Source organism: Panicum virgatum, chromosome 1K (genome assembly GCF_016808335.1).
Source record: "Panicum virgatum strain AP13 chromosome 1K, P.virgatum_v5, whole genome shotgun sequence".
In the NCBI taxonomy this organism is placed as follows: Eukaryota; Viridiplantae; Streptophyta; class Magnoliopsida; order Poales; family Poaceae; genus Panicum; species Panicum virgatum.
This window is the reverse complement of record NC_053136.1, coordinates 41,780,086-41,848,237: the sequence shown is the minus strand read 5'-3', so window position 1 is coordinate 41,848,237 and position 68,152 is coordinate 41,780,086. Positions and strand designations below refer to the sequence as shown.

The window sequence follows — 68,152 nt, the reverse complement described above, 5'->3', positions numbered from 1 at the left end:
ACTTTGCGTTAGTGATGAGAACCCAAATAATTGACACCTAAGTATCCAACCAGCAAGGATGTATAGACTTTTGTGTTAGGGATGAGAAAACCGCAACAATAAGTTGGAGCAATATATAAAGGAAGCATGAGTTTTCTCTCTCATCCCCCTAGGACCAAATAAGCCATCCAAAATCGAGCGAATAACTGAATATCTTTGCCGCAAACCCACAAATCGAGCAGAAACCCTAAAACAATCCCATTTAGAACAAAAAAATATTTATCTCACTTTTTTTCCAAGTCATGAATTACCTTTAGAGCGACACTCCCATTTTGGATAGCTGTGCCAACCAATTTCAAACTTTGCAAAATTGAGCAAACACGGACCTCCAATTTTCTACCCAACCACTGTAGAGGTTCTGGGAGAGTGGTACTGTGGTCGGCCGCCTGGCAGCATCGTGCAACGCATGCTTGCCTAGAAGCGAGATATTTTATCAGCTCGCAAGGCCGGGAGTCAAAGAGAGGAGAGGTGAAAGCAACCACACGAGCGCGACCGACCGATCGAGAGAGCAAAGGCAGCCCAAATCCACCGACCACCACACGACGCGGTCAACACTCACCGCGCGCGCGCCGGCCCGCCCGCCCACACGAGACGGGCCGCGAGGAAGAGGCCTGGCCCCTCGGCCTCGTCCGTCCCTATCCGCTCGTGCCGAGACGATCCCGTTGCCGTGCGGGATGGCGATGGCCGATGGGATCGAGCAAACGGCAGCTATCACCTTCACCATGGACAGTGGACACGTCACGTGGGCCTCGGTGATCCCTTTGCCTCATCGTCAGCTTGATGCTGGTTTACTACCAGTCAATTCTGTTCTCACGTCTGTCATATAAGCATCGTGTTGTTGCGCTGACAGAAAGGCGTGAAACAAACAGCGGGATTGGTTTGGGGATCGAGTTCATCCGGTATGGGAACAGGGGTGGACAACGACCCGGCTCGGCTCGCTTTAGCTCGTTAACTTAACAAGCTGGCTCGGCGGCTCAGTAAAGTAACGAGCAAAAATCTGAGCTCGGCGTAGCTTAGCTTGTTTAAAGCTCGTGCTGGCTGGTTCCAGCTCGCGAGCCTGCGCCACTCACGATCGCGCATGCAATGGAATTATGCTAAAGCGTTTTTGTTTTTTGCCTTAGGAGAAAGAGAAATATGGATTGGACAATTGGAGATGGAATGATGGCAAAGGGTGTTGGCACCCGTGAGTCTGCACTGGATGGTTTAGAGTTGAGTTGATAACGAGCCGTAGAAGCTGATCTGTCTGCTTGTGCAGCATCTCGAATTACGCCGCCACCATCACGTGCCCTCACCGGCCGGTTTCCAGGGGCGAAGCCACCGTCAAATCGACCGTGGTGCACTGTGCACAACCTAAAAAACTAACAAACTTTCCCATGATTATACGATGAAACAAATTTAGTTAGTGGTAAAGAAGATTCACCCTGGTGCCCAGGAAGCCCAACGTGGCTTCACCCCTGCCGGATTCGAAGTCCGCCTCGACGAGGTTGCTGTCCGCGGGTTCGAAGGTGGGCGTGTTCACGCGAGCTCCTCGGCATCAAGAGACTGCCTCCTCCCGTCCTCCGCTGCTTGGCTAGACCGAAAGCCAGTTGATTTGGACTGATTCAATAGTATAAGAAGGAATAAGTCGAAAGAGGTCGGCTGGTGTTGCTGCTGGCCAGCCGAACGATGCGTGACTTTGTGGCTGGGAGGAACTGAGCGTGAGCAGGGAGCGTTGGCGGACTGCCGGACTGGCGGCGGCGGCCGATGCCAATCTGACGATGCAAGTTTGGGGTGGGTGAATGGATAAGGTTTCTGCAGGATGGAGCTGTGGACTCGAGTTAGGCCCCGTTTGGGAGGGCTTCACCGGCGGCTTCACGAGCGGCTTCAGGTGAAGCCCTCCCAAACGTTTGTTTCAGGACCGGCTTCACGTGTGAAGCCGGTTCTGAAGCCGTCGGCGGCTTACACAGGCAAGGTGAAGCCATGAAATCGTTGTTTCACGCGGCTTACACATCAATCTAACAAGTGAAGCTGTTTTACCAAACATTTTCTAAAACAACTCCAACTCCACCAGAAAAGCCGCTCCATCTGAGGAGCCAGAGCCGGAACTGTTTTTGGAAGAGCCGAAGCCCTGCCAGACGGGGCCTTACTAACCTCTACTGGGCTTGTTTGGGCTCCAGCGGCTTTGCTTGTGGGTTGGTCGTTGGCTTCTTATCTGTTTTACTTCCTCGGCCCATTAATCTCGCGAGCAGCTCGAGCCCGCTCGTTAAAAGTACCGAGCTAATTTGCTTCCAAAAAAAAAAAAGGTACCGAGCTTAAAGTCTAGCTCGGCTCATTACAAAATACAACGCGAGCTAAAGTTTTTGGTCCAGCCCTATATGCGATGGTCACTCGTCCACTCGTTCGGCGTTTTCTCACGAACGAATGCGTCCTGCAGATTTTCCCTGCTGTTGGCAAAGCACTGCAAATTTCCACGTCGGCTTCTCGAAGGAAAGCTGTCAGAGTAAAACTTTCAGTACCCTGTACCCAGCTGTGCCGATTTTAGGTTGTAGAAGAATCCTTCAGATGATAGGAGCATAGGGACCGGGCATAAAAGGAAACAATACACGATTTGTCATACGAGAACAAAGGAACACACACAATCTCAGCACATCAAACTGAGAAACATACAGAAATATGAAGACTATGAAATACACATTCTCACATATGAAATGACCATCTGACAATTGACACCATCCCGTCACTTTATCAGTAGTAAAGATGGCTTCATACTCATCGCTTTAGCACATAACAATGGACACAATTATGAAGTATAAGTTCCAAGAATGTTGATGGGATACTACAATCCCTACCACCAGTGTTTTAAAGGCGGTAAGGCGAGGCGAGGCGAGCTGGGTACGCCTGGACGCCTAGGCGGCGCCTAGGCGACAAGGCGCCACTGTAACCCAAGGCGAGCTGGGTGTGCCTGGATGCCTAGGCGACGCCTAGGCGACACCTTTAAAACACTGCCTACCACTTATGGCCGTTCCCTGACTGATCCTAGATAAATTGACAAAGGGCAAACTACCGGCTGGAGCTTGTGCAGTATGCTTCAATCACGTCTAGCAAAATTACACTGGACATAAGCTGAAGTTAAGATACCACTGTACAGCTTAACAAATATCAGTGAAACACACCATAAAAAACTTGCAACAGCTTACCAGATTCTGCAACTGTTCATATTGATAAGCAAAATACAAAGCCATAGCCAGATTTGGAACCCTACAAAACCATGGTAATTATAGTTGCTAATTCGCGACCTCCCAATTCTGATTTACAAACTTCTAGAAGAAAATGTAACAAACAATTACTGGTTGCAGGGTATCAGATAAGAACAAACTACCAGAAAGAACTTTGAATATGCTGCAACAAAGTCTATCGACACAACCGAACCCCAAATTAACCTCTATTGAAAAATTCATCATCCAGCAGTTACAAACCTAAAAAACCTACTAGGTACGAGTTCTAAGATGCAAAATTTTCATTACCTCCATGACAATTGAGAAGTATAATCGGATAGGTTCGGTTATCAATACACAAAATCTCAAATGTGAAAACCAAGAAACATAGTCTTGCGTAATCTGACACTACTTGCGTTGTCTCGTAAACAAGAAAACAAGAACTTAGGGCTAAAATCGGAACTGCAGTTGAGTTTTAAGAATAAAAAATATATGTTATACTTCACACAGTTTATGGTGACTGATTCCATTGACTAGGGACAGACTATGAGACAGTTAGCAATATGTTGTGATCATGTCTAGCAAAATACTACTGAACATCAGCTGACATTAATGAAATATACAGCTTAACAGATATGGGAAAAACTCTGCCACCAAAAACGTAAAAACAGCTTAGGGCTTGTTTGGGAGCAGTCCACTCCAAAAAAATTAGATCCACTCCAACTCCAACGTGGAGTAGCTCCACCATAGAGTTGGGGGTAAGAAAATAAGGTGTTTGGCTTTAGAGATTGCTCCAGCTCTAGAAACAAGATGATTTGGCAAGAAATTTCTATTCATCTATTGTGCCCATGTGTCAAAGGACCAACACATGAAAGCGCACCGCATGCCCTACAACTTCCTACCAGTAGTTGTCATACAAATTGAAAACCATGATGATACTAATGCTAATTTGAACAAGGTATGCCATCTGCGATTTCTTAAGCTTAACTTCTACAAGAAAATCTACATAGGGATGACTGATTCCAGGGCATTAAGGACAAAGTTTCAGATGGAACTATGGAACATGTCATATGTTGCAACAAAACCTATTGACACAACTGAACAAAGGCTAAAGTTATCAAAACACTTGTTAACAGAAGCAGGGAATGAATCAAACGCAGGAGACAACAAACCTCGCTGGACAAGTTTCAGATGGAACTTGAAATATGTCGTGATGAAGCCTTTCAATATAACTGAATCACAGCTAAAGTTATCAAAATGCAGGTGAACAGATGTTAGGACAAGATTCAGATGTAAATTTTGGTGTTGCAGTTTTTTATATTAGTGTGGTGAAAAAAAGGTGCAGCAAGATTATTAGTCTCTTGCGCTTATTTCATTCCCTGCATCTTCTACCGGTGCCTGGGATTGTAGTGGGGAACAACTATAGTGGTTGTGCTAAGTAAAGTTTCTAACCAGTAGGTTAAAATACTTCCCTACCAGTGCTAAATTCGCATGCAGGAGCCAACTCCAATTCCAATTAATCAAAGGTATGACACAAATTTCCTAGCCAATTCAATTCCTCACAAACTATGAATTTCAACGCAATGTGAACTAGCCCAAATTTTCTAGGGTAAACAGCCAGCAGCAAAGCATGGAGATCCTTCCAGGAAGGGATATAGGTATTGAAACGACAGATACCTCACCGGAGACTTCAATAGATCAAAGCGATCAAGCCAAAAATACCAACAAAGACGAGCAAGCGCAAATGCACAATGATCCGCGAACAACGCGGCACAAAGGTGCCTATATTGATCCCAAATTGTCTCCAGATGTCTCAAAGGGGGTCTCAACCGATATGCTAATTAAAAGATCCCATCACGATATCGACAGAACATGACAAGACAGAACTCTAACTTCCCTCGGATCGCGACCCACGAAATGGCCGCCCAATTCCCGAGCCGCGCGCTCCCTCAGGCGATGTCGGCGTCGTCGAAGTCGGCGCCGTCGAAGGTGTTGTAGAACCCGGCGAAGAGTAGGGGCCCGCGCCCGTCGCCGCCGCCGCGGCCCCCGCGGTGCGGGGCGAGGAGCATGTCCCCGTCGCCGTCGTCATCGTCGAGGAAGCCGGACCCCGCGGCGCCGAGCGGCGAGTCGTCGACGTCCATGAGCGTCGAGATGGCGTCGTCGTCCATGGGGTGGAGCTGGCAGAAGATGTGGGCGGCGGCGGCGGGGGAGAGGCTAGGGTTCTGGCGGTGGTGGCGGGGCTGCGGCTGGAGGTGGGGGTGCGGGTGGGGCGGGAGCGGGGGTGGGCCGCGCGCGCTGCGGGACCTCTGGTGATGGCGACGCGACTCCATGCCGGCCCTTCCTGCGGCTGATATTTCGACGCGCGGGTTTGGAGATTGGTGCGATCCGGCGGCCAAGCCCCCAGAGTATTTTATATCGGTTTATTAACAGAGTCCACACGGTGCCCTAAAAAAAAAAAGAGTCCATACGGTCTTCCAGCTTCCTACTGGGCTATTGCCCCTGCTGATGACGCCGGGGTCAGGCCATTACTAAACCAGACTCAGGAGAAGTATTATTATACAGTTATTATATCAAAATTAAAATTTTAGCGATTCAAAAAGAATGAAAATTTGATAATTGTGCTCCAGGTCCATGAAACTCCCCCTCTCCCCTTCTATCTTTTTTATAAATAATTCTGGCATATTTGCAAATTTGTTGATGTAACATGATATTTAACATAACATTTCTATAACACTTTCATTAGAATTCAGATTAGTTGCCCTACGCATGCTAATGGTATCAGGCTTGACCTAGCCTAGACCGAGCGCCCGACCCCTGCCCTCGGGATACAGAGAAAAACTAATCATGCTACAATCATCAGTGACTCATGAGAAATTTAGTAAATTCTTGCGCCCCATGAGGACACTCTCGTTTGATGAATCGAGACTCGCCATAGACTGCCGGTAATTGGGAATTTCAGATACGTCAAAAAGGATTGTCGATAGAGTACGATGTTAAAGTGTGAAATGCAATCCCGCGATCAGAAACCCAAGGTCACGTGCAGAGTTGTAATTCAGTATCGTGATCGCACGTTGAAGCATCACCAAGAGCTCTTGTATTTTATTGTATTTTAGTTGAGTTTTTTTTTAAAAAAGAAGACAAAAAATCCAATCCAACAGAAACTCTATCGATCTCGTTTTCTATCTCCGTTTTCTATCCATGGGGTGCCTCCGGGCATCTTTACCTAGCGCCAGCCATTTTTTTAAAATTTTATAGAAGCTGTTGGATTTCATCTTTTTTTACTAGCTATTTTATTTTACATAATATCTATATCAAAATTTTAACTATTTATAGATACAAGAGCTTTTGAAAATGCTCTTAGCTGGCAACAAAACTAAGAGATAGTTGTAATGCGACCAATAGGCAACAGCCGATGGAAAATACTATGCGTAAACACGGTGCTGCTACGCAGGCCACACAACGCCACCGATAAAAGGGAAACTGCCCGAGAGCTCGTTCCTTTATCGTTTCTCCGGGCCACATCACCCTCGGCTTTTCTTTGCTAGCAGCGAGTCGGGGCGACGACAGGGCGGAGTACCCATTGTTTTTGTGAAAGCAATCGTACATACAGGCTCCTGAAGTCAGATTCTCTCATTCAGCCTCCAAAACGTAGCAGGCTAGCAGCCCATCTTCCCCCTCCCCATCTGACGGGCCACAAATAGGCCCATTTGCAGTCAGCCGAGCTTTCCCCAGCCTAACCGAATATAGTCTATGGTAGATATTGAATGCACTTGCGCCGTCTCCACATTGTGGGCGCTGCTTGGAGCCTCGAAGGACAGCCTGTGGAAATTCATGCAAAGCAATTGATAAGTGACAGATGTCAGATTAGAAGAGGATTGCAGACGACAGCCTTGGTCATTGGCGTCTTCCCGCGATCAACAGCACCCCATGCGCCATTGGTTCGCGGGAGGAACTTCATCCTAGTCACCCACGCCGCGTAGTTTGTCCTTGTAGCATCTTGTACGGGAGCCTCCCGATCATCACCGTCGCCGCAACAGTTATTTTGATTGAATGCGAAACTTCAAACTCTTTTTTCTCTTAATTCTAACATCTTTTGGAACCGTTCGATGCATCATGAGAAGCTTCTTGCCGAACACAGTGAGAACTTGCGAGAGCAAAGAACCTGCTTGCCTGTGGTGATTGTCACAGTGCATCTACCTACATATCGAAGATTGTTGACCACTTGACCATGTGAGATCATAGTGCGAGGCTCCAGTCGCTTCCATCTTGTTCTGTGAAAGCTTTTGGTGAGGAAGAAATATTAATAGTTTCCCATAGAAAGAAATACTAATGTGATGTGATGACTGTTCTCAACAGGATTAATGGTTCATAATTTTGTCATACTGATTCACCGCTCCAGAAAACGTAGTCACAGAATTGTACCATTGTTTTGCTATGTGGTTATGTGAGATGTCAGCTGCACTGGTGTTTATGTTATTTGTCTTTTTTTTTCATGTCTTATGCTGGTTTTTTTTCTTTTCTGTGCAGGCTTCTCATCTTCTGATGATATCCGGTCCTAGAATCAGATTTTATATTACTGATACTATTTATCTTTTAAATCAATTATAACCTCAAATGGCTATATGTTCAATAATCGTCTCTTGCTCTGCATTGCTCTCAAGTGCAATTCCTGCATGGGTATGTTTTTGTGATTATGTTTGCATTTTAATTTCTGTGCAAACTACATATATTCCGTATGCATTCTTGATTTTATTTTTTTGTCCGGTCGCTGTCCTGGGCTCTCAGCTCCGGCTCTGATAAGGAGTCCAAATTAAATTGGCTCTCCACTTGTGAGCATATAACAACTTTCACATATTAGAATTTTCATGTGCATAAGCAGATGCTAGGTTGAAATTTATGACCCGATGTGAAACTTGAAAGTGAGTTGCTTATATTAATGTTATTAGCCAATGGCTGGAAGTGGCTTAGGCCTCGTTTGGCAGCACCCGGAATGGCCCGAAACGAGGCCCAATCCGGACGGATTGGGACGGCCCGGAACGAAGTCACCTGCGACCTGGAATACCTGTTCGTTTCGGCCTGGCCCGAGAATGAAGCCGGCCCGGTTTGGCTCCTCCGGCCCGGTTTGGCTCCTTCCCTTGTTTCCATCGCCTGCAATGGATCCAGGAGCCCTACCCCCCGGCTCCAATCCGTTCCCCGTTCCTTCTCTTGCGCGCGTGGCGGCGGCGCGAGGTTGAGGCGACGGCGACGGCCCGGCGGCGCGACACGCTCTCCGCTGCCTTCTCGCCGGTAACTCATCACACTCGTATTTCTTGCCCTCTTATGTCCCCGGTGCTAGGGTTCTTGGTAGTCTGGCTCAATCCGGAACCTCTAGGTGCGGAGCAGCGCCTGCACGGTGGTGTCGGCGGAAGGGGTAGCCTGCGCGGCCGTGCCCTATGTGGCGGTTCCGTTGGCCAGCGCGGCGGCGGCCGAGACGGCCGTGGCGCTGGACGGGTCGGCGCCCAGCGTGGACACGCAGAGGTCCGGGTAGGCCGTGGAGTTGCAGGTGGCGCCGCGGCCGGGCGTGGAAAAAGTTGAGGAGGCGACGGGTCCACGTGCTTGTGCCCGTGCCCGTGGTCGTGGCTTTTGTGCGCAGATGAACCGACGCGGGAGGAGAGGACGGCCAGAGGGAGGAGCGGCATTCTTGGTGGTGGTCGACATTGCAAGAGATCGATCAGTACGTGGTGTGACTGTTAGCAGCTGGGATCGGAAGAGATAGAATGGGGAATAGGCTAGAGAAACTGGAATTTGGGAGGAAGGGCGGAGGACAGGTTAAGGATTCAGAGTTGTGTTTACATCAATGTTCATACCCTCCTCTCTCAGATACTCTCCATACATATAGCTCATGTCTGCCGCGGGACACAGACGCACACAACTACTCCAACACGCTAGCTACTCCATTCTGGGCCGAAGATGCGCTGGTTGGGCTTGGTGGGCCGAGATGACTTGCGAGGCCCGTCTGCTGGTGGTGGTCGGCTGCTGACACCCCCTCCCCCTTTCTTGAGATGCTGATTGTCCCCAAACAGCCACCTCAGGGAACTGCTGGTGTAAGGCTTCCATATCTTCCCATGTAGCTAGAGAAACAGGTATGTTAGACCACTTAAGTAACACTTGCTGGATCTGGTTGGTACCTTTAGTGATGCATCGGTGTTGGATAATAATTTCAGGCACACCCCACTGAATGTATGATCAGGAATGTCGGCAGTGACTTCGTGGTGCTGGCCAACCAATTTCTTCAACTGGGACACGTGAAAAACTAGATGCACCATGGAAGATGCTGGCAATTTCAACTTATAAGCAACTGCCCCATCTTCGATAGAATTTGGTATGGACCAAAAAACTTGAAAGCCAGCTTTTGGTTGGAACGTGGTGTTAGAGAAGATTGCACATACGGCTGGGCTTTCAAAAACACCCATTCCCCAATCTGAAAGGAATGTTCAGAACGCTTCTTATCAGCCTGGCGCCTCATTCTGTCCTTGGCTCTTATCAAATGTTGTCGAACCAGGTCTAACATCACTTGCCGTTCCTGCATCCAATCAGAAAGAATCATAGGCACTGAAACATCATTCACTAACACACCAAAGTGGCGTGGTTCATGGCCGTATAAAATGGAGAACGGGGTCTTTCCAATAGCAGAATGTACACTGGTGTTATACCAAAATTCAGCCAGCGCCAACCAATTGCTCCAAGTTGCTGGACAGGCATGCACAAAACAACGCAAGAATGTCTCCAAACACTGATTGACTCGCTCCGTCTGACCATCCATCTGTGGGTGATATGCTGTGCTCATGTTCAAATTCACATCAGCCAATTGGAAAAGAGTCTTCCAGAATTTACTGGTGAAAACTTTGTCTCTGTCAGAGACAATGGTAGCTGGTAGACCATGTAGGCGGTATATCTGGTTGTGGAACAACTTAGCAACTGTGACAGCATTAAATGGATGCTCGAGAGCCAAGAAATGAGCATACTTGGAGAAGAGGTCAACCACCACCAAGATACAGTTAACCCCCACTGATGTAGGCAGTCCTTCAATAAAGTCCATGGATATAATTTGCCAAGAATGTTGCGGAACAGGCAAAGGCTGCAATAACCCTGGCAGCTTGGACCTGTCAGGTTTAGATAGTTGACAAACCAAGCATGACTGCACAAACTGAAGGACAATTTTCTTCATCCCTTGCCAAGCAAACAATTGTTTAAGACGAGCACAAGTGACTGAAAATCCAGAATGACCACCCACAGCTGTGTTATGAAATGCAGCCATGAGTTTCAGTTGCAATGCCTGATCTGATCCCACCCATATTCTCCCTTGATACCTCAAAAGACCATCCTTACGAGTGAAGGGTACCGCATCTTGTTGAATGGCTAACTGGGACAGAAGCTTTTTTGCAAATGCATCAGAATCATAAGAAGACACTACCTGCTCCAGCCATTGAGGTGTGACAGTAGAGATCACAGCACATTCATTGCCTGCCATTACTCTTCTGGACAATGCATCAGCAGCACGATTCTCAACACCTTGCTTGTAAATAATCTTGTATTGAAGGCCCAGCAATTTAGTAAATACCTTCTGTTTCCATGGTGTGTGTAACCTTTGTTCAGATAGCTGAATCAGACTCTTTTGGTTTGTGAATATGTGAAATTCCCCAAATTGAAGATAATGCTTCCACTGGTCCATAGCTGCAAGGATGGCCATATATTCCTTCTCATAAGTAGATAAGCCTTGAGATCTTGGGCCTAATGATTTACTGAGACAAGCAAGTGGGTTCCCCTTTTGCATTAACACAGCCCCAATACCTGTACCACTAGCATCGGTTTCAATGGCAAAAGGAAGTGACAAATCTGGCAAGGCCAACACAGGAGCAGAACTCAATGCATGTTGCAATGTATGGAAAGCTACTTGATGATCCTTTTGTCCAAATGAATAGAGCTCCCTTACTCAATAAATCAGTCAGTGGTTTGGCAATTATCCCAAAGTTCTTAACAAACTTCCTATAGTAACCAGCTAAGAAAAGAAAGCCCCTTAGTTCTTTGACATTAGATGGGATGGGCCATTGTAAAACAGCCTGCACCTTACTGGGGTTAGTGGATACCCCAGCCTGACTGATCACATGACCTAAGTAGGACACCTGCCTCTGTGCAAATGTGCATTTGGAAAATTTAACCTGCCAATGATCCTTAGCAAGTAACTGCAGTACCATCTTAACATGTTCCAAGTGCTCCTCATATGTTTTGCTATAGATGAGGATGTCGTCGAAGAACACCAAAACACATTTCCGAAGTAGTGGAGCCAAGATGGTGTTCATAGCCTTATGAAAAGTTGCAGGTGCCCCCGATAGCCCAAATGGCATCACACGAAACTCATAGTGCCCAGTATGTATTTGAAATGCTGTCTTATGAGTATCCTCAGCCTTCAATCTGACTTGATGATACCCCGCTGTTAAGTCCAAACTGGTAAACCAGCTAGGCTTGTCCAATTCGTCTAGAAAATCATCAATAAGTGGAACTGGGTATTTGCATTTAGCAGTAATGGCATTCAGATGTCTAAAATCAACACAAAATCGCCATGTTTTATCCTTCTTCTTGACCAATAAAACAGAGGAAGAAAATGGACTAGTGCTATGCTAAATAACCCCTTCTTGCAACATGGAAATAATATGTCTCTCAATCTCATCCTTGACAGCTGGTGGGTATCTGTATGGCCTCACCACTACAGGAGAAGCCCCTTCCACTAAGGAAATGCTGTGGTCACAAGCACACTCAGGAGGCAACCCAGAAGGTGGTTCAAACACTGCACTGAAGTCCTCTAGCAATTGAGCCAACTCAGGGGGAACATTGAGCTTAGCAGCTGCTGCATCAGTTACCAGAACAACAGAAACTTCAACCATAGACCCAGCAGGGAGTTCAGGGATAATACCTTGAAGCAGAACAGTAGACTCTTGGTATGAGATAGAAATCCACTTATGCTTCCAGTGAATATGCATAGGGCTGTATCTTTCAAGCCAATCCATTCCCAGAATCATATCATAATGACTGAGTGGTAAAAGTTTGATATCTGGCTGAAATGAACAACCCTGTATAGACCATTTTGCCTTGAGTATCTGAGAAGAACACAACATGTGACTCCCATCAGCAACCTGCACCCCAACTGGATTGATTAATGCCGAAATACCCTGCAATTCAGCTGCCACTTCAGTATTGACAAATGTATGGGAGCTGCCTGAATCTACCAAAATCAACACCTGCTTGCCTTGGATCTGCCCTTGAAACTTCATCATTTTTGGAACCTCCAAACCAGATACAACTGCTTCAGAGAGAGACATGAACAACTGCTCAGAAGGTGACTACTGCTGTGGCTCAACCATCTCATCAGTGCACTCCTCCTCCAACTGAAACAAGTCATACAATTCTTGCATAACTTGTAGTTGAACTGACTCTGGACATTTGTGATCTTTGCTCCACTTCTCTGCACATTTGATGCATAACCCTCGAGCACGCCGATATGCTCGTAATGCTGCCATCTTCTCATCCAGAGGTTTACTGCGCCCTGGTTCCACAGCCTGCTGAAGTTGTGGCTTGTCACCCCGAGGTGGTAAGGGCAGGGGTAGTAGAGATGGAACAGGTGCCGAGTGGATGAAGAAGAATCAATTCTGCGTAAGTCCCGCTTCTTATCCCGATCCAACACCTCTTCCCGCAAAAGGGCAAGCACACAAACAATATCCAGATCGGGTGGACGCTGAATAACTACAGCAGACCTAATTTCACTCTTCAACCCATCCATGAAACGAGTAGTATAATAGAGTTGATCAGATCTATTTTCATATGTTGTCAACTGATCGACAAGCCCAGAAAAACGCTCTATATACTCAGCTACTGTAGTCAGCTGCTTGATATGAAACAATTGCCTAATCAGTAACTCCTGATGATCCTTGCCAAACCTATCTAGAATCATCTGACAAAAAGTAGACCAGGGACATGAATCTAACTTGTATTTGTAGCGAAAATGGCCTCTCATGCCATATTTCAATATAATGTGTTTGGCGATTGATGACACACATAACACTTGGACTAATGTGATTGTTAAGATGACTATTCTCAGGCTTTTAGGTTCAAGTGATAACAAAGAGAAGAGAGGCGTAGCAAGGCCCGAAGGGCCACCCCTACGGGGGTTCCGCTACCCGGTTAGCGGACGGGGGTCGAGGGGGAGCCGCCCCTCGCGGGTCTCAGGGCAGCGCCCTGACACCTCTTCGGTCCAAAGGACAAGAATCGAAGAGACTGTGAAGAAATTCAATACACCGGTTGAACCGACGTTAAGGAAAAGACACACGCCGGTGTAATTGTCCAGAAGCTGGAAACTGAAGATACACTCACCGGATTAACCGACGTTGAAGAAAATGCATACGTCGGTGCATTGCCAAACGAAGACCGATGAAAATACATACACCGGTTGAACCGACGATGCATCGGTCAATTGCATCGGTTCAGTTGTCCAGAGAGGTGGTTTTTGGAGGAACGTGAAGAAGTTACAATCACCGGTTAAACCGACGCTAATTTTACATACACCGGTTGATTGCATCGGTTAAACCGGCGATACACCGGTTAATTGCTAACGGCTAGTTTTTCACGTAGCAGTTTACATACACCGGTTAAACCGATGATGGCTTTTGGGGTACGTCGGATTAACCGGCGTTACGCAGTTTTCTGGCAGCTTTTCTCCAACGGCTATATTTGCTTGTGCTGCCTATATATACCCCCAAGGCCGGGTCATTTGAGAGTGCTGGAGTTCAAGGAAGTATACAAGAGCTAAAGATCATCTCCAACCACCATAGAGCTTCATTGTACATCATATAGGCTTAAGCACACTTGTGAGAGTGCTTAGTGCTTGTTTAGGCTTAGTTCTTGAGAGAACTAGCTTGAGAGAAAGCCTTGCTGCGGCAAGCACCTTGTGTACTCGTCGTGTGACCCTCTGACTTGGTGTGGAGTGGCAACGACACTTTGTGCGGGGAAGGAGGCCCCTACTTGGTGTTAAAGCTCCAAGATAGTGAAGACGGTGCCGTGGTGACGCTTCGAGATAGACGGTGGCGGTGACCTCGTCTTTGTGACTTGGCGTCACTTAGCCTTTGCTTGTCGGGAGCCTTGGAGGCGTGGCAAGACGGTGATCAAGCGAAGAGACTCGGCATCACACTTGTTCTTTGTGAGCAAGTGGCCGTGGACGTAGGGAGGGACTTTGGTGTCCTAACCGAACCACGTTAAATCGTGTGTCTTGGTGTCTTCACGGGAGTTTGCATATCCTCTCCCTTACCGCTTTACTTACCGCATTACGTTTCCGCATTTACTCTTTCTTGCTTACCTTTACTTTCCTAGTTAGTTTGATTAGGATTGGCTATAGGTGGCAAGTCTTTTGGGGTAAGTAGAGGGTAGCATAGATAAACCTTAGTCATAACTAGCATGTGTAGGACATGTTAGGTTTATCTTATGCAATTAGATTGAGCCCTAGGATAGAAAAGCGATTAGCGACCCTATTCACCCCCTCCCCCTCTAGGGTCGGACACCCCGGTGATCCTTACAGTATTCTACTGACTGTAACCAACGAGAAGCAGAACTAGAGAAATACATGGCTGACAACTTAATCCAAATATTAGGATCTACTTGCGCAAGCTCAAAGTAATCAGAAACATGACGGATCCATAGTTTTGGATTTTCGCCATCGAACGCTGGACATTGTAACTTGGGAACCTTACTGTAATGAGATCCCCCACCAGAATAGAAATTAGGCGCATCACCATGAAGCAGAGGCGGATGCGAACCCAATTGAGGAGTAGGATTGGGAAGATTGGAGGACGTACCCTTGACCGGGGAATGCATGTGGGTAAACACGAACCCGTACGCATTCTCCCGGACTGGAAGTTCAACACGGTGCCCTTTAGGGCCGTCGACTGGGTTGCCGGCAGGTGAAGATGCCGCAGCCGACCCAGGCTGGCCGAAGATGCCGACCACCTTGGTGGGATCGGAATCGAGGACCACTCGATTCACGGTCTTCCGGAGCACGCCGACGTCCAAGCGCAGGTCCTCCACGGTCGCCTCGATCCGGGGCTTCCACTCTCCGAATTCGCTGGCCGCCGCCTCCAAGGCCTTGAAGCGGTTGCCGAGGGTAGTCTTGACGCCATCAATCCGCGCCTCCACGGAAGTCTTCAGATCGGTCACTGATGCGGTGAGAGCCTTGATTTCATCCACTACAATCTTCAATTGAGGATCCATCACGCCGTGCACCTTGCTGAATCGAGTGAAGTGATCGTGGATAACTTGGTGGGGATCCAGATCGGATCGGTGCCTCTGATACCACTATGTTAGCAGCTGGGATCGGAAGAGATAGAATGGGGAATAGGCTAGAGAAACTGGAATTTGGGAGGAAGGGCGGAGGATAGGTTAAGGATTCAGAGTTGTGTTTACATCAATGTTCATACCCTCCTCTCTCAGATACTCTCCATACATATAGCTCATGTCGGCCGCGAGACACAGACGCATGCAACTACTCCAACACGCTAGCTACTCCATTTTGGGCCGAAGACGCGCTGGTTGGGCTTGGTGGGCCGAGATGACTTGCGAGGCCCGTCTGCTGGTGGTGGTCGGCTGCTGACAGTGACCTTGGTCTTGTTAGTTGTGAGAAGGGAGATGAAGCTTGTTCAGCTTGTGCTTCGCTGCTAGCTCTTGGCTATGGCTAGCTGCTGGCCTGCTGTGAATCTGTGATGAGTTGCTGAAGTGAAGGGAGGATGGCAGGTGCCCCCGATAGCCCAAATGGCATCACACGAAACTCATAGTGCCCAGTATGTATTTGAAATGCTGTCTTATGAGTATCCTTAGCCTTCAATCTGACTTGATGATACCCCGCTGTTAAGTCCAAACTGGTAAACCAGCTAGCCTTGCCCAATTCATCTAGAAAATCATCAATAAGTGGAACTGGGTATTTGCATTTAGCAGTAATGGCATTCAGATGTCTAAAATCAACACAAAATCGCCATGTTTTATCCTTCTTCTTGACCAATAAAACAGAGGAAGAAAATGGACTAGTGCTATGCTAAATAACCCCTTCTTGCAACATGGAAATAATATGTCTCTCAATCTCATCCTTGACAGTTGGTGGGTATCTGTATGGCCTCACCACTACAGGAGAAGCCCCTTCCACTAAGGAAATGCTGTGGTCACAAGCACACTCAGGAGGCAACCCAGAAGGTGGTTCAAACACTGCACTGAAGTCCTCTAGCAATTGAGCCAACTCAGGGGGAACATTGAGCTTAGCAGCTGCTGCATCAGTTACCAGAACAACAGAAACTTCAACCATAGACCCAGCAGGGAGTTCAGGGATAATGCCTTGAAGCAGAACAATAGACTCTTGGTATGAGATAGAAATCCACTTATGCTTCCAGTGAATATGCATAGGGCTGTATCTTTCAAGCCAATCCATTCCCAGAATCATATCATAATGACTGAGTGGTAAAAGTTTGATATCTGGCTGAAATGAACAACCCTGTATAGACCATTTTGCCTTGAGTATCTGAGAAGAACACAACATGTGACTCCCATCAGCAACCTGCACCCCAACTGGATTGATTAATGCCGAAATACCCTGCAATTCAGTTGCCACTTCAGTATTGACAAATGTATGGGAGCTGCCTGAATCTACCAAAATCAACACCTGCTTGCCTTGGATCTGCCCTTGAAACTTCATCATTTTTGGAACCTCCAAACCAGATACAACTGCTTCAGAGAGAGACATGAACAACTGCTCAGAAGGTGACTACTGCTGTGGCTCAACCATCTCATCAGTGCACTCCTCCTCCAACTGAAACAAGTCATACAATTCTTGCATAACTTGTAGTTGAACTGACTCTGGACATTTGTGATCTCTGCTCCACTTCTCTGCACATTTGATGCATAACCCTCGAGCACGCCGATATGCTCGTAATGCTGCCATCTTCTCATCCAGAGGTTTACTGCGCCCTGGTTCCACAGCCTGCTGAAGTTGTGGCTTGTCACCCCGAGGTGGTAAGGGCAGGGGTAGTAGAGATGGAGCAGGTGCCGAGTGGATGAAGAAGAATCAATTCTGCGTAAGTCCCGTTTCTTATCCCGATCCAACACCTCTTCCCGCAAAAGGGCAAGCACACAAACAATATCCAGATCGGGTGGACGCTGAATAACTACAGCAGACCTAATTTCACTCTTCAACCCATCCATGAAACAAGTAGTGATCGTGAGACGGAGCTCGAGGAGACCCGCCATGGCGCGCGACCGAGCTTGCGCGGCGGAGCTCGAGGAGGCCCGCCATGGCGTGTACCGAGCTCGCGCGGCGGAGCTCGAGCAGGCCCTCCTGCGTGCCCTAGCTCGTGGAGGGAGCAGGGCCACGCCGCGCCGCTCCGCCTTCGCCGCTCCCCGCCCTCCTGCACGCAGCATTCCACCCCCGCCGCGCCGCGCCGCTCTGCCGCCGGCGGAGGAGGGGCTGCCGGATCCCCCCGCACCACGCCCACGCCCGCCATGGCCGCCGAGGGAGGGAAGTGGGGGCTGCAGCCTTCACCGCTGACAAGATCCGGTGCTGCGGCCGCGGTGCGCAGTGACATGCGGCGTGGCGACCGCGGGCCCACCGTCGTCGACGTGCCCGCCGCCGCATCTGCTGCCCCCCTGCGTGGAGCTGCAGCTTCGGGAGGATGGAGCAGGGGCCGCGGCAGCGGCCACCGCGCGCGCCCTCCCCTGCTGGCCACGCCGCCGCGGCCGGCGCTGCTGGCCCCGCCGTGCGCGCCTGCCCGCCCCTGCTGGCCACGCCGCGCTCCTGCCCGCGGGCCGCGGCATCGCGCTCGAATCTCGGCCGCCCGCGATCCGGCCCTAGACGGCGCGGAGTTCGGCCTCCCGCCATGCGTCGTGCGCCCGCCGAGGAGAAGCTCGACGGCAGCACGATGCCCCGCTGGCCTCCCCTGCTCTGGGCCGCAGCGGCGAGGAAGACGACAAGGAGGGGGAGAGGCAGCAGCTCCGCCCACCTTGCTTGGCCGCGCCCGGGATCCGTCGGAGAGGAGGGAGAGAAGGGGAAGGAGGCTTGCGGTCGTCGGGATCCGCCGGAGAGGAGGAAGGCCCGGCCTCCCCTGCTCCTCCGCGTCCCCTGCTCCTCCGCGTCATCATGCGGGCCAAGGGAGAGAAGGGGAGGGAGCTCCTGCTCGCCATCGCTCGGCAGGCGGTCGTGGCAGCGCCGGCCGCTCCTCGCCTGGCCCTGCCGGCCGCTCCTCGCCGCGGGCTCGCCTCCCCCCGCGCACACATGGCAAGGTGAACCGAGGGTAAAATAGTCTTTTCATAGGGTCTTTAACACCGTTACCTAACAGATGGGCTGAAATGGCAAGAAGGGAAACAAAATTTGACTCAATGACAGATAAGGAAAGAAAGTTTTCATCATTGCAAATAGGGAAACACTCTTAATTTTGATGGCAAATAACCAATTCTCTCCCCATCCGCATCGACGCGGAGAGGGGAGGCCGACGGGACGCGGCAGGCGGCGCGCTCGTGGGCGACGGCACGTGAGCGAGAGGCCGGCGCAGCTGAGCTGAGGAGACGACGCGGCTGGCCAGCAGCGCGGCGGCGCGGCACAGTTTTGACGGCGACTATCCTCTCCACCGCATTCTCATCTGTAAGGGCCGCACTCTCTTCCTTCCCCTCTCTGCTCCTTGGGTTTCTTGTTCTTAGCGCGGATGGAAGCGGCCGCGGGGTCGGCTCCTAATAGGCGCGTGCGGTTCGAGGGATGGGGACGTCGGAGTTCCCCAATTCGGGGAAGCACTGCAGCGGCGGCAACTGCCACCAGATCGACTTCCTCTAATCCCCTTCACCTGCGACCGCTGCGACCACGTACGTTCCCTGCTGTCTATCCTGCTTCTTTTGCTGGCCGGCGTCGTGGTGCTTAGCCTTGGTTGCCCCGAATTGGACTGTTGGTATAAGCAGATTGCTTCATACATCTTAATGACTGCAGAGGGGTTTTTCTTTTCAGAGGGTTAGAAACAAGATAATTTCTAACACTAGTTTTTTTTTTAAAAAAGCAACACTAGTTTGTAGATCTAGCAGTAATTGGTCATCAAATATGTTAATCAATTGTTATGTTGACATTAATCTTTATGATATAGGATGCATCGGCATTTTGGGAGCAACAAGCATTATCAGCTAGAGGATATACGGCAAGGACAATTGTCCCTGCCTGCAATGCAGTGGTAGACATGTCAACAAACTCAAGAGACCTCATAGAACGAGAATTAGCTGCATTTGGCCAGAGCTTGGATAATGTGAAGAATGCAATGCCTACACTACTGCATTGTCGATCAGTTCATGCATTGATGCTTCCTGAAATATTTGTGACTTGTAGTTTTTTTCTTACAAATAACTTTTCTTGTTACATGTTCTTCAGCAGAAATGCATCTTATCCAGTTATCCTCCCATCCAAATTAATGAGTTCTAAGTAAGTTTCTTTCATAAAAAGGCAAATATTCTTCCTGCCATTTTAAATAAAATCATTGTTTCATACTTATACAAATTAATCTATAGCAAAAACAACAATGATACATGTGCACTGTGTCTTGGTAGATTGCTAACTAGAAGTGCATTTTTCTAGTTCTGATTTTCCAGCTAAATATCAGAAAGTCATGTCTGAACAACCAACTAAAGATCAGAAAGTCACACTCTGTGCAAATATGGTAGCTTGTGAAAGAACTGAAAGTGCTTGATTGCCCTGTAAAAAAATCCCCTCGCTGTGCTCGCCGCAAGGCTTGGCCCTCTCAGGCATGGGCCAGGGTTCGGGGGTTTTTTCACGGCCGGGTGAAGCCGTAGTCGCTTCCTCTTAATGAAAAACGGTGGGGTCTGTTCACCCCCCCGGCCGCTTTTTTTTTCTCAGTTGAGACACAATCCAATTGTTAATGTTTTCATGTCAGGCCATCTCAAATGGTTATCAGTCAACTATGCTGCTGGTCAGTAAGTTAGTGAGCTGCTCTGAACAATCCATGATAATAGCTTGCATCAGTTCAGTATTTTGTAACTGTGTGTAATTTTTTTCCTTAATAAATCTGCCTATCTTGATGAAATAAAATAATGCTACCTTTTAACATGACCTTTTAGGTTATAAAGGAGATGCACATATATCACATGCACACACCACTAGCACACAAACCAAAAACTTGACTGTACCTCGGGTCCTGAACTCGATTTCAGTTTGCACATAATGAACTGTCACTCTGTTAGCTGGGTTACAATAAGTAAAGTTTTTGAACTAACAGGGACTTTCCGGTGCACAAGTATTAGTTTAAATTTTATTATTAAACTATAATTAAGAAAACTTGTTTCCTTTTCTTTGTTTCACTTGTCGATAATGCAATGGCATTTCCTTCTCAAGTTTGTTGTTTCCTTTCTTCAATGCAGTGAACTTTGATGGAAAAATAAATACAAAGGTTTTATAAGATAGCATTACAGATAGTTAGATAACATAGTTTTGTTTTCTTATTTTTACCGTGAATTATGTTTTTACTTGTTAAGCTTTCGATATCACAGGGGTGCAGCTTCTTTTTCTGATAAGCCAGGAGCCTTTGCTACTCAATTGCACAAGTGCATGCTTGTCTAACTGTTGCTAGTGACAACAGTAAGAACCTACTATCAATCTTTTGAAATTCAGTTACAAATAATATGGTCTTTTGAAATTCAGTTACAAATAATATAGTCAGTTAGCTTGAAAAGTCACCTAATGTTCCTCTAGTTTTCACTTGCAGACCTAGGTTGGTGCAGCAGTGTTGGCAACATGGAACCGTGGATTCATGGAGATCTCTTGCGCTTCAGTAGTCAACATGGAACTACTTCTCTAGCTGAAGCAACTTCAGATGTCACAACTGGTTCTATGATTGGCAGGTCCAGCAAGTGCCATCACATTACAGGTGGATTGGATGCCGGAGTTGCATAGGCGGTTCGTGCAGACGGTGGAGCAGCTGGGCATTGGCAAGAACCTGTCGTCCTAGTTCTCTTTCATTGTCCAGGCACAAAGAAAATTACACTAGGATGTTTTGTTGTAATGGTTGATCGATTGCTAGCGTTCTATTGTGTTAAGTTAAACTCTAGGATGAGGATTTTGTTGCTCATGGAGTTTGAAAAAGCATGCTTGAGGCACTTGCCGTAGCTGTGATAGTCATTTTTGTGCTTTGTAAATCAGACCTCCCATAACATGTTACAAATTGATGTTCTTGTATTTATATGGCTTTAATTGCTTCATGGACTAGGTGGGAACACGTTAAGATTCAGAAACGGTTCCTATCCAACCGAACACATTTTTGTAGGGGGTGGAATGGTTCCTGGGCAGGATTGGAAACAGACCAGGATTGAGTGAACCAAGGGGATCCACTCGATCCTGCCCCTGAACCGTTCCTGGGCAGGAACGGAACCTAAGGAACCGAACGAGGCCTTAATTGGTTCAAAGAAACCGGTTACACATTTCCATATATATCGCGCACTGGCTGCAGCATCTAATGTGGGACCCAGTTGTTTATCTTCCTGAAATTATCTGCAGGTTTTGAGCGGGCTGTGGCACATGCATAGATTGTTCCACCCCTTTGAGTGCAGGGATTGTAACTGACAAGTGGTTTGGGGTTTACACAAATCATGAACTAATGCTTGTAAGTTGTAATCTTGACTCAGTGGTTTCGATTCAGCTGTCTGATTCTGAGCGAGACTCTGTACATGTTTGGAGCAAGCCGGAGTGGCTTGAGCAGTCTCTTGAACACTACCGTCTACCGTACCTACCAAATTATATATTTTTTGTGTCAATATGAATATATGATATTTTTCACCCTAAGCAAATGTGCCTGAAGAAACTCCCAACTCCAAGCAGTGCCTCCAAGACCGCGCTCAGGGAATGAGGAGTCACGGCTGAAGGCATTCTTCTTCTTCTTGTTGTTTTTTTTTTGAAAAGACGGCCAAAGGCATTCTTGAGGAGGGGTGATAAGGGACCGTCAAATTTGATAATCTAAATACCGGATTCTAAAAAATCGAGTTTTATTTCTATATAATTTTGAGTTAAAAAATTAAAAGACTAAATTAGACTATGAAGTGACCGCTGGCCCAGTGCCACCCCTCTCAGGCAAGGCAAGGTGCCAAGGTAGTTGGTACGTCCGTGCGTCTTGTGCGCGTGCGCATATGACCACGTGAATGAACGTCCACCCGGCTCCGGCACACGCACATGGGGTTGGTGCGCGACGCGACTGCGCGAGCGGCCGCTACCTGCCAGCAGAAAACCAATGGCACGAGAGTCCTCGAAAAGTCTCGTCCACGTAGGCTACCAGGCAGCTGAGCAGCGCGCGCTCTCTCTCTCTCAACCGCGCGCACGGCCCTCCAATCACCGCCAGCCAGATCAGCGACGATCTGGGTGCACGCACGGGATGGCCGCGCCCGCGCCGGACGGCGGAGGATGCCGCCGTGCGAGCGTGACGGCTCCTCCATCTCCGGCCGGACCGTGCCCGTGAAAAGCAAGCGAGCGCCGCGCGGGCCCGCGGCCCTCCTCGCCGGACGCCGTTTTCGAGGGGAGGAAAGTGCCCCGTGCTTTTTCGAGGGAGAAAAAAGTCAGCCCCGAAAGCGGGTGCCTCCTTTTCGCCCGCGCCCCCGCATGGCTTTCCGCGGTGGTGGGGGAGCAGTGCGGTGGCCGCGCACGGCGGGCGCCGCTCGCCGCGCCGTCCCATCCATCATCGTGCTGGCCTTTCCCGGCCTCGCCGACGAACAGCGTCAACCCACACGCGGGCACCGGCCGGTGACCTCAAGCCTGCCTGCTTTGATCTTGCCTGCCAGGGAGACACCCGGCCCGGCACGGGCAGGGTGGCAGGCAGGCTGCCGGCCACGGGCACGAGCGCTCGAGGGCTCGTGGCTATCCGGTTGTTCCATAGTGGCGCGTACAGAATCAATCTGCGCGTGGCTTTTCGTGGTCTATGATGATTCCTTCTCCGGGCCGTGTATCATCTTGCTGCCGTGGAGCGTGTGGAGCGCGGGGAGCAGCGTCGAGTTTGTGCGGGTTGCTCTGGCCTCGAGCCACCATTGCGTTCTTGCTCTGAGCGCTGCTCGATGTCTACGTGCGCTCGTTTGGGTTGGGACGATGAGCCGGAGACCGGAGAAAAACTCGCCATACTCCTATTAGTATCCCAGCATTGTATCTGGTTTCAGGCTAAGAGAAAATATTATAAGTGGCTGCAACTGCAACTGCTGAGGTCAAGTAGAGAGGAGAGGAGAGAGAGAAGCAGATTGTAATTAAGCTTATAATCAGCTTCGATACAAGAATCACAAAACTTTGTGAGAGACACAAATGAACCATATATTAACGGTAAAGAGCTAAGTATTATATGAATAGACTAAGAAGTAAGCTGCAAAGATCATTACAGCTAGGAGCATACTGTATTATTAATTTTGCTCTGAAGAACACATTAGCTGATCAAACCTGTACTAGTTAACCATCCAGTTGCACATGCACTGCGCTCTCACTTCAATTTTCAATCGATCAGCCATAACCAAAGGATTGACCCCATTCCATCCTGCAGCAGCAGGAGCCGCCCGGGCCAGAAAAAGCTACCTGATCGATGCAACTTTTAGCAGTCTTTTGTAAACAAGAAACTATACTTCACCCTCCCCTCCTCCGCCTGCCTGACATAAAGCTCGCGCCACTTTATGGGCAGGGCAGACACCGGAAAGTAACGGCACTACTGCATTAGTACGCTCGAAGCCCCAGCAGCCCTGGTGCTCCTACCCGGCTACCCCCACTAATCTAGACGCTCAAGCCATGAACCCCCCTGCAGCGTCCATCACCGTGGCGCAGATCGCGCGCACGCCGCCACGCGCCCTTTCCGCCGTCGCGTCGCCGTCCCGGCGATGTCAGAGGAGCAAACGGGGCGTTTCAGAGTTCGGTGCGGTGGCTTCGCCGTGCGCCGAGGATTCCTCGTGCGGCGAGGTCATGGGAATCTCGGCTCTCGGGCGGCCTCCGGATCGTCTTCACGTGCTGGATCGGCGGATCGCGTCCGGGGCGGTGGCGCGCCGCATGGGCAGCGGATTCGCATCGCGCGCGCTGACCGCCTGGTGGCACAGCACAGCGGCGCAAAGCTGGCGGCACCGGCAGGCGAGCAAAAAATTAGTTGAAACGCCCATGCCTAGAGATGATCATGATCAATGTCTAGGCATGGAGTATTTTGCATGCAAATGTGTCTTCGTTCCGTGGCTCGTGCCTTCTGAGAAATGGTTTTGACTTTGTCAGCCTAACCATTTTGAGTCCCTACTAAGGCCACTCCCAATACAGACTCCACTCGTAGAGTCTTAAGCCTCAAAGACTCCATCACAAGAAACTATGCTTCACAATGCAAAATGTATTACTTTGATTTATATGGCATACTTGTCTCTCTCACATTCATTCTTGATTTGCGTGAAAATTTGGAGTCTATCTTGTTTAGTTCCTAAAAAATTTCCTACAGTATCCGTCACATCGAATTTTTAGACACATGCATGGAACATTAAATGCAGTTGAAATAAATAACTAATTATACAGTCTAACTGATTAGAACGAGATGAATCTTTTAAGCCTAATTTATTTATGATTGGACATTATTTGTCAAGTAACAACGAAATGTGCTACAGTACCAAAAACCTAAATTTTTTCGCGAACTAAACACAGCCTCAGACTTGGAGTCTTGGTTTCTCTCCCTCTCTCTTCTATAAATATACTGCCACATCAGCAAAACACAATAAATAGAAGGCTTAGACTCTAGGCGGGCGCACGTACACGTGGTTGGTACTACCAGTAGAACCTGCAGATCGCTGGTTCGCCGGCATGCACTTCGAAAAAATCATTTACGAAATTCAAGTGCACGGGATCCCCCAATGGCTTTGCCTCTTCGCTGGTACAGTCCATAAGCTCGCTGGAGATCATTCTGACCATCAAAAAAAAAACGTCCATTTTTTTTTTTGCGCTCCGAGTTGCTGAACGTTACGGACAGTGCTCCAGTGTCTGGCTCCATGCCTTCGTGTTTCTTTCTTCCCTGTCCAACGCAGACGTGACTGGTTATCTGCCTACTTGGCCACGGCCTCACGGCACTACTGGAATTCATAAGTTTCCTGCCGGAGACACACGACGTTCATAGCATCAGGTACTACGGTTCCCATGCATCCACGCAACGCCTACTCGAACCGAGTTTTTGCTTGGTACAGCTGCTACTAGTTGCTAGCACAGTGGATGTACAGCAATGTGGGAACAATCCACGGACTGTGATGCACTGCCAACATACTCGGCTGGCTTGGATGCAGCCATGCAGGACGCGCCTGTGGAAACTTCGGGATTAAACGTGGGCCGAAAAGTAGGGCACTCGGACCAAATAATGACACAAGGCTGCTTTGAAGCTATACCTCATCAGCGCTGAAAAGATCACAAGAACAACCGCGACAACATTGACAAGGCCATTGTCTTCAGAACTGCTACTATTCCAGGGAACTGATAACACGTTGAAACGTACACTTCTCTTGTCTACCATTTGGTATTTTTTTACTGTATTGGTTTATTAGAGAGCCTATGTCAAACAGGGGATTTAAGCAAGAATGTGTTAATTACTCCCTTAGTCCAATAAAATAAATCACATTTTCATATTTTCCCTTTATGATCCATTATTTTTACATGGACCAAAGAGATGCTTAATATGATGTTTTTATTATTTCAGGCTCACATCGCGGCCGCACGCACAACACATGAATATAATAGGTATAGGGAAAAAAGAATACTGGTAAAAAAGAAGAGAAGAAAAATACAATCGTTAATAATTCTGCAGCCCACGGACTAATCTTGAGACTAAACATAAGTCAACATTGCATAACATACAAATTAAACAACATTATTGGTCAAAATCATGCAACACACACAAAAGAAAGAAAACTAATGAGACTGGGCAAAAGAGGCTTGGTCATTTGCCAATTCGTTGCATTGATGAGTTTTCGACCAGAAGAGAAGTAGGATGCCACCAACCGGTGACCAAACCAACCCCTTCCCCGCGTAAAACCAAACGAGCCCGGGCACCCAAAAGCCTCCCTCCCATTCCTTTTTTTTTTTTTTGCTCGTAGTCAAAACCCAGCTTGCCTCCTCCTCTGTCCTCGCCACTTATTGCTCTGCCTCCTCCCCTGTCTCTCTCGCAGCACAGAGGTCAAACCAAAAGCCCGCACCCCGCCGCAACCCCAGCCCAACCCACCGCCGCCACCGCTCTCCAATGGCGGCTCCCCTTCCCCTTCAAAACGGCCTTTCCCCTCGCCCCATCTCCCTCGCAATCTTCCTCTAGCAGGAGTCGAGTCGAATCTGCGGCCGCGAGAGTGCCGTGGAGGTGGAGCGAGCAATGGAGGGGGTGTGGAGGAAGGCCAAGAAGGCGCTGGGGGCCGGCCTGTGCGTGCACCTCCCCGGCGTCGCCGGCGACAGGGAGGACGGCGCCAGCGAGCGCCACGCGTCGGATGCGGTCTCCCTCGACTCTGCAGCGGCGGCGCACGCATCGGCGCCGAACACGCCGGCGGCGACGGCGACGGCCATGGCCATGGCCACGGCGGAGGCCAGCGGGCCCTGCGCGCTGCGGAGGTCCAAGTCCGGTGGCAAGTCCTCCAAGGTGAGACCTTTTCTTCCCCTCCATTGTGCGAGCAAGTCTCTCCTGTCATTTCGAGTTAAGATTTGCGCTTGGTGCGCCGGCAACCTGGCACGCGTGGGGAGGGGGAAGCCTTGCAGGCTCAGATGCGGAATGTCGCAGGGACGGAGGCGGCTTGCCACCCGTCTGGGTTGGTTTTGGTTGGAGCTGGGTATGGATTGGAGCAATGTGGCTTCGCCCGTGAACCATTTGTCTCCAGATGCGGTGTTCCCCTGGTCGGCAATTTTTGGATGATTTGATGGGGTTTTTTAGTTTGGTTGCTCCTGCTTGCGTCCAGCATTCTTGTATGCATATGATTTTTTAATCTCGTGTTTTTTTGTCTTAATCTGCTGTTCTACTAGCCCGGATTTGGCATTTGTCGCTTTGTCTCGCAGTTGAAGATCTAAACAATCGCATATTCTTCCTGCGGGAACATGTGTTCATGACAAGAACCCATTTTTTCCTTGCGGATACTGGTGTTTTTATTTCAGCCCAGATTACTCGAGAGAACACATCCAAAATAGATGCACCTTTGCAAGATGATGTCACTTTCTGTTGTGAATATTCCGTCGCATTCTATTTTCTCATATAACTTTGTGCTGTTTTCCCATGTACAGTATCTTCAGTTTTTTTTTCTCTTCTCAGATCTCCTCATTCTCAGAGATTCTTAGGGATTTTGGTGTGCCGTCTGTTTTGCTAGTTTTGTCTAGATATCCTTTCAAGGCGCTTTGGGACGCTGATTGCTCTGTGATATGCATAGCGTAACGTAAGCTTCTTTTCTACTGCCCCAACTTGCTCCTCCCCGAAAGAGAAAGTTGGCTCCTTTGCTGACCAACTTGCCAACCTCCCATTATGTTCACGTGTATCATCTTCTCCCTCTGCCACTTGCCTATAAATTTTGTAATATCTTTAAATGTCAAAACAACATTTTCAACTCGAGTTGCTGTCCATGAAGGAATACCAAATCGCCAGCATTACTTCTACTCTGCAAGTATTTTTTGCATTCAACTGTTTTCTTAAAGGACGTACCTCTGTATCCAGTTTTCATGGCAGGCGTGTGAGCTCTTTGAATATTCTAAGATCTGAAATTTTCGTGATATGATCTTTGTGTGGTTGGGTTGAGGCATCCGTGCCTTTATTGATGGCTTCATGCTTTTTTATTTAATGGGTAATGTCGGACTTGGTTATAATTGTGTTGGGAAGTCCCCCTATTTGACCAGCAACCTCACAAGTATTTCTCCCATATGGTTGACAATTATCCACACAACGGTTCTGAATTTGCTTGTTCTGGTCAAAGGTTAAGGCTACAGTGTAAGGAAAATACAAAGTACATTGTTTATTGTGAGGCCTGGATAGTTGCCTTTGAAAGATTAGTTTGGTAAACTTTTCAAAGTAGACATTGTAGCAAACTAACATGGGATAATGCGATTGGGTCAAATTTTAGTGGCAAGGATTTTGACTATATTTTTGTCTGTTCGTCCAGCCAGGCTTTTCAATTTTTCTGCAAAGTGCCGCAAATTATGACTAATAATCAATATTTTGAATTTTTGATGCATGTATGTTCGCATGCTTTCTTATGCATATATGGGTTAGAAATTTGTACCATGTGTTATTAGTATTAACATGCAATAAAAAGTGCCTTTTGGGGTTTACTTCGTTGTATGGTGGTGGTTAATTTGATTTTGGTTTTGTTGGACTCTTTAAATAAACACCATTTCAGTAGTATTTCAATAAAATAGTGATGAATATTAATTTTTGCATAGTGTTCTTTTGTTGTGAGGTTATTTCTATAAAATTAACTATATGTGTTGTTACTTGTGATCTGTATGTCCATTCATCCTGCTTTCTTTGAAAAAAGTAAATAGAGAAATTAACACACCTTTTATTCTTTTGTCAACAGAGAATGTGCGCTATATGCTTTGACTCCATGAAGCCAGGTCATGGACAAGCCCTATTCACTGCTGAATGTTCTCATATGTTTCACTTCCAATGCATCTCCTCCAGTGTGAAACATGGAAATCATGTATGCCCAGTTTGCCGTGCAAAGTGGAAAGAGATCCCCTTTAATCGCTCATTATCTTCTATAGTTCCCCGTGGAAGAGGTGGGTTGAATGTAAACCAAGCTCGATTACCCCAGCAGGATGCCTATATGGCTCTTCTCCGCCCAGTTCCAAACCGCCAGCGAGAACCTCCTGTCTTACTTGCATCTGAGCCAATAGACTTCAATGATGATGAACCTTTGCAGAAGATGGAGTCTGCTAAAATTGGATCTAGCAGAACTGTAGAAATGAAGACATATCCAGAGTTTTCAGCCATTCCACAATCATCTCAAGATGACTTTGCTGTTCTGATCCATCTAAAGGCCCCATATGCTAACCCAGAGCAGGTCACAGGCAGATTGGCCAATGCAACCTCAAACGGGTATCCTACATCTCGTGCCCCTGTGGATCTTGTTACCGTGCTTGATGTTAGTGGAAGTATGGCAGGCACTAAACTGGCACTCTTGAAGCGAGCTATGGGGTTTGTTATACATCACCTTGGGCCATCTGATCGCCTTTCAGTCATTGCTTTCTCATCTACTGCCAAAAGGTTGTTCCATCTCCGACGGATGTCACACTCTGGCCGGCAGCAGGCCTTGCAGGCTGTCAACTCACTTGGTGCTAGTGGTGGCACAAACATTGCTGATGCACTGAAGAAAGCTGCTAAGGTTATTGAGGACAGGAGTTATCAGAATCCCGTATGCAGCATCATTCTCTTGTCAGATGGCCAAGATACATACAATATTCCCTCAAATATTACGGGCACTCGGCCAGATTACCGGTCACTAGTTCCATCTTCCATTCTAAATCACACATTTTGCTTGGTGCCTGTGCATGCATTTGGTTTTGGAGTAGACCATGATTCAGATGCTTTGCATTCAATTGCTGAGGCCTCTGGTGGTACATTCTCTTTTATTGAGGACGAAGGTGTGATTCAGGATGCATTTGCTCAGTGTATAGGAGGGCTTCTTAGCGTTGTTGTTCAGAATATGCAACTAATTGTGGAGTGTGTGCATCCTGGTGTTCACCTTCGCTCCATCAAATCCGGTAGTTACCTGAGTAAGGTTGCTGCAAATGGGCGAAATGGCTCAATTGATGTTGGTCATCTCTACGCTGATGAGGAGAGAGACTTTTTGCTGTCAGTGAGCTTACCACAATGTCGTGAACAGACCACACTTCTGAAAGTTACTTGTGCCTACAAAGATTCATTAACAAGTGAACTCTTCAAGATTCAAGGTGACGAGGTAAATATCTTGAGGCCTAAATCACCCACATCGGAGCCAGTTTGCATGGAGGTTGATCGTGAGAGAAATCGCGGCCGTGCTGCTGATGCTATTGAGGCTGCAAGGGCTGCTGCTGAGAGAGGTGCTCTTTCTGATGCTGTGACTATTCTTGATGATTGCCGGAGGATACTATCAGAATCCTTTGCAAGCAGGAGTGGGGACCGTCTGTGCACAGCCCTTGACGCAGAGCTGAGGGAGATGCAAGAGAGGATGGCCAACCGGCAACGTTATGAGGCTTCAGGGCGGGCTTATCTGCTGTCTGGACTGAGCTCACATTCTTGGCAGAGAGCCACTGCACGAGGCGACTCCACCGACAGTGCTACACTTGTTTACTCCTATCAGACACCATCCATGGTTCAGATGCTGCAGCACTCACAAAATCACTGCCCTTCACCACAGGGCCCATCACAGGTCCAACAACCTAGGATACTCCTGGCGAAACCATAGCCTAGGTAGAAGGTAACTTGCCATTATCTTGCGAAGCAAGTGCACGGATCACAGTGGAGAAATTTTATTTGTATCTTATTAGGTCATACGTAGTGCCTTATCACCTGTCTTTTGTTTCTCTTGTTTGAGTCATTGTGGTGGTGAAGCGGGCTTGGAGGTAAATATATTATGGGGGTATACTGTGGAAGGTGAGGAGGGGCTTTGTTGGTAAATACATTGTGGGGGCGTATACTCCTGTGGTGTGAAGGAATAAGTAGACTAGTAGAGGAGGTGCTGGAGAACTGTATAATAGCTTCAAGGGGGATGAGGTGGAGCCATTGTAGTTCAGGGTCAGGTCAGTTCATTGCCATTGTATCTTTTTTACCTATTGTATTTGGTGATGTAGATAAGATGGTCCTGTCTTGGGGCGGATATAATGGAACCTATGGGAATTTTGATTTGGGGGTGTAATGCTATTCCATGGTTCCATAACTCTTTGTCCAATTTATTAGCTGGTGTTTGCCAACACTCTTGTTCCATTTATTTATTAGCTGAAATGATGCAGCGCATGCCGTGTGCCACTTGTTCGTGCCTGTTGTTACTTTGGTTGTAGTTGGACTTGAATTTTGTCAGATTCTGCTGATGAATTCTACTCTTTTACTACTTCGCCTGGTGCCGAGGCGAGGGAAACAAAATGACTGCGGTCTGTTTGCAGCAGACATCATGGATCTCTGGGACCTGATATAAATATAAATTTATTATAATGCAGTTCTCGTGATATCTGTGGTCTTATTCCCTCCAATTCACGGAACATTTTGCCATAAAATTGCTGATTAGCTTCAGATTGCTTCCTATATGAGCTAAGTCACTTACAAAGTTAACACAAATCTAGAACATTATCAGAAAAAACGAATAACATCAAGTAAACTGCTGGTATTCCAGATGAGTTGAACTACAAAGAACAATGCTTGACACGAATTAAAAAAACCCATAAATTATAAACTGCATCAATGCATCTACCGTTGCTAAACCTGGAGAGCACAACGCTTCCCTGATTAACAAAGAACAGAATCTGATAGCGCTGAACTTCTACTCACGGCGCGCGCACACACACACACACACCTAGTTGCGATTTACGAAACAAAAGCGCTCCTTGCCGCGCATCCACTACTGCGGCGTCCTCAGACTGTCCACAACGGGGCACTCCAACCGACCCGGACCCCAAATATAGAGGCTGGGATGACCCGGTACCCGCTCCAGCGGTACCCGGTACCCGAACCTGGATATTTCGGGGTCCTCCGGTCGCCCTCCACATTCCCAGGTCCTCCATCGTCTCTCTCCCCGTCTCTCGTGTCTCTCTCCGTCTCTCTCCACCCCCCGGCGGCTGTTGCCAGCGCTCGTGCTGAAGTTCCGGCCGAGCGGGCGAAGAGCAAGGCAGGGAAGGTGGCGGCCGACAGGGAAAGGGGAGGTGGAGGTGGATCCGGCTAGGAACGGCGCGGATCGGAGGAGGTGCCGCCCCGGGCGGCAGATCTGGAGGAGGACCAGTGCAGCAGATTCCCGGACGCCGGCGGCGGGGGGCTAGAAGACCGGGCCTGTGGAGGAAGAGGAGAAGGAGAAGGCCGCCCAACCAGGTTAGGGAAGAGGCGCCGTTCATCTCGGCTGGTTCGTGGATCCCGATCCGGATCAAGGGATTCATTTTCATCGTTGAAGCGCCAGCGACTAAGGAGAAGGTAAAATCCCCATGCTTGTCTATTTGGATGTGATGTTGGATGGGTGTCGGTTTGAATGGATTGTATGTTTTTACTTGCTGTACGCTTTAGGATTCTGTACTAAAGATGATTCAAAGATGGCCTATAGATTTATGGATTGTATGGTTTGAATAGATTAGTAGCAATGATAGGCTCTTTTTTTTTCCAGGACTACACACATGCATATGCACGCCTCACCGGCCCTAGCTTTGATGTCTTATTTGAAGTTATTAGGATACTCTCTTGCATGATGCAGCATGAAAGAATAAAATTATAGGATTGCTGAACTTTGTGGCTGGAGTCATAGGGAACTTGTTACATGGTAGATTGCATCTTCAGTTTGCAGTCTCAGCCAAGCTAATCCATTCGGCTTGTTCAGTCCTCAAAGTTTCTGAAAGAAAGACCTGATATCATCTGAATAGAAACTATTACTATTGTTCTGTTAGTTTTTTATCATCTGAATAGACCTGATATATGTAGTAACTAACGTTTGGATGCAAAGCTGTTCTGCTCTTGAATTACTTAGTAGTGATAGATTGGCTATGTTCATTTGTTTGAAGCATTTAATCAATAGACCAAACAATTAAACAGAGGCCTCCTGATTTTAGGGACATGGATCATATCATTAGTTATGCATACCAAGGTTGCAACAACGATGAAGAGCGGCAATCCTTGCAAGCGGCTGCCCATGCCAGCACTGGGCAGCAGTGGATGCACCCCAACCCTCAGTTCGGCATGCCTCAGCAATTTGGCAGCTACGGAATGGCTCATTTTAGGCCTCCAACTGAAGCCGTAATGCAACAGTCCATAGAAGGACATGAAGGGGGGTTGTACATCCTCCATCGGTAAAAAGCAAGTCAAAGTCAAGCAAAGTAATTTTAGTGCAGATGAGGATGTACATTTGACCAAATGGTGGGTTGCTGTCAGCACAGACCCCGTCATCAACACGGGCCAGAGAAGGGAGGGGTTCTGGAGCCGGATCACGAATGGCTACAACTCTAATAGAGGGCCACACGTTGAGCAGTCTCTGAAGTCACTGAGCAGTAGATTTGACCACATCAAGGAGCAATGTGCAAAGTTTTCTGACTACTATACACAGATACTACATGTTAATCCAAGTGGTATGTCTGATGCGGACAAGGTTAGTTGCATGTGTCCAATTTAATTGCACCATGAGTTGTGATTTGTATAAAGTATTGCATGTCCTAATAATATTTATTAAATATACTTGCAGACTACAGAGGCCCTTGCTAGGTTTGCCAGTACACAGAAGCCTTTCATGTTGATGCATTGTTGGAAGATTCTGAAAGACGAGCCAAAGTGGCAAGACCTTGTTGTTGTTATGAGCCAAAGTGGCAAGAACAATGAGCAAGAAGATGACTGCTATGTTACAGCTCCCTCCAACCAAGGAGACACTGAAGCTGAACCGTCAACCCCATCTAGTGGCGGGACCAAGAGGCCACCTGGCCGTGATTCTTCAAAAGCAAAGAAGCAGAAGAGTGCCTCCTCATCTGCATCTAAATATGTATCTAAAATGCATGATCTGTGGTCTGATAGGTTCTCGTTCATGAAGGAGCAGCAGGTTGAGAAGAGCAAGCAAATGGCCGAATTGGCCAATCTAGAAAAGGAGAAGCTTGATAGGCAAATGGAGTTGGAGGAACGTCGTTTGGCTTTAGAAGCTAGGAGGTTGGCCAAGGAGGAAAGGGTGGATGAATCAAGGTTATTGGCCGAGGAGGAACGCATTCTTAACATTGATCTTGACACATGCAAACCATCTCTTAGGGTGTTCTATAAGGCTCAGCAAGACAAGATCCTTGCCAAGTACTCGGCGCCATCTTCTTAACTTTAAAAATGTGTTATGTGCCCTGCGCCATTTATTTCCTTGTTGTAACGTAGAACTATTTGTTTGATTGTTGTATCTGTAGTTTGGAGAACTATTTGTTTGATTGTTGTATCTGTAGTTTGGAGAACTATTTATTTGATTGTTGTATCTGTAGTTTGGAGAACAAGTTATTTTAGTTTTGAGGGGGAAGAGGTAGTTGGAGTTAGTTGGAGAGGGAAATATAAAATATTGGATGGTGGGGTATAGGGGGTGTGGTATGGAGTGTATTGTTGAAGAAGATTTTGATATAAAGTGCGGAATCTATTTAGAGGGAGGAGAATATTCTTTTTAGGGGTGGATTTTAGAGGATACCCCTGGAGACAGTCTCAGCTGCTTCCTCGCCAGCTGCTGCCGCCTGGCCGCGTCGTCGGGCAGTGTCGGGACCTCCTCCCTGACCAAGCACGGCGGTGAGGCCTCGCCGCGTCCCAGGCGGGGCTTGCACTCGATCACCGTCTGGACGTAGTTGATGCGGAACCTCACGGGCCCCGTCAGCACCACGTCCACGGCCGCCTCCCCGCGGGCGAGCTCGTCGGCGAGGCGGGCCCGCGCGAACTGCGGCACGGGCACCCCGACGCCCCACGCCATGACGGACGAGACCTCGGTGGTGTCCTCGTTCCGGCCGCAGAACCCCGGGACGGGCCCGCTCGCCAGCCGCGCGCCGCGGTAGGACACGACCGCCGTGCTGCGCTCGAGGCACGCGGTGCTCCACTTGCGCGGCTCCTTGATCCGGAACGTGAGGTCGAAGGTCGGGTCCACGGCGGCGCGCGCCGGGTCGAGCCCCGAGAAGCCCGCGACGGCGACGCTGTACTCCGGGTGCTTGCCGTTGTCGGAGGACCACTGATAGGGGTAGTAGAGCAGGGGCACCATGATCACGAGCGCCAGCAGCGCGCCGAGGACGCCCGGGAGGATGTCCATGAAGAACCCACTCGCCTGGTCGAAGCAGCCGCCGCGGTCCTCGTCGTCGATGAGGAGCCGCTCATCGGCGGTTCCCCGCCCGTGCGCTCCCATGGCGAGACGAGGCGATCAGGCGAGTCGACGCGATGCCCTTCTCGATCTCTTTCTCGTCGGGTGATCTCGCTGCGTGCGTGCGGGTTTTCGGGTTGGAAGAACTTAGAAGGCGTTGGGGCACCTGACCGTGTCGCGATTCGTGTGTTTATATGAGAATCTCCATTGTGAGATCGACGATGTTGGATTGGAGTGCAGGTTGGTTTCCTCTCCACGAGTTCGGCAATGGCACGAGATGACGTGACCCAATCGTGGACGAGACGATCTTGTACGCTGATATATACACACGTGCAGCCGGATCAATCAATCCCCTCCGAGGCCCCAGAGACAAACCACCTACCAAAGCCGGTGGGGTTGGCGATGGGCGCGTACGCCGAAGCCGAACACGAGCATCCGATGCTGCCCCGCCATGGCGGCGGCGGCTCCTACCGTCGTCGGGGAGATCCTGCCGGCTGCTGCTTAGTTTGTCTTTGCGCCATCTGCCCCGCCGCCGTGGTAGCCGCGCTCCTCGCCGCGCTCTTCTGGTACATTGACCAGTCCTTGATGTCGCCGGAGTACTCGGTCGCCATCACCGGCGTCTCGGGCCTCGACCCCGCGACGGACCTGCGGCCGGGGCGGGGCGCGCTCAGCCCGGTGTTCAACCTCACCGTCGGCATCGCCTCGCGCAGCGCGCTGGCCGGAGGGTGCATCAGCCCCGGCACGTCCATCAGGCTGACCTACTCGGGCCTCCACCTCCCCATGGCCAGCGGCCGCGCGCCGGACATGTGCGTGGGGCCGGGGCAGTCGGCCGGGCCGCGCGCGGCCGTGGCGCGCGGGCACGACGTGGCCGTGCCGGGGTTCCTTGTGGACACCCTCTCCGAGGACATGAGGCGCGGGGAGGCCCTGTTCCAGGTCCAGCTCACGGGCCTGCAGGCGTCGCCGGAGGAAGGCCGCGCCCGGGCGTGGAGGGTGGTGACGTGCTGGGTTCGGGCCGGGGAGGCCGCCGCCGGCGCCGCCTTAGACAGACCGCCGTGGCCGTGCTACGAGACCTGGAGGGACATCGACAGCATGCCGGAAGAGGAGTCCGGCTACGTTCCGCGCCCAGTACCAGCTGCCGGGCACTGATCAATCTAGGGAGAACTGTGATACCGTGTCAGCTATGATTGTGACATCAATAGTCCATGTTATTAGTAATGTAGTACTTTCATGAATTCGTATTGATTTCCTCTGGCAGCGTCACTTTTTTGGTTCACTAATGCTTTCGCCTGTGCATATTTTCATTTTCCCATCTAAGATTCTGTATGGATCCTAGTGCTAATGCATAAAATTGCTAAACTTTACCATTAGCACTTGAAAATAGGAGTACTAATGAGGTTGCTAAAGTTTAAACAAATTCAAAAATAAAAAAATATTAGACGGGGAAAATGAGCTGATGGGTGTTAAATTTTAGCACTTGGCATCAGCACTTCACCAGATCTAATTCGATAGGAGAATTTGTGTAAAACAATTTGTTCACTATGAACAGAGTTGTGCAAATATTTTTCATAGTTTGAAAGTTTCCATCTAAAGCACAAAAAGGTAGCTAAATGTTAGGTAGCCACTGTCTTTATTTTTTGTGGACTGTAATGTAATGTATGCGATCATATTTCTGTGATTCTGTTAAGAATATAAAGAGATGTAGTACAAAACAACCCAGATCATCACTTCACTAATTTTACTACATTATTATACATTGCATTTCTGTTTTCTTGCATCTGTGATGACGTGGTTGGGTGATTTAGGCTAAACTAATCCCAAATGAAAACGTCGTCAACTACAAAGTGTTACATCTCGTCGAGCGCTACAATTTTGATGTTGACCCTTCCATCTAAAGTTGTTTGATAGGTAGAATTTATATAGAATATTTTGGTATATTCAAATGAAAAAATGTCAACTATAAAATTTTAGATCTAGTTGAGCCTAGTAATGTTGAATAAAATGGGAAGGCTATGTTTGGAATTTTGGATCCTCGTTCTGGTTATAATGAATCTTCCAAGTTCATGTTTGCCCTCAATTACCATGCCGGACGTGCTGCTACGATTGGATAGTGGACAGCCGCCACCGTTTCATGGGAGAGCTGTCGAAGAAGCGCAAAAAAATTATTTCTTTTTATATATTTGTATATATTGCCTTTCTTATTTGCCTCCGGAATGTACACTAGTCCAACAAATGCATACTATTCCCTTAGTTAATCCTTCTTTGCCTTTTTTATTTGTCATTGTGTTCGACTTGGACTTATAACCTGAAGTAAAGACACCGGAATGGAATCTGAGTCCACGCAGTTTTTTATAGGGTTAATTGGAATGATGCCATTACAATTCCGCGACTTCTCTGATATACCATTACAATTCAGCTATTCGCAACCGTGCCATTACAATTTGCTCTCTACCTGGCTCATACCATTTTCTATGGCCGCGGCGCCGTCGGGCCCACGTGCAGGCCGGCGTACTCATACGATTCTTCCGTATGGACGCCTTTGCCCCTCCCCGACTCGGATAGAGCCCGTTGAATCCGTTGCTCTCACTCGCTCGCCTCGCGTTCCCCCTCCCGACGAACCCTAACCCTAGAAGTTGAGGAGGCGACTGGCCGGCGGCGACGACCTGCAGGCGACGGCGGGAGAGGAAGTCACGAAGGGAGTGCCAATGAAGGGGGCCTGAAGCGGATGGCGATTTCCCCTTCCATGGACCCCCCCCCCCAACGGGGGTGGCGGCTATGGAGGTCGACGGCGTGGAGTCCAGGTACACCAAAATCTCCCCGCATCTGACTTGAGGACGTGTGGAATCGTAGGTCGTGTTGATTTGCTTCGTCTGTATAGGGTTGATTTGTTCTCGTTAGAGATTCTGGTGGAAGGGTTCCTCACAGTGGATCCGATGGGTAGGAAAGTTTACTCTAAGGGCCGGGTGATTAAGTGGGATGTGGAGATGGGCTCGTTTTCGCTTGAATTGTTGATGACAAGTCTGCAAAATGAAGTGAAATGGGCACCAACCCAGTCTGCCACAGTCTGGTTCTATCACAAGAGGTTGGGTGAGGACATTAGGTTAACTGAAGAATTTCAATTGCATCAGATGTTTGAGATGTATGAGTCAGAGATGTGTTGCCATGTGGTTGTAGCTATCCTAGATAATACCAAAATTTTAGAAGTTGTGCTAACTGATGAGTTAGAGCCTTTGTGTGTGGTGCCACCTACTGATGGGGCGCTTGCTAACCCAACTGGAGTGTCTGCATCCAAAGTGGCAGATTCAGAAGAGCCTGCAGCTAAGCAGGCAAATGTTCTATTCACTGACTTATTTGATAATGAGGAGGAATATGTTGGTGCGGATGATGAGCACATCCATATGCATGTGCCACCATCAACTGCAGCAGCATCAGAGCCTGAATCTCATGCACAACAAACTGAATCTCATGAAAATATTCCTGCTGCTAAAGGAAGTGAAGGAGGGGAAGGAGCTGAAGGAGGTGAAGGAGGTGGAGGAGGACCAGTTGAGGTAGAGGTAAATGATGCAGATCCCCAGGAGTTCAATGTGATACATGATCCTGAGCACCCAAATATTGAGAAGGGTTCATTATTTCCTGATATTGTGACATTCAGAAAAGCAGACAGACATTATGCAGTGAAGAGGGGCTTTGAGTTCACTGACCTGAAGACAGATAAGACCAGGTTCATTGCCAAGTGTGCCCATACAGGATGTCCATGGAGAATACATGCTTTCTAGAGTTAATGGTACCAAGACAATTGAGGTAAATATGCTTTGTTAAGACTGTTGCTCTTGGTTGTAGTGTTTGTTGATAATTGACTAACCCATTAACTAATGTTGTGCAGATAAAAGTACTTCCTGCTGAGCACAATTGCCCTACTACCAAACTGAGGGAAAGCAAAATGACTACACAAGGGTGGGTTGCTGACAGACTGTCTGACTGGGTGAAGAAGAATCCTGGCAAGAGTGCAAAGGATGCCAAAGAAAAAGTAGAGGGGGATTATGGCATCAAGTTGAAGTATTCAAAGGCTTGGTCTGGTTTGAAACTTGCACTAGAGCAAGTTCATGGTAAATATGAAGAGAGTTTTCAGTTATTGTTCAATTGGAAAGCACAGATGGAGCTCAGTTCACCTGGTAGTCTGATTGAGATTGATTTAGAGAGGAAAAATAAGAAGATGCGCTTCAAGAGGATTTTTATAGCATTGAAGCCATGTGTAGATGGGTTCTTAGCAGGGTGTAGACCATATATAGGTGTAGATGCCACAAAACTGAATGGTAAATACACAGGTCAGTTGGCATCAGCCACTGCTGTAGATGGGCACAACTGGTTGTATCACCTGGCATATGCTGTGTTTGATTCAGAGACTGAGGAGAACTGGACTTGGTTTATGGAGCAATTGCAGAGAGTTGTAGGGATACCAGAGGGCCTGGCCATTTGTACAAATGCATGTAAAGGTCTTGAGACAGCAGTAGGTGTTGTTTTTCCAACTGCTGAGTACAGAGAGTGCATGAGGCATCTGTATGGCAACTTCATGAAGTCCTATCAAGGATATGTGTTTACAGAGCACTTGTATCCAGCTGCCAGAAGCTACAGAGAGGGATTATTCAGGTGGCACATGAAGAAAATTTTTGAGGTTGCCCCAGATGCTATAGATTTTCTAGAGGAGCACCACAATAAGTTATGGTACAGAAGTGGATTCTTAGAATCCTCCAAGTGTGATTATTTGACCAACAATGTTTCTGAGAGTTTCAATGCTCAGATAAGGCATTTGAAGGGTCTGTTGCTACATGAACTGGTTGATGGTTTGAGAGAGCTGATTATGGAGAAGAGGTATCTTAGGAAGAAGATAGCAAGGCAGATGGAAGATGGAATTCTGCCTAATGTGATGAAGGAACTGAATGCAATCAACATGAACTTGCAGGTTGTTAAGGTTGCCAGAAGTGATGAAGACATTGCAGAGGTGACCCTGATTGACAAGTGGAATAATACTAGGAGGCACTCTATGGACTTGACAAACCACAAGTGTTCATGTAGAGAGTGACAACTAACTGGCAAACCATGTAGACATGCCTTGGCATGGATTTTGTCCAATAGAGGGATGAATATTGGGGACTATGTGCATCAGTATTATTCAGTTGCTAAGTTCAGGGCTGCATATGAAGGAAGAGTGGAAGCAATGCATGACAGATCTCAATGGCCAACTGTGGATCTTGACTTTAAGGTGTACCCTCCTCTGTTGGGAAGATCAGCAGGAAGGCCAAGAAAACAGAGGATTAGGGGTTGTCTAGAGAAAAAGGCAACAAAAAAGAAGGTCAGATGCAGCAAGTGCAAAGACTTTGGGCACTTCGCCAAGACTTGCCAGATGCCTGTGGTTGGAGAAGATGGAGAAACAGCAACTCCAAAGAAGAGGTAGTAATCTGTCCTTTTCAGTTTTATTTTGTTTCTGGGCCTATCACTCACGTTGCAATTCTTTGGAATGTAGAAAAAGGCAACCTACTGAAGACACTGTTGAACCATCACAGCAGCCACCCAAGAAGAAGTCCCCAAAGAGGAAGAAGACACCAAAGAAGAAGAAGACCCCCAAGAAGAAGAAGACCCCAGCCAAGAAAAAACAGAAGCAAACTGAAGCTGCTCCAGCCCCAAGTGTTGTTAGGAGCCTGAAAGCTTGGTTGAACATGTCAGCTGGAGGATCTTGAATGTTTCAGCTGTGCATTTCGCTTTTGTAAACTGTCTAGCTTTTGTAATGCTCCAGCTGTGAATCTGCTATGTAGCTTCAGCTGTGAAACCTGTCTTGTATGGTCAGCCTGATATGGCTGTTGAACCTGTCTTGTATGGTCAGCCTGATATGGCTGTTGAACATGTCTTGTATGGTCAGCTTGATATGGCTGTTGAACCTGTTATGTAGATCAGCTTGTTATGGCAGAATATTTCACCATGTTTCCATCCATCCATTTTATTTGAGCACCACAATAAATTATGACAGAATTCAAATGTGCCATGACAGAATTCAGATAGGCAGATAAGTCATCCATTTCATTTCAACACCACAATAAGTTATGACATTCAGCTTCACAAACTGTTATGGCATGTCACACATGTCCCAGCAAAATGAGCAAAAGGAGGGCACACACTCAAACCTGCAAAATGAGGTGCTTCACCGAGACACAACTACACTAAAACCTGACTAACTGCACTACCATCTAAGGCTGACTAACTACACTACCATCACTTACAGCTAACAATGACAGTGGAATCACTTCCACAACATTGTCAGCACAAGCACAATGCCAACACAAACACATACAACAGGTACCACTAAAGCTCCCATGATGCTTGTCTTCAGTTCACCCATATGCATCTGGAGCTTCGCAATCTCTCCCAGAGCACTGTCAATTTGAAGCTTCATCTGTTCAATCTGGGCATTCACCTCGCCAGATTGGCCATCTATCTCTTCACCATCTTTGCTCTCTTCAGCAGCAGCAGCAGCCTCAACTTCACCACAATCACGCTTCCACCGTGCCCTCTGTGCATCCAGCTTGCGCAAGTAGCTCTCGTACTGAAGCTCCTACCGTATGAATCCACAGGTTATGGGATCCCCCTGCCACAGTACCCAAACCCTAGCATTGTCACGATCCACCAAAATCGGCACAGACGTAACAAAATCGAAGCAAACTAACCTTCATGTTGTTCGGGCACTTGTAGAACAGCTCGTTGTAGGTGTCCGGTTGTTTGCTCCGGATACAGATCAGGCGGCAACGGCAGAAAGGGCAATCTTCCAGGCGAACATGATTTCCCTGACTGACGACACCGGCCGAGGTCGACCCTGACGCCGCCGCCCTCATGGAGATCCTGTTGCCCCTCATCGATGGCTTCAAACCGGCGCAGGAGGAGCACATGGGGAGCTCGACGGCGACGGCTATGGCGACGGCGGGGAAGAACAGGGGATGCGGGTTGGGTGTGGGGACGGGCGAGACACCCTCGGCTCGGCTCGGGCTCTATCCGAGTCGGGGAGGGGCAAAGGCGTCCATACGGAAGAATCGTATGGGTATGCCGGCCTGCAGGTGGGCTCGACATCGCCGCGGCCGTAGAAAATGGCATAAGCCAGGTAGAGAGCGAATTGTAATGGCACGATTACAAATAGCTGAATTGTAATGGTACATCAGAGAAGTCGTAGAATTGTAATGGCATCATTCCAATTAACCCTTTTTTATATGCACAAAACCCCAATGAGTCTCCAGCAACCAGCAGACCGGCGTGCCTTCCCTCCCTGCATTCAACCCCGGAGAAGCGTCGACGATGATCGGTGTGTTCCAGGTACAGGCGGAGCCGTACGACGACGAGCGACGGCGGCGCTGCTGCGGCGGCTCCCGACACGTCCAGCTGAACCACAGGTTCGGCTGGTGCCACGTAGTATCGGCCGTACTCTTCGGCTTAGGTATCGGCGCCGTCGCGTGGTTCATCCACGACGCCAAGGACCCGCGCTACTACGCCGCGATCGCCTCCGTCTCCGGCCTCGACCCAGCGAGGGACCTCGGCCGGGCGGCGCTGGACCCGGAGTTCAACCTCACCCTCCGCATCGCGTCGCGGAGCCACACGATGGGCGCGTGCGTCGACGCCGGCGCGGCGCTGCTCGTGTCCTACCGCGGCGTCCCGCTCGCGGGCGCCCGGCGCCGCGCCTCTGCGCCGGCCGCATGGGCGCGGCGGAGACGGCGGCGCCCGTCGTGGCGTGGGGCGCCGCAGTCCGCGTGCCGGGGTTCGCGCGCTGGACGCCCTCGCCGGGGACATGAGGCGCGGCGCCGCCGCGTTCGACGTGACGCTCATCGTCCCGTCGGTGCAGGAGCAGGACAACGGCGGGAGGCGCCAGGCGGGTCGGGGACACCGGCGCGCTACTGGACCCGTGCGTCGTCATCGACGTGGACACGGCCGTGGCGGTGCCGCAGCCAGCGGCATGAAAAGGTTGCACGCGGGCTCTTTTCCTTTGGTAGCTTGAGGATTATTAAAGGAAGCCATGTCCCTGCTCAAGATGGCATCATCTATTTTGATCTTATTTTTTAATGTTTTTTTATGAAACTTATTTCTTTATGTTAGTCATGATGAGTATGTTTAGTAGTTCTCGACTGGTTTGATTTGGGGTTACGGTCGCCGGGCGACCCTAGGGAGGCTTACGTACGGTTGTTCTTTCGACCTTTTTTTTCCTTTCCTTTTTTGGTAATTTTTTTGTCGGTTCTAACAAAAAATATTTTGGAGAGAAAATGGAAAAATTTTGATAAGAAAAAATTGAAAGAGAAAGTTTTGAGAAAAACCGAATAAATATTTGATAAAAAAACTTTTGGGTCCAAAACTAAAAAGATTAGGAAAAAATTTTATAAAGAACTTTTGCATCCAAAAATTTAAAAATAGAAAAAAGAATAAAAAAACGCCACTACCTCGCAGAGCTCGCCGCCGCCACCACCGGGGGCAAGCGCACGGGGAAAGGTCCCCTGCCACTGCCGCTGGCGAGCATCGGGAGCGAGCCGTCGCACCACGCGCGTAGCTTCCCCAAGAAGCCTGTTGCTGCGCCGCGCCTCCCCGCCGCCGGCCCACCGCGCACACTCGCCCCTGTGGGGCGACGCTCGCGGGAAGACGCCGTCGCCTGGGAAGCCCGCCAAGCAATATTTGTATATATTCATTCCTTCATGAAAAGCGAAGAAATATTTGTATATACGCCGTGTCGCCGTCCCCTGAGTATTTTATTCAATCTCACGGTTCTATTATGGGACACATGCATCAAGAAATCCTAAAGAGTATATATTCATTCCTTCATAAAAAGCAGAGAAATCCTTTTCAAAAAGAAAAGCAGAGAAATATTTGTATACCTCCAAAGCCCCCAGCAGCTGCCAATCAGAGGCTCTGATGAACAACACAAATATTTCCCTACGTGTACCGCGCTACTTGCTCGCCCGGGCGTGGAGGGTGGTGACATGCTGGGTTCGGGCCGGGAGACCGCCGCCGTGGCCGCCTTGGACAGGCCGCCGTGGCCGTGCTATGTGGCCTGGAGGGACATCGACAGCATGCCGGAAGAGGATTCCGGCTACGTTCCGCGCTCAGGATGTTGGCAGGTGCGGGCCGGCCCGATTGCCTGCAAAAAACCTTTTCAAACACCTGCCACAGCCCGCGTTTTGCAAATGGGCCTCAAATATACAGCCCACCAAGCCTAGTGGGTTCTGCAGGCCAGCCCTCTTTTCCCTTCCCTGTGCATCGAGGGCTTGGGCCGACGAGGAGACCCATCGGCATCGCGCCGCCCCCTCCCTCCCTACTGCAGTCCGCGCCGCTTCCTCCCTCCCTCCTGCAGTCCGGCCGCCTCCTCGCTCACTCCGGCAATGTAGAGCTCCGCAAAATCCGCTGCACAAGCGCCTCAAGAACCCGCACCACCACCACGCCGGCGGCGGTAACAGGCAGGCGCCGCAGTAGCAGAAGACCCCATCGGCCCCTCCGTCCAAGGCGCCATCAGTCTAGACCGCGCCGTCCGTGACCGACGAGCCACCGGCACCCGCCGACGAGCCGCGGCGGCAGGACCAACCGGCCGCCAAGGCGCCGTCGTCGGCGGGTGGGCAGCAGGAGTCGCAGCACAAGATCTGCGTCGAGTTCGGGCGGCCGGAGACCAGCGACCTGACGGTGATGCTGTACGGGAAGGAGGGGATCGCCGTCAGGATGGGCGTGCACAGGGACGTCCTCTGCCAGAGCAGCGCCTTCTTCGCGGCACGCCTCGCCGGCGGCCACGGCCCGCCGGCACCGTGCGTGGAGATCCACGACTGCGACGACGCGAAGATCTACGTCGAGACCGTGAGCTGCATCACGGCGAGGCTGTTCGTCGGCATTGGGAGAGAGGAGATGCTTCCATCCAAGAACACCCGTCTCAGTCTCTTGCAGGTATGGCTGCAACCGCTGATCAACGACTACTCGTGGCTGCAATGAAGCTGCCGGTCGTTTGACAGGAAGCTCGTCGAGGACGGGATCGGGCAGACGATCCTGACGCTTCCATTGGAGGATCAAAGGTCTATGCTGCTGTCATGGTTTGGGAGATTCTTGAAGTTAGGGGATAACTGCCCAAATCTGCAGAGGGCCATATGTTAATGAGGCTGAGGCAGGTAATGTTTTATCATCAGATAGGAGTTCATCTTGAAGTTGTAGGGGTGTTAAGTTTAGCTGACCATTGAATCTCTTATCTAGCTTGCGGCGGTTGAGTGCCAAGCCTTATCTAGCTTGCGACGGTTGCGGCGGCCTGCAGGTGTGCTTGCTTGCTCCGGCAAGGCCTAGCGGGTCAACGCAGGTTGAAATTTTTTAGCACACGGGCTCCTGCAGAGCAAGACGCATGTGCGCGCGGCAGTTGCGGCGGCCTGCAGGCCCTCTGCAGACCGGCCCGCTTACATCCTGATTCCGCGCCCAGTACCAGCTGACAGGCACCGTTCAATCTAGGGAGAATTGTTTTTTTTTTCGAAAAGATCTAGGGAGAATTGTGACACCGTGTCAGTTATGGTTGTGACATCACGTAGTCCATGTTAGTAATGTACTTTTTCAGGAATTCGTATTGATCGTCATCAACATCTTTCTCTAGCAGCGTCACTTTTTTTTTTGGTTCACTAATGCTTTTGCCTACACGTATTCCCTTCCTTTTTTTCTTCGTTCTTTTGTCAGATGCAAGCTGGAGTTCTAGGCAGCTAGCTAGATGAAAGTTTTAATATATTTGTTTGCAGTTCTCACTCACCTCAGTTAGATTTTTTTCTTTGTGTATAAAAGAATCTGTGCACTGTGAATTAAGTTGTGCAGATAATCTTCATTGTTTGAAAATTTCGATAGAAAGCGCAAAAAGATAGCTGCATGTGTTACGTAGCTACTGTCTCTATCGTTTTTTTTGGACTGTAATGTAATGTATGCTGTCATATTTCGGTGATTCTGAAGAATTTAAAGAGATGTACAAAACAACTCAAATCATCTGTATATTAATTTAAGATTAAAGTCCATCACCGGTCTCTAAACTTGTTCAGTTATGTCATCACGGTCCCTAAACTTGCAAATCGACCGTTTAGGTCCTCAAACTTGTTTGGTTGTGTCATTTCGGTCCATAAGCATAGAGATCATCCATTTAGATCCTCAAACTTGTTCAGTGGTGTCATTCTGGTCCCTAAATTTGGTTTTAAGTCTCATCTAAGTCAAAATAGGGCGATCTAAAAACCCTATATTAAAAAATAATTCATAGCTTTTTATATGAACTCAAATGAAGATAAACTTTATGTCAAAATTCGATACGGTCTACAACTATGTAGTTGAAATGTTTTTTTATTTGAAGTCATTTAGTGTCCAAAAATTTATTTTAAATTTTAAATTTCAAAATCTATAGACTTACAGTAATATTTTGGGACCCTAAATAGTTTTAATTCAAAAACTTTTCAACTACAAAGTTATAGATCGTGTCGAGGGCTACAATTTTGATATAAAATTTGTCTTCATTTGAGTTTATATGAAAAAGTTATGAATTATTTTTTGATATAGAGTATTTAGATTGTATTGTTTTGATCTAGATAGACTCAAAGTCATGTTTAGGGACCGGGATGACACAACTGAACAAGTTTGAGGACCTAAACGGATGATTTCTAAGTTTAGGAACCGAGATGACATAGCTGAGCAAGTTTGAGGACCGATATAATCTAGATGAACAAGTTTGAGGACCTAAATAGTCGATTTGCAAGTTTAGGGACCGAGATAACACAAACGAACAAGTTTAGGGACCAGTAATGTAGTTTACTCTTAAAATTTTACTAACATTGTACTTGAAGTTTCTAGTTTAGGCTAAAACAATGTCAAATGAAAATATTGTCAGCTGCAAATTTTTGTGCGTCGTCCAACACTGTCTTTGATGCTGAGCTTTTTTCCATATCTAAGGTCATTTGATAGGTCTAAGAATTTATATTGAATATTTAGGTATACAAACAGTTTCGAAATGAATTTTTTTTTGTCAACTGTAAATTTTAGATCTTGAGGAGCCTTATAATTTTGATATAAAGTGTGTCTTCATCCAATTTTATATGAAAAAGTTACAAAAATTTCGTGGCAATAGTGACTTTTCAATTTAGAAAAGGGATAAGGGTTTTATAATGCACACTCATCGCTGCCGATTTGTACCAAGAACTAGGGGTGAAAGTGGTTATCATTATCGGTTCGGTGATGACTGTTTTATTTTCACCGTCAGTCCGTATCTTAAATTCATTGTTATTTTTAAGGAAGCGTTCATTTAGCTCGTACTGTATTGACCAATTAACTGAACAAGCAAGATTAAATTGGAGTGTGCATGCAGCACATGGACCTTGATCCCTGTAGCTCTATGATTTTTGGTTTTCCTTTGGTACAGACAAAAAAATGGAATGCTGCATAATTGGGAATACGCTGTGTGTATGCTATGTTTGGATTTGCTTTTAATATGTTCTGCTATCGAAGAAGCGCAAAAATTTCTTCCTTTTTATATATCTTTGCATTGCCTTTCTTATTTGCCTCCGTAGCGTAGCTCGGGTCGTACACTAGTCCAACGAGTACATACTACTCCCTTAATTAAACCTTCTTTGCCTTTTTATTTGCCATCATTGCGTTCCCTGCATCCAATCCCGGAGAAGCGTCGACGACGATGATGGGTGTGTTCCGGGTACAGGCGGAGCCGTACGACGACGAGCGAGGGTCTTGCTGCGGCTTCCGACATGTCCAGAAGAACAAGCTCCGCAGGTACTTCGTAGCGTTCGTACTCGTCGGCTTAGTTTTCGGCGCCGTCGTGTGCTTCGTCTACGACGGCGCCAGGGAGCCGCGCTACTCCGCCGCGATCGCCTCCGTCTCCGGCCTCGACCCGGCGAGGGACCTCGGCCGGGCGGCGCTCGACCCGGAGTTCAACCTCACCCTCCGCATCGCGTCGCGGAGCCACACGCGCGGCGCGTGCGTCGACGCCGGCGCGGCGCTGCTCGTGTCCTACCGCGGCGTCCCGCTCGCGGGCGCCCCGGTGCCGCGCCTCTGCGCCCGCCGCATGGGGGCGGCGGGGGCGGCGGCGCCCGTCGCGGCGTGGGGCGCCGCGGTCCGCGTGCCGGGGTTCGCGCTGGACGCCCTCGCCGGGGACATGAGGCGCGGCGCCGCGGCGTTCGACGTGACGCTCGTCGTCCCGTCGGTGCAGCGGCAGGACGAGAGCCGCCAGGGGAAGCTGGTGCGGTGCTTGGCCAGGCGGGTCGGGGATGCCGGCGCGCTGCTGGACCCGTGCGTCGTCATCGACGTGGACACGGCCCCCGTGGCGGTGCCGCAGCCAGCGGCATGAAAAAGCTTGCACGCGGACTCCTTTCCTCTAGTAGCTTGAGGACTATTAAAGGAAGTCATGTCCATCTGCCCTGCTCACGATGGCAGCATCCATCTATTTTGATCTTATTTTTTATGTTAGTGATGGACTGATGGTGAGTATGTTTACTAGTTCTCGACAGGTTTGATTTTGCGTGATAGAAAATCTAGACCATTTGGGCCAATTCACCTATTCTTCGTGCTAAAGATTATATATTCATTCCTTCATGAAAAACAGAGAAATATTTGTATACCTTCAAATCCCCCAGCAGCAGCCCAATCAGAGGCTAATGAGCAACTAACACAAATATTTCCGTGTACCGCGCTACTTGCTAATAAGAACGACCAAGGATAACAACATGTACTACATACATGATACACAACTTTTAAGTCACGATGGCTCTGCATCCCATGAACCAGAGCTCATCAGAAAGCTCCATCGTCCATCTCGAGCTCCCCGCCGGCGGCCTCCTCCTCCTCGTCGGGGATGTACAGGTACGGGTTCTTCTCCACCGGCTTGAAGTTGTAGAAGACGAAGAGGTAGAAAGCGAAGCTGGCGGCCTCGACGGCGACGTTGACGCCCCACTGGTACTTGTAGCTGAGCACCGCGAGGAACGCGGACACGATGATCCGGGTGAAGTAGAGGTAGCCGACGACGACGAGGTAGAAGCGCTTGAAGAGCGTGAGCTTGCGGAGGTTGCGCGCCGCCTTGCCGTCGGTCTTGGAGGCCTCGCGCAGGCCGCGGATGGACCAGACGATGGGGAAGAAGACGGCGCAGCAGCAGACGACGTCGATCAGCAGGAACACCTGGTTCCACACGATCCAGTCCTTCCCCGTCGGCCCCGTCTCGCCGATCACCACCAGCACCAGGTTCTCCATCACTTGCAGCGGGATCACGATCATCAGCACGCTCTTCTCGCGCTCCTGCACCAACGACATTATTCAAAGGGAGCACCTTGAAAGAAATGTGTCAACCCTTTAACTTTGGGACGCAATGCAAGTCTTGATCGATCGGCGATGATTTTTTTTTTTGAAACGAACTAGGCAAGAGAGCTGCCGAGATGGATTTGATGACAAGTAGTAATAAGTTGTGACCTGGAGGTAGGGCTTGAGGAAGGACCAGCCGGTGCCGATGAGGACGATGACAGTGAAGAGCAGGATGCCCTTGAAGAAGCCGAAGACGTAGAAGGCCACGTCCCAGCCGTGCGGCGTGCCCGTGCGCTCGACGAACCACGCGTCCTCGGCGGCGCACGCCGTCTTGAGCGCCTTGAACAGCAGCAGCGCTCCCATCACGGCGTGGATGCGCTCCGCGGCGGCGCGCCGCCGGCAGCACGTCCACGCCCACCCCGCCAGGAACGCGAGGTACACCGCCGACACGCCGGCGTAGATGGCCGGCAGCGGCTGCAGCCCCACGGGGAGGTAGTCCCGGACCCCGCCGGAGGCGTCGCGGCGCACGTTGTACATCTCGGTGCGCACGTCCATGGTCACCTCCGCGCCGTCCTGGCAGTTGCTGAACACGACGGCGTACTCGTCGGGGTCGTCGATGGTCACCGTGATGCTGGCCCCGCCCGGCGCGACGTCGTTGAGCCGGAGCACCGGGAGCGCGTAGTCGCTCGTCAGCACGCAAAACCCGCCGCCGCCGCCGCCTCCGGCCGCGGCGTACTCGGTCTGGTTGTTGACCATGGGGAACTGGGCGCCGGAGATGAGCACGAACCCCATGAGGTTGGGGTCGACGCCCTGGCGGCGCGAACCCCGCCGGAGCTGCCACGCCGCGCGGCTTATGGAGACGGTGGCCCTGCCGCCGCTCGCGAAGCCGAACTGCTCGAAGAGGATGATCAGCCTCGGGTCCGACACGATGGACGTGGTCTTGATCTCGGCATGGGCGACCCGCCCGAGGAGGACGACGGCGGTGGCGACGACGGCCACCGCGACGGCGACGGAGGTGCCCATGGAGCTGCCGGCCCACGAGAGTGCGCGCGTGTTGTCATGCAACGCCGTAGATTGTTGGCCGTTCCGATGCCTCCGCCTCAGGTTGCCCGTTCGGGATCGGGAACGACCATTGTGGCACGTGCATGGCGCTCGCTCGGGGGACCGGCAATGGAGACGACGTACGGACAAGCGGCTCAACGATGAGAATGGCGCGTTTTAGGGAGGGCCATGAGAGCGCGGGCCTTCTCTCTGCCACGCGTGCTTGAACCATTGCCTCCATTTGGTTTATATTTTTTGCTTTATTATTACTATGAGTTCCATTTCTTTGCAAAGTTTCATTTTCATTTTCAGCATGTGCTGCATCATGATCCGCACGAACATTGGCATGCCGTGGCCACTCATCTTCAGATGCAAATTTCTCACTCCACGAACCCACGAATACAGAACTTGTGAGAACATTACTCTGCATTGTAGCATTGCATTTCGGAGCACGAAGTTGTGAATACTCTCACGGCGCGTGCATTCCTGTTTTTTTTTTTCGATCGACAAAAAGGCTGAAGCTGGAGCAGCAGCTGAAGCAACTGGAGCAAGAACACCGGGCCCGTGATGGTTTAGATGGCTGGCCATCTGCAAAGAACTACAGATTGTATGGTGTTTTCAGTCATGAATGCTGTACATTAGTAAAAATATAAATGGAACCATCTGGCCTTAAATGTCGTAACTCGTAACGCAGCACTGCTCAGTGCTCACAACATAGAATCGGCCGGCATCGTTCAGGAACTCCAAGATAAGAATGCAATGAACCAAGTTTCATGTGTATTAGATAGCACATAATCACGCAGTAAAACAAATTGTCTGACGCATTAATGTTACTAGAACGGATAGCTCACGAATCATGAACCTAACAAAACAGCAGAGGAACCGAAACTGCAACAACAAGAAGACGCATTAACCTAACACAACTAAGCAGCAGTAGCGACGAGTTTGCCCGTGAAGGCAAGGTGATCACCGGAGCATGCATCTAGAAGAGACCAACAAGCACACCGGCCATCGCCGCCGTGACGGCGACGCCGGCGGCGGCGACCGGCTCGGCGGCGCCGGAGGACGCGCACCCCGACGACGACCTGGGGCGCGCGCCCGGCTGCGCCAGGACCCCAGGCGCGGGCGCCGCGGCCAGGCCCGCCGGGTGCACCATGACGCGCACCATGAGCCTCTGGCCCTCCTGGCAGTGGCCCGGCTCGCCGCTGATGAAGCAGAAGAAGCCTGGGCGGTCGAGTCGCACCGTGGTGGCGCCGTCGGTGAACGCGGCCAGCGGCTCGGTGGCGTTGCAGGCGTCGAAGGCCGGGCGGTCCACCACCAACACCGAGTCCTGGGCGTACTTGAACACTGCGAGCAGGAGCATCGGGCCGGATCAATCTCGAGCATCGACCGGGCGAGGAATGGTTGCTGTTTTGGCACGGATACTCACAGAGGCGGTCGCCGACGTGGAAGCGGTTGTTGGTGGCCCACCAGCCGTAGCTGGTGTTGGCGTCGGGGACGCGCCATCCGCGCGGCCCGCCCACGTGGAACTCGAGCGGGGCCGGCCGCGGCGCGGCGGCCTCGGGCTCGGCGGCGGCGAGGTCGGGAGCGGCGAGGACGAGGAGGACGGCGCCGGCGAGGGCCAGCGCCCGGGAGCTGACGGTGCCGGCCGCCGAGGCCATGGGTCTAGCGTGCAGCAGGCGGCGAGGACGAGGGGGAAGGAGAAAGACCGAGGCTCTGGTGCTTCGGCAGCGGCGGCTTGGCGAGCGGTGCTCGCGCGCGCTCGGGTTGAGTTGCGTGGAGTGAGTGGGAACTGCAGGCTCGTGGGCTCCGTCCCGCGCGCGTCTTGTAGTTGTAGGGGCTCGGCGGCGGTTGCTATGGCTCCTCCTCTCCTGCTGGCCGCGTCGCGTCGGGGTGCCGGTTGTGGTTTGACCGCGGGAGTGCGAGGGTGAGGCCGTGAGGGAGGGTTGAGGGGAACGTGCGTGCGGCGAGCGCGAGGCGACGTGGGGAGCCAAGGTCGGGCGGCGGCAGACCGGCAGTTAGCGCTCTGCACCGCCGGCGTGCCCGCGTACAAGGCGGGCGGCGGGCGGGCAAGCGCGAGGGCCCACGGCCCTCAACTTCCCAAAAGAAAGATTGGTGTGGTTCGTGGGTCCAAGTTGCATTCAGTTTCCTGCAGGTCACGGCCTCATGGGTTGAATGGGCTGAGCTAGGCCAGCTTGGGCTTCACTGATGAGGTCCCTTTGCTGCTTGGGTCCTTTTTTACTCAAGCAGCAAAGGGACCTCATCAGTTTATATAGATTTATCTATAGATTCGTCTAGATTTTTCTATAGATTTATCTAGTTTATATAGATAAATCTATAGATCAGTCAAACATGATCTAATAATCATAAAATTTTTACTACAGCTCAATCATATAATGATTAGCTCACCATAAAAATTTCACCATAGTGGGACGACGAAAACTGTAGCTATAAATTAATTACAGAAAAGTATATATCTAAAGTTACAGTAAAAAAATTGTACGAAAGTATACCATATAATATATTCACTGCGTATATCTACTCATGTGGAGTCCAACAAAATTGGATTTTCTATTTTATGATTTTTTTGTGATTTACTATGATTTTTCAAAGATTCAACTGATTTTTTTAAAAAAAAGAAAAAGACAAAACTACAGTTACTGTAGCAAACAGTCTTCAAAACCGCTCGGGGGAGGTAAAATGGACGGTTTGAAAAGTTGAGGGAGGTGAAATACCCGGTTTTATAGTTGTAGGAGGAAAATCAAACTTTGGTAATAGTTGGAGGAGGTAAAATAGACTTTTGCCTTTCCTTTGCTGTTCAAAAAACTTGGGCCCTGCGCAATTTCAGCGAACGGTCCTTTTTACCTACAGGTCTTTAATTAGCACGAAGTTCTTCTCAATGCCTATATTTTTTTTTTGACGGTCTCAATGCCTAGATTTTACCTACAGGTCCCTTTCTATGTCGCTATCGTTACTAAGCACGATCATTGTTCTTGTTTGTTAACAAAATCCTCCCTGTACTCATGACGGGGCACATGATCTGTGTCCGCTTGCGGATTCGAGCGTCTCTTTTAGGCAAAAACAAAAGATCTAGGGATTCTTGGATGGAGGCTACTCTACCAAAAACATTCTTTTATGCGTTCATATCCCCTAGCTGGGACCCTAGTTTTGTGCTGTTTCCCACCGCATTCCAGCGTGAGTTAATCGGAATACTCGTCTGTCCAGGTCGCTTACATGTCCCGTAGGTAGCCAATAGTTATAGTTTGCTCAAGATTCCTTCATCCAGAAGGCTCCGTGAGATGTGCAGACCATTCCACCATGATTAGCTACGATAATTGGTTTGGACGCCGTTTAACCTTGCCAAAACATAAGGCAAAGGGGGGGATGAATTTTGTGTCTCTTCAGAAGCCAGAATGTCAACCCTCGGAAGCTCGGAGCTCTCAACTCCCTGGCTCCAGATTCCTTGAAAACGCGCGTCTTGTCCGATGATTATGTTCTCTCCACGGTAATAACGCATCTTTCGCTGCCATCTATCGGAGGTCGTCCTAGGAAGGAACTTACTGTTCCCTTCTTCAGATTCTTATTTTCATGGAGCTTAGCCTGTCATTTTTTCAGGCCATGTTTCCAGTTCCAGGACCCATATGTGCTTTCTTCTTCAAAATGAAAAGGCACAGCACCTGTGCTCCTGATTTACCATCTCTCCCCATTTCAGGTTGGTCGTCGCTTGCCGTATCGACGAACCATTCGTACAGATCGCGTACACTCTTTTTCAGCGAGAAGCAAGATTAGATGCTTCTAGCTCGGAGTACACAATTATATGCCGCGCGCAGCACCTTCCCTTTCCGGCCGGCCCCGGGCTATGCGCCCCGCCTTTTAACAATCCCCCGCGCCGGGACAGCTGTCGCCGGCCGGCCGCCCGCGCGTCATCTTGTCCCCTGCGGCCGCAGCCCCTGCCCGAATCGGCAGCCACCACGACCACGACGAACGCCGCGCTAGTTTACTCCGACCCGAGCGATCCCGCCGTACGAAAGCGTGTTCCCCACATCACAATTTGTTTTTTAGAAAACCGGGATTTCATTCTTTAATATTCGGTGATTACAGCCCAAAGTGCAAAGACACCCTTAAAAAGAATAGAAAATACATTCTAGTCCTTGAGTACTCCTAGTCGTTCTCGCCGCCGGTGGCCTGAGCTCCTAGCTTGATGCCGACCTCCCCCTCTGGCGAAGAACAAATTTTTTTGGCACCATCTTGAGTGGCATGTCAGGATCGACATGCTGTTGAAACGCTGAACGAGCCGGCAAACAATCGACAGGCAACGAGGGATCCGACGCATCAAGGACCTCCAGGAATCCCACAGCGCCGGGCGACGAAGAACCCAAAAGGGTAGCTGAACCACCGAAGGTGGGAACAAGCAATCAGCCCGAATCCGATTCGAGCTGGGACATAAAGCTCCTCCGATGAACCAAGGAGTAACAGCAAAATATTCCAATGAACACATCACCGGCAGAAGCACCGAAACTCCACCAAGCAGCATGCCTGTTGTAGAAAACAGATTTTGCGCCGCCAAAGACATGGGAAGCACAAGCAACCCAAGAAAGAACATAGAGGATTTGAAAATCGGCGCAGAGAAAAGGAACCAAGAGATGCTCGCCAAAGTCAAAGCCCCTGCATATGAATATGTTGCTATGCAACCCACGCTCATGGAACAACACAGAAACCCATTTCCCAACAGCAAACCCCATGCCAGAGAAGCTCGGAAGAGATTGGAACCCTAATCCTAACCTTGAACTGTCACTGAAAACAAATACATGGAAACCGAGAACGGCGAAGAAGCTCCCATCAAAGACCAAATGGAAGACATCCTCACCACTTCGTCGTCGTCTGTCGAAGCAACACAAGCACCGGTACACAGGTCCTCTCCGCAGCACCGGAGTTGGAAGAAACAACCCTAATCTACTAAAAACACTCCTAATAGATACGGGTATGTACACCGCACGACGAAATCGAGGTTCCCCCAACCTCCAGAGCCAACGAGGCCCCCAGAGGCGAGGGGGTACCAGCGAAATCGCCGCCGGAATCGAGTTCGCTCTCGGTTCGCCCTTTTGTACTGTAGATGAGGAAGAGTCGAGAGGAAGGACACAATTAAGTGCATGAGGAGGAGTATGGGTGACGGCAGCGGCCGGCGTGGGTGGACATGGATGCTCCGGCCCGGCCGTACGGCCGGGTGGCTGGGAGGGACCACGCCGGTCGCCGGCCAGGTGCGCGCGCGGGGGAGCAGGGGCATCGCCGCCCGGTTCGCCGTGACAGCTACGCCTACGCCGGGGATAGGGAAAAACAATTCGCCGTTGCTCTTGGTGTACGTGACAGAGCATGCGTCCGCCTGCCGCGCGCGCTATAGCTTTTGCCAGATCTGCCGAGTTCGAGCTCGCCCTGCAAATGGTTTGGGCTGGAATAACTATAACAGTTTGGATTTTGCTTTAGTTTCAATTGGGCTGGATGCTAATAAGCCGACACTGCAAATGGATTGGTTTGGTTTGGTTTCAAGGCCCACAGCAGTTTGTAACGGTTAGTAACCATGGGCTGTAATTTTGATATGATGGGCCACCAGCCACCTGCAGCGACACTCGAGAGGGAGAACGACTCTGTTTCTCCGTCCCTCAAACCCTTACCTCTGCCTCCTGCTACCGCCGCCGCAACCCGTCGGGATTGGCCACGGCGTGACGGCGGGGTCCTGACCTCGTCCACCACAGCGGGGGCCGCCGGCGCCGCCGCCGCGGGAGGCGCGGCTGTCCAAGGAGCAGGCCGTCTCGCTCCACAGCAAGCCCGGCGCTCGTCGGATCTCTCTGACGAGCACCCCACACCTCCCGTATGCACACTTAGATTCGTCAGTTCATTCAGTTATTCTTTTGTTCTTGCTATGGTTCTCGCTTCTCCCTTGTTGAAGGCGATGGGGGTTCGCCTCTGCTCCTGATGCAGTTGAACCAGTGGATGGCGACGGGTTATCGATGGAGTGGCCGTCCGTGGAGATTTCACCGACGTTGACGCACCAGGCCTTGCGCACGACCTCGCCGTCAGCTCCCTGCGCTAGCTCCCCGAGGTGCGACGGGCTGGGGAGCCACCCCGGAGACGCCGCGGAGCTGTCCGCCGTCGACCTCCATCCACCACCACTAGAGCAACAACAGTTTGGGAAATGGGTTCTTATTAGCTCAAACCATAGTTTGACTAATAATCTATTATATTATTAGTTGAAATGTTTGGGCTGGGTTGGTCTACGATGGTGGAAGTTTGGGGTGAGTTGGGTAATATTTATTTTCCTCATATGAAGATTGGTGTGGATACAGCTCGGTTCCGAGCCCATTAGCAAGGCCAGTTCGAGATAGCTATGCTAGGACGATTAAACTAGGGAGGAGCTATGGCATGCAGCAACACGGCAGTGTGCGTGGACCGGCCGGACGACCGGAGCACGGGCGGCGGTGCGGGGAGCAGCGTGTCGAGTTGGTTAAGAGCAAGGCTAATGAATACGCCCGCTGGCCGGCTACAAAGAACTCCAGATTATTCAAGCTGCGGAGCAGTGGTGGTGGACCCCATCGATATTTAATGCTTAGGCCAATCTCAATGGAAATTTTATGGACACAAATACTTAGACTCTAGCCCCTCCAAAAGACCCTGGGTCTAAAAAAAAGTCCCACCCTGTTTGTTTCCAAAAGACAAGGGACTAAACCTCATTAAATGCTGTGTTCAAAAGACATTTTTACCCCTTCTCCCTACATGCATGTGCCCAGGCGCCCACCCCTCTCCCTGCGCGCCATGCACTGCATGCAGACCCTCTCCCTGCGCGCCATGCATTGCATGCAAAGCTACATTATTATTACAGTCCAAATCATTGTAACAAATGTTAATACAAATCACAAATAAAGTAAACCATAATGAAATGGTGCTCATTATTACAAATAATGTCTTCCGCAACACGAATAAACCACAAAAAGCACAACTACTTCAAACTCCACAAACCATCCGCAACCCAATCCCGGAATTGGTTCATCACGGCGCTATCACTTTCATTTGTACCGATTCCTTGAGATCTTGGTACAGCTAGTGGAACATAGTTTTCATCATGGTCGCACTTGTCAAAATCTATATCCGATATCTTGCTTTCTCTAATGAAATTATGCAATGCCATGCATGCCACAATAATTTTGCTTTGCTTGCGCTGGGGGTAACTTGGAAGGTAAAACAAAATTCTCCACTTATTTTTCAGCACTCCAAACGACCTCTCTATCACATTTCTAAGTGAAAAATGACAAAAATTGAAGTGCTCCGTTTTACCTCTAGGCATTATGCCGTCACGGTACTCCTGGAAAGATATGTATGACCTTTGTACGGTGCTAGATAACCCGGTCTGTTTGGATATCCTGAGTCCACAAGATAAAATTTGTCTGGTGGTGGATGTGGAAACTTGTGTCCAAGTCTAGTCATAGCATCATTGAACACCCTCATATCATGAACCGATCCAGGCCAGCCGGCAAGGACAAAAGTGTACCTCATATCAAAGTCACATACGCACATCACATTCTGACTAATCTCTTTGTGTCTATTTCTATGTAGGACAGCGGTGTCATTTGGAACCACAACTTGAATATGTGTGCCATCTATTGCTCCTATACAAGTATCCATGAATGGAGTATACTTTCAATTTTTCAACCTTGGGTGCACATTTGTGAACCGAGGGTCTTGTGGCCTAATGATATCTTGTGCTAGTTTAATCAAACATGCCAACACTTTTTCAAACTTCCTATTACATGTCTCCAAGGATCTAATAAATCTGTTCCTTTGCTGCCTAACTGATTGAGGGGCGCCTACTGTCCACAAAAATAGCGCTAGAGACTCTCTTGAACACATTCTTTTGGTGGACTTCAAACCATAACTCTCTACTAACACATTATGTAACTTCTCAAATAGTGGCCTGCTGACTCTAAACATGTCATAACAATCAGTCGGGTTCCCTAGAGTTCTCATTACCCACTAAATTCCAGTTTCTTTTGCCATCCTTCTTGGTGCTTTATTTGAGTAAGAGTCCAAGTGACACGTGCCAATCAAGCAGGCAAGCAAAGCATTCTTTCTCCTCTCCATTTGCTGCAGCAAGGTCAGTGCAACCAAGGTATCAACTCCACTTGAATCGTCACCATCATTTCCACTAGAATCTTGCTCATCATTGGAGTCCTGAAGCAGAACAAAAATAGCATACACAATCAGCAAAATAGTAGTGAACAAGCAGCAATTTATTACAAATACAAATAGCGCACAGCAGTGATAAACTCCAAATAGCACACAAATAGTTCATAAATGGTTCCAAATAGCACACAATTAGTTCACAAATGGTTCTAAATAGCACACAACTAGGACCAAGTACATAAACAAAGAGTACACAACTCCAATTATTACAGGAAGCCAAACATAGCTAATGTCTAGGTCAAATTCTTGAGAACACAATATCTTCTCAGCCACATAAATCTAGCCTCCTTAGATTTCATGTTCATGAACATCACTCTGTTGGCCTTCTCAACAAACAACTGTGTTGCAGCAAAAAATACTCGACAGAATCTTCTGCAGCCCAACAATCTATAGCTAAGTTCTGACATGTGGTCAACTCATCAACAGTAGTGTTAGGCCTCTTCTCCCTTGCCTGCCCAGTCTGCTTAATTAACTCAGCTATGAGCTGATTGGACTTTTCACTCTCAATTGAGAATTTCTGCATAAAACCCCTCACTAGCTTGACTACTGGGCTCTTGCTCTTCTTTCCAGGACTAGTGGCTGTTGTGTCACAAGAACTACTCCCTCTTTTGCGGCTGCTTGTGCTCATGGGACTGTTGTTGAATCCATCATGACCAGAAAGCCTTGTAGAACCAGGTTGAACAAAACCCTCATCAACAGAAAATTCTTCAGCATCTGGTTCTTCCTCTTCTTCATCTCCAGGGAAGTATGCAGTGGTACCATCCACTGCCACACTTTGAAACAACTCTATGAGCATGTCCATGTACTCAGGATTGCCCCTCTGAAATTTCTTGGCATTTGGATTTTGCTGCATTTGAATTTAATAGTTAAGAGCATGTCCATATACACATTGCAAAATGATATCTGTATCACACAGGTACTTACTGAAATTTTTTGGTTCCACCATGCAGTTGAGGCAGCGATTTCGCCGTTCTCTCAGAAACCTTTTTCAGTTTGGCAGCCCAACCAAACCCAAGCAACATACCATCTCTTCAACATAGTGAATCTGTTTTTAATTTGTTTGGTTGTATGTTTGAGTCCAGCCCTCTCAAAATATTTGTCCTTCAAATTCTGGTACCCTCTAGTTGTCCAAGCTCCTTTCACACAATTACCATCCCTAAGTTCTTCAACAGCTATTTCACATAATATAAATGTATTTTGTTCTGTCCATCTAGCCTTGTCAAACTTGTTCTAGTAAAGAAAACTGAGTTCATAAGTTCAAAACAGAGGCACAATGAAATTCAGTTCAAAACAACCTAGTAAATTTATCCAAATCTTTACCTTTCCATCAGGTCCACACTCATCTTCGTCCTCGATGTCTTCATCGTCGTCGGCGTCGCTTGCATCTGTTGCAGATGATGATGGACGCTCGCGGCCACGACCTCCACCTCTGGACGTTCCACGGCCTCGACCTCTAGGAAGTGAAGCACCGGGTGGCATGCGGAAGCCACAGCAGGCAGAGGAGTCCCCGGCGTAACTCATGGGGGACTGAAGGCCGGCAGAGAAATCGCCACCGTAGCCCGTGGAGGTCTGCCGGCCACCTCCTCCAGAATGGCCAGGGACTGCTGTGCCGAGAGAAGAGCCGGGAGGGATGAACCCCCGCATCGACGGGCTTGATCCCGCGCCATTGTTCTAGGATCTGCTTCCGCTTGCTCCTGCACTTCCTCCCCCGCGTGCTTTTCTTCCAGTTTTTCTGTGAAGACCGCTGGATCTGCTGCCGGGGCGAATTGGTGGAAGCCCGTGCACAAATCCATCTTCAGGGCGTAAGATTTGTGCGTACCTATCGAAATCCGGGAAGTTATCGGCTCCGGAGTTGAGATCGAAGCCACCGAGACCCCCACCGCCCCCCGCGGCAAGGCCGCCGAGCGAACCTCCAGCATGTGCAGAAGAAGTTTGGGAGAAGTCGAGGTCAACCGCGTCGGTGTCGAATCTCCGGTGAGAGTGCGCTTGGGAGAAGAAGCCCATCGTCTCTTCGTCGTTGCCGGCCATGGCGGACGCGCGGCTGCCGGATCCAGGATGCGCGGCCTCCTCCGGGAATAGCTGCGCAGCGGCCACCTCCGGATGCGCTGCGGCGGCGGCCCAGGCGGCGGAGAGACGAGCGGGCAGTGGAGGGATGCGCAGCTCCGGCGGAGGCCCAGGCGGGCGGTGAGGGTGGCGGCGGCGGCGAGATCTGGGCGCGGGAGAGGGGCACGGGGAGCCAGACGTTGTGGATGAGGGTCACGGGAGTAGGGGGCTGCGCGTCGGGTGGGGAGGGGGGCCGAATAGGGTAGGGAGCAGTAGGTGGAATTATAGCCCAAAAGTCCCTAAAAGCTCCTCATGAGGGTTTTCTTCAAAAAAAATCTCTACCCTAAAAAAGTCCCTAAAAGTCTTACCTGTTTGGTTTAAAAGTGCCATAAGTCCTAGGGACTTCAACAAAAGTCCCTCAAACCAAACATGGCCTATAAAACTCCATCATTCTCTCTTTTTACCACGTTAGCAAAATCGATGATATTTAATGTCATGAAAGTCTTCATGAAATTCCACTGATACTGGTCTTAGTTGTGACGTGGAAGCACCAGATTAGAAGAGCCCGCGCTACCATACATTTTCACTTTTCGTCGCCGTTCTCACGAGGCATCCGTTTTTTCACTTTCGTGCATTCTCTCTCCCGCTACATTAGATTTCGCCGGCTCTTGGCCACTTATAATTTTTTTTGAAAAGAATTCACCGCTTACAATACCAGCTCTAAAGAGGAGGATATCTATGCGGTGGCATGGAGGGGTTCGGTCCCTCGGCTGCAGACTCCGTGGCCTGAGGCGGCTGTGACGCGCTGGGAATTTGGACTCCTCACCGGGCCCTTTGCGATCCTCCGTGCCGTGCGACCAGAGCCGCTTCCCCCTGCAAAAAAAAAAGACAGATCCTAACGGTTCGTTCTTTAGTCTGAATTGTCTCCCCACTGTGCTTTTGTAATGGTCAGACGCCGATGCTGCGATGACCCGCGCGGGGTGAGAAGTTATTGGTTTAGTACCGTAGCATATTTTGTTATTATTTGATAAATAATATTTAATCATGAACTAATTAGATTTAAAAGATTCATCTCGTACTAATTAGTTAGACTGTATAATTAATTATTTTTTTTCAACTGAATTTAGTGCTCCATGCATATGTCTGAACATTGCATTTTTTTTAACTAAACAGGGTCTCGATTTGATCGAACTCACTGTGCGGCACCAGAATATACGTGTCTACACTAGACAGTTTTCTGAAAACACGTGCAGTCACGTCTGCCAACTCAGCCACTGTTTCACCCATCAATCAGTGCGTGCGTCCGCGCAATCTTCCTGTCCCCGACGACGGACGCGCTCTCCTAAACACAACACGTGTTTATCAATTAATCGATCAGTTGGTCTTCCACTCCGAGTGGACGGCGGTGGTCGCTCCTAATCAAAATCTTTCAGTGCGTCACGTACCAGTTTCCACAAAAGCAATGCGCAGCCAAAGCGAGTTGGCCAACGAAACACATACGTACTAGTACCATGGTCCCTGACCACTATTAGATCATCAACCGTGTGAGAAGATCAGATCAGATCAGATCAGACCAGATCAGATCCTCATTTGACCGTGGCCGTAGACGACGACGTACTCGACCGTACCGGAGGCACCACCAGCATCATCCGACTCGATCGAGCGTGCCGGCACGCATGCACGAAATACTATAGGGGTTAGGGTAACCAACGATGTTCGGCAGCCTGCAAGATTTACCCATAAACGCGCACGATTTGCAGCAGCTGCCCACAGCGTAATTTTATATGCGGATCCAAAAGCAGCAACGTGTCAACCGCGACTACGCGCGTTGACAGCCTTCCTATAGCTATATATGCAGTGGCGGAATCAGGATTGAGTTGAACCCCGGGCCGAGTTTTAAATATAGTTGTGAGCTTGGAGAGCTTCCCCTCATCGCCCTCCTCGATTCCTCGCATGGAGAGCTTCCCCTCATCGCCCTCCTTCGATTTCCCTCCTCACTCGGCCTTGGGCCTCGCCGTGCAGGGCCGCCGCCGCGCCGCCCGGCCGTCGCCGCTCCCCGCCTGCGCCGCCACCGGTGAGGCTCGCCGCTGTCCCCTCCACCCCGTGCGTGCCTCCCCTACCCCGCTCCGGCCCCACCTCGTCGCGCCGCCTCGCGCCCGCCGCCGTCACCGTCGCCGCGCGCGTGCGCGCGCGCACCGTGCCGCGTCGCGCCGCGCCCGCGTCGTGGCCGCGCTCCCATGTGGGTCAAGGCCTCTGGCCTTGCCTTGACCCGGCCTGGGTGGGCCGCTGACCCGTGGGACTCGCTGTCAGCCTCTGGGCTGGGCGACCCCGGGTAGATCTAGCATTTTGTGATGTTTTGAATCGTGCGACAATTTTTTAAATTGCGTAGAAAATCGTATGGACCTCGGAAAAATATGAAGCTTGTTTTGTTGGTTTCCTCTAGCTTGCATATACTTAGGAAAAATGTTGTTTTGTATGTTTCCTTGCGGTTTGTTAAGGTTTTAGTGTGTTTTCATATGCTTTGTCCGAAAATGGTTTAATGTAGAACTTTTGGCTGGAAAGTGACAAAATGGTGAAACTAGTTTTGTTAGCTTTGTTTTCATGCCTAGTACCTATGATAATTTTCTTGGATTTGTTTAGTTAAGTTTGCATGTCTTTTCTGATTTATCTTGTTTTGGATAGCTGAAACTTAATATATTTATGGTTAATTTTAGGAAAATGATTTTGCTGCAAAACTAATTTTCATGAGTTCTTTGTAATGTTCTCTGTTTGTTCAATTTGTTCCATGATTTATGCTTGTTGTATAAGTTTATTTCTTAATTCTTGCTCTAGCTTCCTCGTTCGCGTTTACTGATCATTTGTCGTCGCATGTGTTTACGTTGTGTATCATCACATTTTGTGCCATTCTTTCTTCATGCCATATCCTCTTGCATAATCCTTCTAATGCATGCATCTCATTCATGCATTATAGTGACCAAACCGTCGGAGGTCGAACCCGTGGAGCCCACCGAGTCCGTTGAGCCTGAACCCGGAATCCAGTTCGTAGTCGAGCCTGAAGTTAACCAAGGCAAGTAGCTAAGCATATTCCTTGCACTTAGCTAATCTGATTTAGTTTAACTATCTCACTTGGGTTTTGTTGGATGATATATATATGTATAGTGTGTATGTATTGCATTCTTGTACCTAATTTCATGCATTGTCTTTCCTTGATTTGATACTCATGTCCTTGACACTTGTTAGTCAGTTAATTACTTAACCTGACTAGATGCTCAGCTTTGCTTAGAGTACTCCTTTTGCTCGCTAAAAGGGTTAGTTTGGAACATCACACCTGCTGGTTATCCTTGATCGCACTTGAGTAGTTGGAGTTCTGTTGGAGTGGTAGTATCGAGATTCGAGCGGAATGGTAGGGCCTAGAGAATGATGTCACATGGGCATAGTCCGCTTGGATTGTTTAAGGACCGTCCGTGGATGCCATCGACTTTGAGCACCTTTCCGTGCTACCACGTATCCAAATAATGGTACGGATGAGCCAATTACCTTCTTTGACTTGATTGTTGAGGCCCGGTCCCAGATGCGTGGCCAAGGGGCTATGCAGAGAGGCTTAGGGGTGTTCCCGGTGGACCTAGGTTACTCTCCGCGCAAGCTGGGCGTACCCTTAATGATTGAGCCTCGTTGGGAACGGTTGACACGAGTACCCCCTTATCCAACTTGGCCGGTTGGGTGAGCTGCATGGTCCTTGTGTCGTGTGGGTAAAGTAGTACACCCTTGCAAGGTTTTAATCAATTCGAATTGCCATGCTCTCGGTTATGAGCAAGATCTTGGTTCGTCGAATTCCTCGTAGAGAGTTTCGGTATTGTTGGCTTTGGTTCATGTCACATCTATGATCATTTATATTTCAAAGTATGCTTTTAACCAACTAAAATTTATCTAGGGTTGGACAACAATAATTAATCCTGCTATGTGTTAAATTAGAGAGCTTATGCTTATGCAATAATTACTTAACCTTAAAACTTTTGTGGAGTTTTTGCATGATCCTTCGTACTCAGGTTGCTTTCTGAACCTAGTTGTAGGTGAGCCGGAAGTGGTGTTCAGTCACTTCTACCCCGCTGATCCAAGTGTGGGGGAGGAGTAGGTCATTGTGGCAGTAATGATGTCCTTGAGCAAGGTATCATTATCTTAGTATGTCTTTATCGTAATCGAGCTCCGTGAGAGCATGTAAATATAATAAATTCTAATTTCTGTTTAATATGGCTTTCGTGAGCCCAAGGCTTGTAATGGAAGTAGTTCGAACCCTCCTATATCGAACCAGTATTGAACTTTTGTAATATAAAACTGCTCGTTGTGGTTCTGTGGCGATGTATCTGATTGTAAACGATATGTGCATATGCTGGATCCTGGGCGTATGTTGGAGCACATACCGGGACTACCGGATTTGCGATCGTTTTAGATGAATTGTGTTGATTAAGTGCCTCTAAGATGTGGATTAACACGTGGCGTGTCGAGAGACGGACACAAGTTAACTCTCATCTTAATGGACTAATCAATAATTTTCACCTAAACCGAGTGCAATTTGGGCGGTTCTCACAGGTGGCGTGTCACCAAAACACATGCACTTATCACCAACCAGTTCCATCTACATGTACTGCACAACAGCTTGCAGAAATACGATCGCATGGCATGCCACCAGGCACCAGCATCGAGAAACAAGACATCAGGATATGAGTTAGTTTTAAGTATTTATTTACACTAATATTTATTAAGCAAAATCAAAGGTGGGGCATGAGGGCATGCAAATTTGAACAAGGGAGAAATTCTACAAAGAAATTCTACAAGGGTAAAAAATTAGCATTTTGTAATAAATAATGAACCTCATGTTGTTGCTCAATAAATGTAGCAAAGTTCATTTCTTGCTGAGAAAGTGCATTTTGTAGTGCAATGAGTATTTGGTCAGCATCAACTAACAGGCCCTTCATGCACTGCACCACGGAGTTTTCAATATGTGTTTACGAAAATAGGGTATACAAGATGATGAGCATAGTAATAAGTGGATTTCAAGATAATTAGGTACACTTACATCCTCAATACTAGATGTGTGTGCGATAACTTGTGAATTAAGGTTTTCAAAGCTCAATAGAGAATTATGCTTGAGTTCATTTGCAAACCATGCAATTCTGCCATCCTAGAATTGAAGCTCTCTTTGAGCTTTCTTACATGCTCTTGAAGTCCTCCAGCAACCTAAGAAAATGTGGCATTGTTAGACTTACACAGACAAAGAATGAAGTCATAACCACATGTTTATTTTTTGGTGCTCTCAAAGGTCATAGTTTTTCTGTGATATGTCTATTAGAGAGTTGAATGTGAATGTGTTTTTGATTATCAAAGTTTATGTATGCAGGAGGCCAGCAAAGGGGTACTAAGCATTCTACGTCTTTTTATCTGTCCCGACGGCACTTCAACTCCAAACTAGAAGAAGATGTAATCTGTATGGAGGGTTTCTTAGGGCCTGGACCTGGTGACAGTAATGTGTTTGTTCAGAATGTCAAGGGTGCTGCTGATAAAATCAAGGATCAATTTGACATCAACTTACTTAAACCAAAATTTGAAAAGGATATTCGACCATTACTTGCAACACATTGTTTGATCCTCCCACATACAATGGATCATATGTCAGACAACCTTTTTGGATGTGCAAGCTCCTAGATTTGCTAAATTGAAGACTTTATTTTTGAGCTCATTGGGCATAATGATTAGATTGAAGGGTCTGAAAGAATGGCAGAGGAAGCCCTTGCTGGATTTTATAATAAAGAGAAGAGTTTTTGTTTCAGATGAATGGAATGTCTCATATGACAATATAGAGCTTTTGGAATATGATTTTGAGGAGAGCACTAGTGATTTTGTGCGTGGAGAGTGTGATGCTGCGTTCACACCATCTGGCCTCCGACACCATGCTGCAGGTGGAACTGCATCTAGCACCATCCACCAGGCCGTAGGTGGAACTGCATCTGGCGCCATCCACCAGGCAGTAGGTGGTACTGCATTCAGCGCCATCCATCATATCCACCTACAGCAGGTGGAACTGCATCCAGTGCCATCCACCAGGCCGCAGGTGGAACTACATTCAGCATCATCCACCAGGCAGCAGGTGGAACTGCATCCGGCACCATCCACCAGACAGCAGGTGTTATTGCATTCCAGTGCCATCCACCAAGCCATAGGTGGAACTGTATCTGGTGCTGTCATTAAGACTGATGGAACAGCTAAGCTTGCAATCATCATCTGGAAGGGCAGACAGTTGCTATGGGCAGAGATCTTTGATGGAGTATCATGCAAGGATAATAACCATGCTGATATACTAGCTACGTTGGCTCTTTTAATGAAATGTGAAGAATTAAAGTTTGATAAAAGTCAAACTATGGAGTGACAGTGCTAGAGCCATTGGTTGCATAAATGGTTCAGAGGCCATTCAAATGGATGATAAGAACCTGTCATACATACTTGTTGTTGTCCGTAAGAGCAGAGAGCTGATGTTCCTGCTTGATCAGTTGCTGAAATTGCAAGGTTTTCCTTCCTGCGGTCTGGATGAGGCCATTAAGCTTCAGTCACCATACCTGAGCAGATGCCCCCTTTTTTGCATCATGCGCAACCACAGAATGAGTAACATCATCAAATCATTCGGTAAGATCTTTTTCATGGTGACTCCCCCCTCCCCCTCCTCCCATCCCTTTGTTCCCGCTGTTTTCTTCACTCATTGTGTATTTTTTTTCTAGATTCAATATTGGAGCAGATGAAAAGTGACAGGTTCATCCACTCAAATGGAACAACTTTCTTTTGTAAAGTTTCAAAGGAGTACAAGTTTGAGGAGTTCCAGAGGATTAGAACTGCTCTTCGTGCCATTTGTGTTGAAGTGGTTACTGTTTGCTCGAAAATGAACATGCAAGATCTTCAAAAGCTCACTGTTAGCATGTGTGCTGCCAAAAGGAAGACCATTTCTCAGACAACCATCTCTATTCAAGATCAGATTTCCACTGACACCAAGCAGAGGACTCTAGTTGTAGTCTGGGATGCCTCTGTTCCCGGGGCTGACTACAATCGCGAGGATTCTTGCACCATTATTTTCGCAGAGGATGAAGAGGTCCAGGAAATGCAGAAAGTTGGGATCATGGAAATCAATCCTTCAACATATTTCTGTTTCAATCGTGGTGAGTGTATATACCAGTATTTAAAATAGCGGGCTAAGGCATTCGGTTGCTGGT

The 68,152-nt window shown here is 49.0% G+C and overlaps 8 protein-coding genes, 1 long non-coding RNA gene and 1 pseudogene across 11 annotated transcripts; 6 read left to right on the top strand and 4 right to left on the bottom strand.

Moving 5' to 3' along the window:
- Positions 1-4,927: 4,927 nt before the first annotated feature.
- Positions 4,928-5,592, bottom strand: LOC120708963. Its single transcript, XM_039994430.1, has one exon. The coding sequence runs from the start codon at positions 5,561-5,563 to the stop codon at positions 5,183-5,185; it is 381 nt and encodes a 126-aa protein (XP_039850364.1). The 5' UTR covers positions 5,564-5,592; the 3' UTR covers positions 4,928-5,182.
- A 13,138-nt stretch (positions 5,593-18,730) lies between these two features.
- On the top strand, positions 18,731-21,536 carry LOC120708955. Of its 3 annotated transcripts, XR_005689529.1 has the most exons (4): positions 18,753-19,145; positions 19,418-19,746; positions 20,829-20,916; positions 21,031-21,536. It is a non-coding gene; the product is annotated as an uncharacterized LOC120708955 (long non-coding RNA). The 3 variants fall into 3 exon arrangements; XR_005689524.1 differs by having other exon boundaries at positions 18,731-18,930; positions 19,418-20,916; XR_005689522.1 differs by having other exon boundaries at positions 19,418-20,916.
- Positions 21,537-26,427: 4,891 nt separating this feature from the next.
- On the top strand, positions 26,428-31,250 carry LOC120708947 (E3 ubiquitin-protein ligase WAV3-like). The gene is made up of 2 exons (XM_039994403.1): positions 26,428-26,923; positions 28,839-31,250. The coding sequence occupies exons 1-2, from the start codon at positions 26,663-26,665 to the stop codon at positions 30,705-30,707; spliced, it is 2,130 nt and encodes a 709-aa protein (XP_039850337.1). The 5' UTR covers positions 26,428-26,662; the 3' UTR covers positions 30,708-31,250.
- Positions 31,251-31,959: 709 nt separating this feature from the next.
- Positions 31,960-34,277, top strand: LOC120655424 (glutathione S-transferase T3-like). The gene is made up of 4 exons (XM_039933269.1): positions 31,960-32,416; positions 33,043-33,575; positions 33,669-33,925; positions 33,992-34,277. Exons 2-4 carry the CDS (start codon positions 33,252-33,254, stop codon positions 34,275-34,277), a joined length of 867 nt encoding a protein of 288 aa, XP_039789203.1. The 5' UTR covers positions 31,960-32,416; positions 33,043-33,251.
- Positions 34,278-38,209: 3,932 nt separating this feature from the next.
- LOC120655418 lies at positions 38,210-40,356 on the top strand. The gene is made up of 3 exons (XM_039933257.1): positions 38,210-38,997; positions 39,053-39,077; positions 39,160-40,356. Exons 1-3 carry the CDS (start codon positions 38,210-38,212, stop codon positions 40,354-40,356), a joined length of 2,010 nt encoding a protein of 669 aa, XP_039789191.1.
- On the top strand, positions 40,334-41,173 carry LOC120657132 (histone H1-I-like). The gene is made up of 2 exons (XM_039935396.1): positions 40,334-40,724; positions 40,798-41,173. Exons 1-2 carry the CDS (start codon positions 40,414-40,416, stop codon positions 41,009-41,011), a joined length of 525 nt encoding a protein of 174 aa, XP_039791330.1. The 5' UTR covers positions 40,334-40,413; the 3' UTR covers positions 41,012-41,173.
- A 3,415-nt stretch (positions 41,174-44,588) lies between these two features.
- On the top strand, positions 44,589-45,978 carry LOC120708940 (BTB/POZ domain-containing protein At1g63850-like). Its single transcript, XM_039994391.1, has 2 exons — positions 44,589-45,224; positions 45,290-45,978. Exons 1-2 carry the CDS (start codon positions 44,973-44,975, stop codon positions 45,395-45,397), a joined length of 360 nt encoding a protein of 119 aa, XP_039850325.1. The 5' UTR covers positions 44,589-44,972; the 3' UTR covers positions 45,398-45,978.
- Positions 45,979-48,969: 2,991 nt separating this feature from the next.
- On the bottom strand, positions 48,970-50,606 carry LOC120657125 (protein CANDIDATE G-PROTEIN COUPLED RECEPTOR 7-like). The gene is made up of 2 exons (XM_039935385.1): positions 49,752-50,606; positions 48,970-49,580 (listed from the first exon to the last, which is right to left on the bottom strand). The coding sequence occupies exons 1-2, from the start codon at positions 50,604-50,606 to the stop codon at positions 49,083-49,085; spliced, it is 1,353 nt and encodes a 450-aa protein (XP_039791319.1). The 3' UTR covers positions 48,970-49,082.
- Positions 50,607-51,606: 1,000 nt separating this feature from the next.
- On the bottom strand, positions 51,607-52,394 carry LOC120655417 (early nodulin-like protein 1). Its single transcript, XM_039933242.1, has 2 exons — positions 52,054-52,394; positions 51,607-51,971 (listed from the first exon to the last, which is right to left on the bottom strand). Exons 1-2 carry the CDS (start codon positions 52,283-52,285, stop codon positions 51,607-51,609), a joined length of 597 nt encoding a protein of 198 aa, XP_039789176.1. The 5' UTR covers positions 52,286-52,394.
- Positions 52,395-57,959: 5,565 nt separating this feature from the next.
- LOC120655416 lies at positions 57,960-58,673 on the bottom strand (annotated as a pseudogene).
- Positions 58,674-68,152: the final 9,479 nt, after the last annotated feature.

What these genes read in the sequence shown, in the direction of transcription:
- LOC120708963 (XM_039994430.1), bottom strand. Translation starts at nt 5,563, where the DNA reads ATGGAGTCGCGTCGCCATCACCAGAGGTCCCGCAGCGCGCGCGGCCCA.
- LOC120708947 (XM_039994403.1), top strand. Translation starts at nt 26,663, where the DNA reads ATGGAGGGGGTGTGGAGGAAGGCCAAGAAGGCGCTGGGGGCCGGCCTG. An exon ending in CCGGTGGCAAGTCCTCCAAG is followed by an intron (nt 26,924 to 28,838) that starts GTGAGACCTTTT and finishes TTTTGTCAACAG; the next exon opens with AGAATGTGCGCTATATGCTT.
- LOC120655424 (XM_039933269.1), top strand. Translation starts at nt 33,252, where the DNA reads ATGAAGGGGGGTTGTACATCCTCCATCGGTAAAAAGCAAGTCAAAGTC. An exon ending in GTATGTCTGATGCGGACAAG is followed by an intron (nt 33,576 to 33,668) that starts GTTAGTTGCATG and finishes ATATACTTGCAG; the next exon opens with ACTACAGAGGCCCTTGCTAG. An exon ending in GATTCTTCAAAAGCAAAGAA is followed by an intron (nt 33,926 to 33,991) that starts GCAGAAGAGTGC and finishes GTGGTCTGATAG; the next exon opens with GTTCTCGTTCATGAAGGAGC.
- LOC120655418 (XM_039933257.1), top strand. Translation starts at nt 38,210, where the DNA reads ATGGGTAGGAAAGTTTACTCTAAGGGCCGGGTGATTAAGTGGGATGTG. An exon ending in CTGAAGACAGATAAGACCAG is followed by an intron (nt 38,998 to 39,052) that starts GTTCATTGCCAA and finishes CATGCTTTCTAG; the next exon opens with AGTTAATGGTACCAAGACAA. An exon ending in ATGGTACCAAGACAATTGAG is followed by an intron (nt 39,078 to 39,159) that starts GTAAATATGCTT and finishes AATGTTGTGCAG; the next exon opens with ATAAAAGTACTTCCTGCTGA.
- LOC120657132 (XM_039935396.1), top strand. Translation starts at nt 40,414, where the DNA reads ATGAATATTGGGGACTATGTGCATCAGTATTATTCAGTTGCTAAGTTC. An exon ending in ACAGCAACTCCAAAGAAGAG is followed by an intron (nt 40,725 to 40,797) that starts GTAGTAATCTGT and finishes TTTGGAATGTAG; the next exon opens with AAAAAGGCAACCTACTGAAG.
- LOC120708940 (XM_039994391.1), top strand. Translation starts at nt 44,973, where the DNA reads ATGCTGTACGGGAAGGAGGGGATCGCCGTCAGGATGGGCGTGCACAGG. An exon ending in CCCGTCTCAGTCTCTTGCAG is followed by an intron (nt 45,225 to 45,289) that starts GTATGGCTGCAA and finishes GTCGTTTGACAG; the next exon opens with GAAGCTCGTCGAGGACGGGA.
- LOC120657125 (XM_039935385.1), bottom strand. Translation starts at nt 50,606, where the DNA reads ATGGGCACCTCCGTCGCCGTCGCGGTGGCCGTCGTCGCCACCGCCGTC. An exon ending in TCCTCAAGCCCTACCTCCAG is followed by an intron (nt 49,581 to 49,751) that starts GTCACAACTTAT and finishes TCGTTGGTGCAG; the next exon opens with GAGCGCGAGAAGAGCGTGCT.
- LOC120655417 (XM_039933242.1), bottom strand. Translation starts at nt 52,285, where the DNA reads ATGGCCTCGGCGGCCGGCACCGTCAGCTCCCGGGCGCTGGCCCTCGCC. An exon ending in CCACGTCGGCGACCGCCTCT is followed by an intron (nt 51,972 to 52,053) that starts GTGAGTATCCGT and finishes TCCTGCTCGCAG; the next exon opens with TGTTCAAGTACGCCCAGGAC.